The sequence below is a fragment of the Marmota marmota genome, unplaced genomic scaffold (assembly GCF_001458135.2).
Source record: "Marmota marmota marmota unplaced genomic scaffold, marMar, whole genome shotgun sequence".
NCBI lineage: Eukaryota > Metazoa > Chordata > Mammalia > Rodentia > Sciuridae > Marmota > Marmota marmota.
Window position 1 is genome coordinate 41,180,424 of NW_026000108.1, and position 72,089 is coordinate 41,252,512.

The window sequence follows — 72,089 nt, forward strand, 5'->3', positions numbered from 1 at the left end:
AATTGTATTGCATCACATGCCCGACTGTGCTTCTCACACTCTGATTCAGCATTATGGTCTCTTCTTATCAATCCCCAGTCATCAAGCCAGCTGCTTAACTGCTTTATAATATTTCCTAGAACAGAACATTACAAGAAGGTCTCTATTCCTCCAGTAAGGAACTGCACATTGTCTCCACCTCCTTGAGAAGGAAAGAACACTTTCCTATGTGTCTCCATATAGAATTTCTCTGGGATGGGAACTCATATACTCCACCCACAACCAATCTCTGCATGCCCCAGCAGGACTGATGGGCCCTGAGGCTGATAGGGTCAGGAGCTCTCCAGCTACCGATAACCTCCCACATGGACAGCAGCAGATCATGAGAATCCTCACATCTCTATCTCTCCACCACACTTTGCATGAGCTCGGAAAAATGTGCCTATCTGATACACGTGAAGTTATGATTTTTTGCTTTCATTTGCATTTCTTCACACTCCAGTGAGTTAACATCTCATCACAGGCTTGATACCATCTTAGTTTCCCTCTTGTGAATCACATATTCTGTTCCTTTGATGGTATGGGCATTAGAATTCCCCAACTCCCTGTCAGTTCTCTGTTTCCTTTATCTGTGATTATTTTCATTAAACAACAACAACAACAAAAAATGCTCATTTTGATGTAATTAAAATCCATCAATTTTAGCCTCATGGTTTTCTGCTTTGGGAGTTTTGCTTTAAAAAAATCTGTCTTTATTTCTTAGTCACAAATATATTTTCCATATCTCCTATTAACCTTATGATTTAACCTTTCAAAATTTTAGTTCTTAATCCAGCTGGATTCCATCCACCAAGGTGGTGCTGGACAGAATGCAGTTTCTCCCTGAGCCCCTGAATTGTGTTCTATTGGTCTATTTATTTATTTTTTTCATCAGAACTGTCCTGTTTTTATTTCTGTGTCTTTGTGGTCAAGCAAGTCCCCCACCCCCTAACCTTTCCATGGCTTTTATAAAATTCACTTGGTTACTAATGATATTTAAACTTGTTTATCAAATAGATAAAACTATTGAATTTCTTTAAAAAATGTAGCTGGGGTTTCAATTGAGATTTTATTGAATTTATAAATTCCTTTACCAAGAACTGACATCTTTATTATATTAAATCATTCCATCCAAAAGCATGGAATAACTGTCTATTCAGGTCTTACTGCTAGCTCTTCATAGAGTTTCATATTTTCTCCACTGGGATCTTAAGTCGTCATCTCTTAATCAAATTGTTTTAATTAGGGTTGGAGTTGTAGCTCAGTGGAAGAGTAGTTTCCTAGCATGTGTGAGGCACTGGGTTCAATTTTCAACACTGCATATAAATAAATAAAATAAAAGTCCATTGACAACTAAAAAATATTTTTTAAAAAAATTGTTCTAATTACTTTGTTTTATAATACTTTAAAATTTTGATGTCTGGTTACCCTGGTTATTATTTTTTTCTCTTCCTCCTTATTAACAAGAAAGCTTACTGGTGGATACATAATCTCCACACAGGAGTGTACAGCAGGGTTTTTACAGCTTGAGGAACATTCACAAAGTGAACATCTCTGTTCTATCATAGTTATTATTAATATAAGCATATTAATTATAGTTATTAAATATCTTTGATCTATTAGTCCCTAGATACTTTACAGTTTGTGACTTTATTGTGAAGAGTATCTTGTTTTTCTAAAAACACACTCAATAAAGAGTTTTTACTAGTATTTTTGTATTTTGTATTTGGCAGATTTGCTGACCTCTTTTATTTGTTAGCTCACTAATTACTCTGTTGGTTTGCTACACAGATGATCTTGTTCAAGGTAAATGACAATTATTTCTTTCCTTTCAAACTCTTTTGCCTTGTTTAATTTCTTTTCTTACAGTACAGTTGCTCGGCAACCCAATAAGTTGTTAATCCATGGCAGTAAACATGGTCATCCTCATTTGTCTCTGATCTTAGGTGGAATATGTAGTTTCTCCAGCAAATATAATGTCTGCTGTAGGTATTTGGCCTAAGTGTCCATACAATTAGGATATTATCTTCTGGATTGGATTTTCTAAGAGTTTTGTTTTTAATCATAATAGTCACTGAATTTTATTAAGTGCTTTTTCTGGTACTATTACAATAATCCTAGAATTCTTCTTTAGTGCATTCATGTGATAAAGTGCATTGATCTATTTCCTAGATTTATCAAGATATAGATTCATCGATATACATTCATCAATATAGATTCACTACTGGGCTGGGAATATGGCTCAAGCGGTAGCATGCTCACCTGGCATGTGCAGGGCGCTGGGTTCCATCCTCAGCACCACATAAAACTGAAATAAAGATGTTGTGTCCACTGAAAACTAAAAAATAAATTAAAAAATATATAGAGATTCACTATAGATTTGTTGATAGATAGGTTCATCAATATAGATTCATTGATATAGATTTATCAATATATAGATTCATCGATATAGATTCATCAATATATATTCAATATACATTAATTGACATTAATACATATACGTTGATTGACAGTTTCATCAGTATAGATTCATCTATATAGATTCATAGATATATAGATTCATCAACATACATTCATTGATATACATTCAACAACCTATAGATTCATCAATATTAATTATTTAATATGTATTCACAGCTACAGATTCATAGATATCAATATATATTCATATTTTCTGTTCTTGAATCATCTTTGCTCTCTCAGAGGTAAAACTTTCTTTTTTATGTAATTTTGTATACCTTTATGTTATTTATTCATTTATTTATTTTTAATATGGTGCTGAGGATCGAACCCAGCACCTCACACATGCCAGGCGAGCATTCTTTCACTGAGCTCCAGCCCCAGCCCTAGAGGTAAAACCTTCTTAATGGTTTATTGTCTAAGATAATGTCTGATCTTATATACTAGTATCAATTAATTAATTAATAGGATGCATTATTAAATTTATTATTTGGAATTTATTAATTTGACATTGCTAATATTTTACTTTTGGTTTTCCCATCTGTGTTTAAAAGACACTTCTGCTCATAGTTTTCTTTTACTCTCTCTGTCTTGTATGAGAATCAAGATTAGTCAGTCCTCATACAATTACATTTGAAATTTCATAGAATTCACCTGTAAAATTATCTTGACCTAGAGCTTCAGAAAAGAAGGGCCTTGATTTTCATCAACATTTTTTAATTTCTTATTATTTAATTCAAGCTTACATTTTCTCTTATGATAATTTTTAGCATTTTACATTTTTTGATAAATTGTGCATTTCATCTGTTTTCAAATATTTGCTTATTTTTAAAATTTCAAATTAATTAGGAGCTGTTCAAAATATTACTATTTTTTATAAATCTTTATTGTCATTGTCTCAAAGGCAACTTCCCTTTTTCTATTCTATAATTATATGTGTCATCCCTCTTTTTTCATGTTTAATCTCCAAGACCCATTTATGGATTGATTCATTTTGATTTTTTATTGTTCTCGATTGTCTTCTGCATTTAACATTATTATTCTCTACCGTCTTCTGCATTTAACATTATTATTTCTCTCTTTTGTTCTTTGTTTTTCCGATTTCTTAAGTTCACTGTTTTATTTATTTGCTCTTAACCTCCCAGTGTTTTATTTATTTGCTCTTGATTTCCCAGTTCCTTAAGTTTAATGCTTTATTGACCTGCTTTCAACCTCTCTTGTTTCCTGTTAAAAGTATTTAAAGCTATAAATCTAAGCATTGCTTTAGCTGTTTGCCAAAAATTTCCTGTCTACTGTTTTCATGGATCATTTCATTCAAAGTATTTTGAATTTAAAGTTTTTCAAAAATTTTGCCAACTTTAACACAAATGTCTAGACACATGAGTTTGCAGACATATGTAATTTGCAGATGTGGAGTTGTTATACTTTTAGTTACTGAAGTATAATTTGTTGAATAAGGTCAAATAATCATCTATATCAAATTGATTATTTGGAATTTATTAAATTTTCTTTGCATAATTAATATTTGTAAAGTTTTCATGTGTGCTTAAAAAGAGCTTTATTTTCTTTTCAGTGGATCCTGACTGAATGGAGAAAAAAAATGAGGGACCATGTGTGCCTATGCAATGGCTCAGGATAAGTAATTATCTTCTTCACATAAGCTAGAGCTCTGATTATTTTTTAAGTTTATTCTAATTTATTATATATGACAGCAGAATGCATTTTGATTCATATTACACATATATAGCACAATTTTTCATATCTCTGGTTGTACACAGCATAGAGGCACATCATTTGTGTCTTCATACATCTTAGAGTAATGATGTCCATCTCATTTCACTACCTTTCCTACCCTCATCCCCACTCCCATCCCCTCCCTTCCCTTTGCTCTATCTGGAGACCATCTATTATTCCCGTGCACCCCACCCCCATCCCCATTATGAATCAGCATCCTTATATCAGAGAAAACATTTGGCATTTGGATTTTTGGGATTGGCTAACTTCCCCAGCATTATATTGTCCAACTCTATCCATTTACCTGCAAATGCCATGATTTTACAAACTACTTAGAGGAAAACTTAGAAGCATCTGTTCACATATAACAACACAGATAGCATGAGGGCACTTATTANTGCCATCCATTTCCCTGTAAATTCTATGATTTTGTCATTTTTTAATGCAGAGTAATACTCCATTGTGTATATATATCACATTTTCTTTATCCATTCACCTACTGAAGGGCATCTAGTTTGGTTCCACAGTTTAGCTATTGTGAATTGTGCTGCTATAAACATTGATGTGGCTGTGTTCCTGTAGTATGCTGTTTTTAGGTCCTTTGGGTTTAGACCAAGGAGTGAGATAGCTGAGTCAAATGGTGGTTCCATTTCCAGTTTTCCAAGGAATCTCCATACTACTTTCCATATCGGCTGCACCAATTTACAGTCCCACCAGCAATGTATGAGTATACCTTTTTCCTCACATCCTCACCAACACTTATTGTTCTTTGTATTCTTTATAGCTGCCATTCTGGCTGGAGCAAGATGAAATCTTAAAGTAGTTTTGATTTGCATTTCTCTAATTGCTAGAGATGTTAAACATTTTTTCTTATATTGTTGATTGATTGTATATCCTCTTCTAAGAAGTGTCTGTTCAGTTCCTTGGCCCATTTATTGACTGGGTAATTTGTGTGTGTGTGTGTGTGTGTGTGTGTGTGTGTGTGTTAAGATTTTTTGATTGCTTTATATATCCTAGAGATTAGTGCTCTATCTGATGTGCTTGTAGTAAAAATTTGCTCCCATTCTGTAGGCTCTCTATTCACCACACTGATTGTTTCTTTTGCTGAAAAGAAACTTATTAATTTGAATCCATCCCATTTATTGATTCTTGATTTTAATTCTTGCACTATAGGAGTCTTACTAAGGAAGTCAGAGCCTAATCTGACATGATGGAGATTTGGACCTACTTTTTCTTCTTTTCAGTGCAGAGCCTCTGGTTTAATTTCTAGATCCTTGATCCACTTTGAGTTGAATTTTGTGCATGGTGAGAGATAGAGGTTTAATTTCATTTTGTTACATGTGGATTTCCAGTTTTGCCAGCACCATTTGTTGAAGAGACTATCTTTTCTCCAATGTATGTTTTTGGTGCCTTTGTCTAATATAAGATAACTGTAGTTATGTGCCTTAGACTCTGTGTCCTCTATTCTGTACCATTGATCTACAGGTCTATTTTGGTGCCAATACCATGCTGTTTTTGTTACTATTGCTCTGTAGTTTAGTTTTAGGTCTGGAATAGTAATTCCATCAGCTTCACTCTCCTTGCTAAGGATTGCTTTGGCTATTCTGGGTCTAATTTTTCCAGGTGAATTTCATGATTGCTTTTTCTATTTCTATAGGGAATGCCATTGGGATTTTGATTGGGATTGCATTAAATCTGTATAGTGCTTTTTGTAGTATGGTCATTTTGACAATATTAATTCTGCCTATCCAAGAATAAGGGAGATCTTTCCATCTTCTAAGTTCTTCTTTAATTTCTTTCTTTAGTGTTCTGTAGTTTTCATTGTAGAAGTCTTTTACCTCTTTCGTTAAGTAGATTCCCAAGTATTTTATATTTTTTTAAACTATTGTAAATGGGGTAGTTTTCCTTGTTTCCCTTTCAGAGGATTTGTCACTGACATAAAGAAATGCTTTTGATTTATGGGTGTTGATTTTATATCCCACTACTTTTCTAAATTCATTTATTAGTTCTAGAAGTTTTCTGGTGGAATTTTTTGGGTCTTCTAGGTATGGAATCATATCATTGACAAATAGTGCCAAATTGAGTTCTTCTTTTCCTATCTGTGTCCCTTTAATTTCTTTCATCTATCTAATTTTTCTGGCCAGTGTTTCAAGAACTATGTTAAATAGAAGTGGTGAAAGAGGACATACCTGTCTTGTTTCAGTTTTTAGAGGAAGTGCTTTTATTTTTTCTCCATTTAGAATGATGTTGGCTTGGGCCTTAGCCTAGATACCTTTTATGATGTTGAGGTATGTTCCTGTTATCCCTACTTTTTCTAGCATTTTGAACATGAAGTGGTACTATATTTTATTGAATGCCTTTTCTGCATCTATTGAGATGATCATATGATTCTTATCTTTAAGTCTTCTGATGTGTGAATTACATTTATTGATTTCGTATGTTGAATCAACCTTGCATCCCTGGGATGAACCCGACTTGATCGTGGTACACTATCTTTTTGATATGTTTTTGTATTTGATTTGCCAGAATTTTATTGAGAATTTTTGCATCAATGTTCATTAGAGATATTGGTCTGAAGTTTTCTTATTTCTTTGATGTGTCTTTGCCTGGTTTTAGAATCAGGGTGATAATGGCCTCATAGAATGTGGAAGTGTTCCTTCTTTTTCTATTTCACAAAATAATTTTTAAAGTATTGGTATTAGTTCTTCTTTAAAGGTCTTATAGAACTCAGCTGTGTATCCATTCAGTCCTGGGTTTTTCTTAGTTGGTATGCTTCTGATGGTGTCTTGTATTTCATTGCTTAAAATGAAGTACAAATTTTCAAAATAATTTCTAATTATCTTCTGTATTTCCATAGTGTCTGTTGTCCTTTTTCATCACCTATCATCACCTATGTTAGTAATGTTAGTAATTTGTAATTTGAGACTTAAATCCAGCTAGGCAAAAATGTCCTGTAGCTCCACATCTGGCATCTGGGGAACATGGCATGTTGATGTTCTCTCCAGAGGGTTTATGTAGCGCCACCCCTCTGGACTTTCTGCTGGCTTGTCTTTACTTGATTCCTGTATCTTTCCTCAGCAGACATTCCATGGTACTGGCATATCATAATCTTGGGGGTCATCATCCCTGATTTTCCCTTCCATGGTTCTATTGACACTTTGGTATTCTGAGCTCCCACCAGAATCGGTCATTAAGCTCTTCTTAAAACAAGCTTGCACTGCTAAGCATCTCAAAATTCCTCCCACCAACTCCAAAATTCTCCAAAAACATGAACCACATAGTCAGGTTAGTCATAATAATGACCCCCCTTCTTGGTACCTGTATCTATTTTAGTCAGCTTTTTCGCTGCTGTGACTAAAAGACTCAACCAGAACAACTGTAGAGGAGGAAAAGCTTATTTAGGGCTCACAGTTTCAGAGATCTCAGTCCATACACAGCAGGCTCTATTCCTCAGGGCTTGGGATAAGATAGAACATCACGGTAGAAGAGTTTGGTGCAACTTTTCTAAGGGAGGGACAGGCTGGAAAAACAAACAATTGAATAATACAATTGCAGGTACTAATCAAAAGCAATAAATCAGGTCAAGGGATAGAAATTGAGGGGATGGTAAGGCAGGCTACTGTAGTTGAGATATCTGACATCTGGGGAAGACCTCAGTAACAAGGTGAGTTTGAACAGACAGCCTGAGGGATTTGAATGAATGAGTCCTGTGGAAGCAGCTCACATGATGGTCAGGAAACAGTGTCTACACTTGTCAGATACGAAAATATACACCACAAAGGCACACTCCCAGTGACCCATCTCCTCCAAACACACCCTACCCACCTTCAGTTACCACTCAGTTAATCCCATCAGGGAATTAATTCACCGATTGGGTTAAAGCTCTCATAATCCAATCACTTCTCCTCCAAACCTTCTTGCATTGTCTTACACATGAGCTTTTGGGGGACATTTCACATCCAAACCATAACAATCTCTCTCCTGGAGCATGGTCATTACCACCAACCCTCCTAACTGCAACCTCCATGAAATTAGCTCATCATGTCACCAGAGGATAACGGGATAACACTGCTTTCTTACTCAAAGTCTTCATCAGACTTCCAACTACCATTAAACCAAATTCTTTATTATAGCCTATTAGGAAAGTGACCATGTGTTATCCAAACCAGCATTATTGAGGTGAAAGGGGGATTTATTAATAAAGATACCATTAATAGTATGATGACTTCACAACCTGACTCTTCCCTGCTCCCTCAGCTCTAGCCATGTGGTTAAGCTGTTCTTTCCAATATCAAGGTCTTTACATTACCAAAACCTTCAAGATTGGATTAAATGCCTAGTATTTGGGGAACACAATAGTAAACAAAACAAAAGTTTCTACTTTCGTGGAGTTCACTTTCTAGAAGGTCATTCTTCCTGGATGACACTTCATCCAGATTCTCATGGGACTCATTCATTCAAATCACATAGGCTGTCTGCTCAAACGCCATCTTGTTACTGAGGTCTTCTCCAGATGTCAGATATCTCAACTACAGTAGCCTGCCTTACCATCCCCTCAGTCTCTATCCCTTGATCTGACTTACTGCTTTTGATTAGTACCTGCAATGGTATTATTCAATTGTTTGTTTCTCTAGTCTGTCCCTCCCTTAGAAGGAACAGAATGTTCCTTCTGGAATATTGCTGTAATCATCAGTATTTTCTGAATGAATAAATGAATCATGAATGTAGAGAAGATGTAATATATACCAAACTTCTCCCTTGGGAAAACTTAACCATGTTTTTCAAGTGTATTTAATAACAGCCAGTTCCCCGGAGGTATTTATAGAGAGTATCAATATCACAACTATTTCCCTAGAGAAACACTTTGCCCACATCTTCATGAAATGTAAATGCCTGGTCTCTTTGCACTAAAAATTGGAGATGCAAGTAGATCCACATCCAATTACGAACTCTCCTGGCCTTGCTAAAATCCAGACTAAAAGTACATTCATGAAAAGGCTGAGGTTGCCTTCTCTTTCATGGATTTTCCATGACATATTTATTTGCCCATCTACTGAATTAAAGGCAGCACTTTAAAGGCTGCAGAGTCAGCACCACCAAAGGGGGAGGGTCCTGCTCTCCTGGATACTGCATTGCACTCGGAAGCCCACATTGTAAGGGTTGCTGAGCAGCATTTCCACTCATGGCCCGAATCCAGCTGTGTCAAGTTTTTTCAGGTTACTGCCTATATGCTCCAGAAATGTTCCCTCACCATAAGCATGTGAAAGAGAATGAGCAATACTTATAAAATAATGAAAATAATTTGTGCACAATTTAAGAATATCATTCTCATGAAGATTGCCTGGCTAGTCAAATGTTTCTTCCTGCAGTCTGCCAAGTTTTTCAGAAATTTAATTAAAAATGGATTTGATGGTGTGTATCCAAGGGAAACCAATTCCTGGTTTTAACTAAGGAAGAAATGAGTACTTAAAGCAGGTCGATAAGATGGACACAAGTAGGTCTTGAAGACATTGAACTTGTTTGCATGCCAAATCAGCACATGGCTTAAAGAATTTGTTGAGAAAGGTATTTCTTTAAAGCAGAGAATACTAAATGAGAAAAATGAAAATATGTGATTCAACACAACTTTTTTAAAGGGGCCTGTCAAATACTCACTGGAAAGCAATTGCTAGGACCCCTACAGTCATCCTGCATTAAGCATTCTATGATCTCAATTTTAATTATAGTACTTCTTCAAATGAATTTTATTTACACATTTCCATTCATTCTTACCTGATTCCCTATAGTGTTTCTGTATTACTGCCTTGAACTGTAGTTATGTTTGATGGAAAGAATAAAACTTTATGTTCAAGTTCAACTGGGTTAAAGTTGGTTTCAACAGCTTAAATTTTTCATTTAGCTGCATGAAGTTTGGCAGATACTTCATCTTTCTGTGAGTCAAAGTTTAAGAGCACCAAAATACTCCACATCAAATGAATACTATTTTAATGAAATATTTTGGAAAAGAATCAAAGTTAATGCAGAAAAATCCATGAGGAACAAGACATCAAAAGTGCCATTCTTGGGCATGAGAAGGTGAAATTATAATCCTGAGTTAGATGAAGGTATAAAGGAGAATCATTTGACACACAGTGTTCAGAGCTCGGAGCCATCTGCATCTGCCCCCTCGCTGTCTGCTCCGTTGGACACTCAGCTCTCTTCTAGATGTGGAGCTAAACTCTTGTTTTCCTTGTAGACCTTGTTGACTTTTTTATCCTTCAAGTTCCTCTATTGTCCTGTAAGGGGCGCTCTGGTTCTTTGAAAAACTTCTTGTTTTAGCTCAAGATTTGGTGCCAAGAATATTTTAACCTTGGTTTTCCTGATGTGGAACTACTGCACCAAATGTTGGCTCTTTCTGAATTTCCAAGGTGCAGGGGATTGCAAAAATCAGGCTCTCTCAGGTTACTGTTCACCATGAGTTCCATTCACTGGTCCCACCAGTGGACAAGTCCATGCACGCCACCTTTAGATGCCATTGAAACACAGAGGATACCAGTGTTTCAATGGCATCTACATTAGATGAGGCAAGTTTAGAAGCCTATAGATAGAACCTTCTTAGGTCCTCTCCTTTCATTATAAGTATGAGTCGTTGGTTGAATCATTGTTATACACCATCAGATCCTCTTTCTATGAACAGTAGTAACCTTTTGCCTATGCACTGGTTGCTGAGTATATATTATCTCATTAAATCCTTAGAGTATCTTTTAGGGATAGGAGTTATTAGCCCATTTACAGATAAGGGAACTCACTCTTAAGGATGCTCTTAGAGTTAGCAATAATTTTCATTCATTCAACAAATGATTTTAGCTCAAGTTCTTACAATGATTTTTAAAGTTTTTTTTTTTTTTTTTACAATGATTGGGGCTCTGGGCTACTATCTTTGAAGACTAAAAGAGACTGTCTGAGTCTGGCATTGATGTTTGTGTCCCTCCAAAATTCATGTTGAAATTGAATCCCCAAAGCAACTGTGGAGGTGTTCAAGGGTGCTTAAGCCATGAGGGCTCTAACAAAAACTCAATTCTCAAAATATAAGAAGAGACTTCAGGGCTGGGGATGTGGCTCAAGCGGTAGTGCGCTCGCCTGGCATGCGTGGGGCCCGGGTTCGATCCTCAGCACCACATGCAAACAAAGATGTTATGTCCGCCGAAAACTAAAAAAAAAAAAATATATATTAAAATTCTCTCTCTCTCTCTCTCTCCCTCTCTCACTCTCTCTTTAAAAAAAAAAGAAGAGACTTCAGATGCTAGAACTGCTCAAAGAATGACAAATGACCACAACCTTGACTCCTTGCCCTTAAAACCTAACAGGAGAGACCATGCACACAAATAATCATGGCGTGCAAGAATGTCACCAAGATCATAAGGGTGAAGAATGCTTCTTGGCAGGAGAAGGTGGGGGGGGGGAATCAATGGTGACTGGAGATAGGACAGACTTTTAAAAGGGGTTTCTTCTCTGCTGAGTCCTAAAGAGTGGTATGATTCAGATAGATAGTGATGGTGAACAGGTCACATAGGAAGAACAACTCAGAGAATGAGGCACCCAGACAAAAAGGCGCAAGGAGTAGAGAACAGGTGGCCCATGGTGTCATCCAGGTGTGATATGATAAAGGCCTGGCCAAAGCTTGTGGCTATGATGAAGGGGAAGAGTGAACAGGCTGGAAAGCAGTTGTGCATGAAGGATCCTCTGGGCTGGCTTATCCTGCAGCACTTCCTGGCTACGCTTCCTCGGAATTGAGCAACGCTTGTCTCCTTTATCAGATGGGAACCTCCCTGAGACAGGGACGTGTCTGCTGTTCCTCCCCATCATACACCAAGTATGTCACATGATCCTATTGCAACAAAATATTTATTGAGGGGAAGATGGGTTGATACACAAACAGATTAGAGAAAAAGGAATGGAGACAGCAAAGGTGATTCTGGGGCCTTTTAGACATGTTGAGTTTCAGGGTGTAAGGGGACAACTTTCAACAGGGTTTTGGAGATGAGGGAAAGACGATTTCTAGCCTACCACAAAATTAAGCAGGTATGTCTGTTCTGTGTAGATACAGAAGACATGATCAGTAGTTAGCATGTCTCAAGAATGCTTTGCGATGGTAACATACTACATATGCAGTGTAGAAAATTGACTTTACGGGATGATAGAGATATCTGGGTATCCTTTCCCTCCATTTCCAGTGCTACTGTTCAGACATCTTCCTGACCAGGACAAACATTTGGGACTATGCCACATGTTCTGAACAGAGAGGCATCTCTACCCTGAGGAGCTCCTCTAGTTACCTGACCTCCTACAATCACAGGATGAAACAGAAAAAGAGTGATCATTCAATCCAGATTGCGAGAAGAAAAGAATACACATCAAAAGTGCAGCCCCCCAAGTCCCCTTGGCTACACCACACATCCACAGGGAGCTCCCCCATTCCCAGGAGACGTGGGAGTATTCCTTGGTCTTATGCCATAATTCATGTGGAGAGCTGAATCATTTTTCCCAGTGAGTCTCTTAGTGGCTATGTTTTTTTTCAGTCTTGCTCTCCTGGGGTCAAGTGACCAAGCAGGCTTTGGTGGATAATGGGAGTACAGAATTTAAGGAATTACACAAGTGCTGGAGGGTTTCCACCGAGCTCCCTGGTAACAGCAGCCAGGTGACAGGGAACATTTTAAAATTAAGCTGCTTTAGTCAGAAGAGGAAGCAGAATGATGATTTCATTGCAGTTAACCGTTTCTCTCCCAATAATGAGATAAATGAAGGGTGAAAGTTCAGTGTGTGCCCCTGGAATTCAACTGGAAAGAGTTAATGAATTGGGTCACATGGATCTCAGAAGAAAATCAATTACCCAGACGAACAAAGAGAGGTCACCTTTGAAGAAGGGAAAAGTCAGGCAGATTTTTGCATTCTGAGCTTCCCAGAAGCCTGTAAGCCAGCCTTCTTTCCTTCCTTCCTTCCTTCCTTCCTTCCTTCCTTCCTTCCTTCCTCTCTCTTTCTCTCTTGGTGCAATGGATAAACTCAGGGCCTCATGCGTGCAAATCACATGCTATATCTTTGACCTAGACACTCAACTTGCAGAGACCTTTATTCTAACAAAACCTATAACTTCCCTTGGACAGGCACAACTCCTTTGCCTCAATCCAAGTGGTTTGATGGAGAAGCCAGGCCCAGGCCCCAGGGTGGGCAGGTACCCAGGCCTACTTGTGGGGCATGATGCCTGGCTTGAGAGAGGAGAGGCTGGAGAAGTTGGGGTAGGGAATGGCACAGACCTCAACAATCAGTCCAAGAGAATCCTGGCATCTGTAGCTACGGCCATGTCTGAGTAGTTTCAGAAATGTATGGACTCAGCCTCTAACATAGAAATAAGAAAGGATGGCCAGCAGTCCCTTGTTCAGCAAATACAGTCACAGTGACACTAAACACAACCATTAGGGACTGAATGTGTGTGTTCTCCCCAAATTCATATGTTGAAATCCTAACCCGTAGGTGAGTAGGTGACACCGTAGGAGGTGGGCCTTTGGGCTATGGATGGGATTCGTGCCCTAGTCAGAAGGGATGTGAGAGCTTCCTTTCTCTCTGCTCTCTCCAATGTGAGGTCACAGGAGAAGGTGGCCTTCTGCGCATCAGGAAGAAGGCCTTCACCAGGACCTCAACTGTATTCACCTTGACCTCGGATTTCCCAGCCCCCAGAACTGTGAGAAATAACTCTATCATTTAAGCCACCCAAACTGACTACGACAACAAGCTATTTTGTATAAGAACTATTTGGGTATCTTATGTGTCCCCTTTACCGGGCTATGAAACCAGGGACAAAAAATTCCATACTGCCTGTGTGTGTGTGTGTGTGTACGTGTGTGTGTACATGTGTGTGTATCTCCCTCCCTCCCCTACCCTCTCCCCACATTCTGTCTTTCTCTCTCTGTCTCTTTAATCTTATATTCCCAGAGCACCCAGCACAGATTGGTTTCATACATGATATCTTTAGATATACTCTTTAAAATGAATCAATCTCAGCTCCACTCAGGCATGGGTGATGAGTCCCCCAAAATGAATATAGAACTTCTGTCCCAGCTGAGCATACTGGAACATACTTGTGATCCCAGCTACTTGGGAGGCTGAAGCAGGAGGATTACAAATTAAAAACCAGCCTCAGCAACTTAGCCAGACCCTGTCTCAAGATAAAACAGAAAGTGCTGGGAATCTAGCCCAGTCATAAAGGAATTCTGGGTTCAATGTCCAGCGCTAGGGTGGAGGTGGGGTAGACAGAACTGCTGTCTGAGAGGTTTCAAAACCTACCCAAGGTTGCATGCACTTCATGGATCCATCCTGAAATGGATAACTTTATGGAACTCATTAGTTCACTTGCTGCAGACCTCCATGAGACATGAGCAGAAGAGTTTATTTCCTGAGGAAAGGGTCATTCTCCCCTACTGGATAATAACACCTCTGTAAATGACCATGTTTCCTTCTTTGCTTTGACTATCAGAAAGCTCTGAGGCAAATTTACTGTAGAGTTATTTTAACTGTGTCAACCCTTTCTGCTTCACGCCTCCCCACTCTGCATTCATTCTGATTTTATTTCTCTGGACCTGCTATTCGATTTTAAATTTATATTTTGTCATTATGTATTTGTAGAACAAGTTTATAGCATAACATTTAGAATATTAATCAACCACTTCTGGCTCAAATAATAAAATTTTCAAAGCTCTTGGATGCCCAAGGCAACAATGTTAAGTGTCTAACAAAAACAAGGGGCTATTTGCTTGACTCCTTGTGGGGAGGATGTTGAACCCAGAGACACTTTATCACTGAGCTACATCCCCAGAACTTTTTATTTTTTGTTTTAGGAGAAGGTCCCACTAAGTTACTTAGGGCCTCACTAAATTGCTGCAGCTGGCTTCAAACTTGCGGTCCTCCTGCCTCAGCCTCCTGAGCTGCTGGGATTACAAGTGTGCACCACTACACTCAGCTTGCTAGACTCTTGTAAGATAGACTGGTTTGTTTTCCTAAAACTTAAGTCCTGCTTTAGAGAGGATACTGGTGGCGTGAGCTGTGGCTAGGCTTCTGCCTTGGGCAACAAGGAGTTATTTAATCTCTTTTCTGAGAGGAGGCAGCATTTGAATTAATTGCTTAGTGCTTGGTATCATTTTGAATAAGGTGCTCTGCAGTCCTTGCTTTCTTAGAACACTAATCCTCACCTTGGGGAAAGGTGAGGGTGCTTGAAGTCTTTCTGTCCTGTGAGGCCATTCCTCTTGGAGGTCTGCCGAAGTCACTAGAAAATAGTAGAGCCAGTTATTGGCAAAGGGACACCACCCTGGATATCTGAACACAACTTACACAAACCAAACAAGAGACAGATAGAGGTTGGGGGCAAGAATCTAGGACTTGGGGGGGGGGGCGGGGGGCACCGGACCATCCGGACTTCCGGGAGAGATTGAGGAAACATCTGCAAGGTCAAGGCAGGAAGTCCAGGAGCTGCTTCCCAGAGAGGGACGTGCCTTTCTTGGGACTATAGCTACAGAGCCCGAAATGCTGCCTAACCCAGGCCAAGGGGACTGCATGACAGTCAGGGAGTAGCTTCCAAGAAGTTTCAAGAATCTATCAGCTCAACTCAACTCCAAATCCTTCAGCCACAGAGAGGTGAGGACAGATCTGGGGAATTTGGTACCCAGCGAATTCTGCATGAGCCAGGCCAAGAAGTGGCTCCACATTAATTGCAGTACAATAAAGAGTCTGTGTTCAGGAAATCTCTTCGTTGTTTTTGCTTCTGTTCCCTCCCAGCCTTTGGCAGCCTTGGCACTGTGAAGGCTAATCATCAAAGGAAAAGAGCAGACAGGTCCGTTGCAGAGTGATAATCAAGCAGTTGCTGAAAACTTTGAAATGCTAGTGCTTGGAAAATACAAGATTTACAAAACTCCAGCCCAAGAACAGATAATTGGCCAGAAAAACACATCCAGGAGGGGCTTGGACGGCTTTGGGCATGAAAGGAATGTCTCCCTTCAGCTTCATGAGGGCGTGGTGAGACAGCAGTGGAGTAGGGACTGGACATGGGACCCCCACGGCAAGACCGTCCCATTTGCAAGACATCTCCTACTTCTCTAAGCTGGTATAGCCTGCATGCACCTCAACTTTGCTTACTGCATCCCCTTTTCACACTGCTCCACAGAGGAAGCCCCCATTCAATGTTCTCATTTAGAAGCACCACCTTTGGGACCCTGACACTAGATCAGTCCAGCATTGTTCAGCCTGACAGATGACCCAGCCTCCCGGTTTTCTTAAAATAACGAGAGAACATTTGCTCTCTGGAAATACAAGGCTGCATCCAAATTTAAAAAAGAAAAGTGGGAGAGGAAAACATTCAAACAAAACTCTTGGAATGGGGCTCCTGTGGTAACATACCGAATAAAGGAAAACAGGAAAGCAATTGCAATATTAAAAATAGATGACTTCCTGCATGGGAATTCTTTGCTGACCTTGTTGATTGGAGCATGGTCCACATTTTCTGGCTTGCCATCTTCTGACTTCATGAGAGTTCATACCAAGGGACAGTTCTCAGGGCTCAGAAATCCACCTTCATCTTAAAAGCATTTGTTGATACATCTGCCTACTGACACCAGACCTTTTCTCTTTGATCCTTGATAACTATCAGAGGCCAATTCCTTATGTTTTGCTTCATTTCTGTGTGTCCAAGAGGAATGTAATGAATATGGTGAATACCTCTGAAGACCCTGGAGCAAGGATGGGTCCTGCACATTTCATGGTGCATTTGATGGTATCAGAGTCCACTGCCAACGGGACATGAAAATAATCTTTGAGACAGTAATGCATCATCTGGCTGAGACAGCGCTCCCCACCCGGTGCATCCTTGACCCTGTGCACTCACCACAAGTCCTGCCAACTGGCAAGATAGCTCCTGCTTCTCTGAGTTGTTGTGGCCTGCAAGCACCCAAACTTAGCTTGTTGCATCCCCTTTTCACACTCAAAAGGCATCAAGCCCCCAGTGAATTTATATTTAGTTCAGAGAAGTAGACAATAAGCAGTAAGTACAGTAAATAAGTCGATTGCATAGACTATCATAAAATAGACACCTAGAAAAAAAAAAAAGAAACAAAAGTTAAGGGGGAATGGTCAAGAAGATAGTACTAACAAGACACAGTGGGCCTTAGCAAGAAGGCAGATATCTTGAGAGGGTCCAGGCCAACACAGCAGCCCTTGAAAATGCCCCGAGGCAAAATCATTATCATCAGTGTGTTAGTCAACTTTGCATCACAATAACAAATATCTGAGAAAAACAACTTAGGGAAGATATTTATTTGGGCTCACAGTTGCAGAGGTCTTAGTGGGAGGTCGGCCAGCTCCACTGCTCTGGGTCTGAGGTGAGGCAGAAGGGTGTGGTGGAGGAAAGCTGCTCAGCTCATGGCAGCTGGAAAGCAGTAAGAGAATGAGGAAGGGGCCAGGGACAAGATCTAGTCCCCAAGGTCAGGCCCCCAGTGACCTACTTCTTCCAACCATGCTCCACCTGTCTACAGTTTCTACCTCCTCACAGTATTCCTTTCAAAGTATTAATCCACTAAATGGATTAATTCACTAAATGGATTAATCCACTGGTGAGGTCAGAGCCCTCATGATCCGATCACTTCCCAAGAGTCCACCTCTGAACACGTGAGACTTTGGGAGACATTCCAGTTCCAAACCATAACAATCCATCAATCATAGGATTTAGCCTCTCTCTCCTCCCCTGTCCTGGAGGCCTCTCATAAGTGGGCAGCAGGGGGAAGGGCCCTGACGCAGCAGGAGCAGTGGTGAAATGGATCTGACAGGGTAGCTTTTGGAACTGGCGTGCACAGGGATGGAAGGAGAGGCCAAGGGAACAAAAGGAGCAGAGCAAAGGAACTACTTCCAAGATTCTGCTCCCTGGGCCGAGAATGCACAGGGAATCCAGAGGGATGCTCCAGACACATCCTCAGAGGCTGAGAGCCCAAGTCCTGTGCTCTGACTCCCCTTCAATTCCAGGAATGGCCCGGTGCCTTCTGAGGCGCTCGAGGAATTTGGCCGGGGATCACAGACTTCAGGACTGAATTGTTCCTCCTTGGCCCTGCTCGCTCCCTGGTGCCCTTCTCTTGGTCACTGGAGCACTCTTAACAGTTTCTGTTCAGGTCCACTCTTTTACTTTTATTTACTTATTGACTCTTTTTTTGGTTGTGCTGGGGATTGACCCCAGGCCTTGCACTGCCAGAGACGAGCACTTTACTCCTGGAGTGAGAGATCTTGCCCTGGACCATCACCTCCTCTCAGCCTGGCCCCTTCTCTTTCATCCCCAGGCAGGTGAATTTCCACGGTCTTCTCAGCTTCCAGGGCAATTCACACCACATTTAAACAGGCCTGAAGGAGGCCAGTGCCAGGTAATCAGGTGTTTTTTTTTCAAAACACATCTGTTTTTCTTGTGGCCATCAGGGTTTTAGGATTGGAGAGGAGGCAGAGCTAGGAACATGTGTACTTCAATCCCTCGTGGCTTCCCACTGTTCCAGGGAGAGCGTTCCCTTCCCTGTTTCATGTCTCCATGGCCATCTCTTTCTGAGTCCTCCTTCCTGCCAACTGAACACTTGGGCATTTCTCAGAGGGGCCCTATATTCTGTTGTGTCCAGGTATATGTGCCTGCCAGAATCTCTTCCAGCCTTCTCTTCACCTGGCTAAAGCTAAATCACCCTAGTTTAGAATACGGGAGAAACTTCCTGACCCCCTCAACTCGTCGAGCCACTACTTCAACATAGATTTGCACCTGACATTGTAGTAAGTGCTCAATAAATTCTGATATTTTATAAATTCTTCTGATAAATGAATGAATAGAAAGAGAAGCTAAAAATCAATATGAGCATTTTTTTTTTTAAATTTAGGGCCAGATGGGCAAAAGTCCCTCACCATAAAGAAGAGAAGAGAAGAATAATAGACAATGCATTTCTTAAGGTTTGATGTGTTTTTTGCTTAAGGCAATATTCAGGCCAGGCCAACCAGGTCAATCAACTGAAGCAATAATGTGTTTGACAGTAGTCACCTTCTGGCTCAGGGTGCAAAAGGAATATATGAGCCATGTGGACTGAGACTGAAAGGGAGCTGGGTTCATCCAGGCAGAAGGGTGACAAGAGGGCACAGCCAGGAAAACTAACCACATGGCGAACACCCAGCTTGAATGAAGAAACTAAACCACAAGAACACTTTTGCTCTGCCTTGGTGGACACAGGTGATCCTGGGCAAGTCATTTAACCTCTGCACCTACATTTTTGTTGTTCACAAAAATAACGAGTGGGGACACTGGGAGAAAAAAGATATTCGCCAGTTTTATGTATGGCCAGGGACCCCACACAATAGTGGGATTATTAATGATCCATGATGCTATCCCCAGCTGTTCCCCAGTAAGATTTTATTAGTCCTACGGCTATTTCCTGATTCATTTCCATTCAGGAAGCTTGAAATAATGGTTAGCAGAGGGGCATATTGCAAAAATAAAAATCTTCACTCTTTTAACTTTTCCATCCTCCAGTTCCACTGCCCACCCTCCCTTCTCGCTCCCCAGCTTCAGCTGGAGTTCTGCCATCCCTGTGATCAGCCACACAATGGGGAGAACAGTGCTCACTGGGATGGAGACTGTGGGCAGGGGGAGTTCTGGCTCAGTGTGTCTGTTGAGTGTCATGTCCTTTTGCGGTGCCCTCGCAAACAGAAGTGAGGAAACAGGCCGTCATTTATCATGCGGCTCTGCAGTGAACGCTGATAATGCAAAACAGCCCAGTTGCTCCTGAGGTCGCTCCATGAAGTACCCAGTCAGCTGTTGGGCCCAGCCAGAAAGGGAGGCTCTCCATGGGCCCTTCTGCTGGGGTCTCCCTGCAGTAACAGCGGCCCACTTGTTGATGGATGGAGCCCGCTATTTGCTTCCTGCCCCCCAGGTACACAGCCTCCTGACTGTGTATATTGACAGTTTGGGGTCCCTAGGGGGAGCTGGAGACTTCTCCCATCCCAGCCCACTTGTGCCCTGCTTCTCCCCAAGCCAGGCACACCTGCAGGAGGAGGTGACAGAAGCCAGAGATTTTTGGCATGATGGTGGCTTCGTGGTACTAGAACCAATCACCGGGGCAGGAAAATGGAACAATCTGGCTAATGAGCCCGGGGTCAGCTGCTCACTCTGGATTGAGAATGAGGCGAACTCAGCTGCCTCCAAACCACAGAGACGCTGTTTCCAGGAACCAGTGAAAGGGCAGTGTGGGGGACACCGTGGAGACTGGCTATGATGTCTCCTATTGCCCTGAATTTCCTCTGCCCAATCAGCCCAGCACAGCATCCGCCATCATGCTTTGGCCCAAAGGACGGTTCAACCAATGACTTCACCGGCAAGAAAACACTGGAAGCCACCAATGAACACATGGTTACAGCCATGCAAAGGCTTCTTCGCAAAAAGAAGATGCCAGGCCAAGGGCTTTGCTAAAATGAGGACTGGTCCAGCCTCTTACGTTCACTCAGCCACTTCTCTCCTTTTGCTCTTTGCTGCTCTTCTCCGTGTCACAATGACCTCCAGGTGGCTATGTCCTGGGTCCATTTCTCAGGCCTCATCTGATCTGCCCAGTTAGCAGCACCTGACCCAGCTGATAACTTCCTTTCCTTGAAACACTTTTCTCTCTGGCTTTCCTCCTACCTCACTGGCCATTCTGTCCTGGATTCTTCAGATGCTTCTCCTCATCCCCCCAGACTCTGCCTGGGGATCAGCATACAGACCTCTTCTTCTCTGTCCATGCTCACTCCCCAGGTGACCTTACCCAGGTTTGGGCTTCCCCAGTGTCCACGTGCATCGACTCCAAGGTGTGTGCCTGGCTCCAACACTTCCCTATACACATACATATGTAGGGAAGTGTTGGAGCCAGGCTTATATATATATATATATATATTCTTAAAGAACATAAGCATTATTGTATGATTTCTTGAAATCCAAAGAATCATATATGGGATTGATTTTTGATTTAGTAATAGGCAAAATGAAATTCCAAGTTCTGAGGCCAGTTCTTGGTGAAGTGGGAACCAGGAAGATTTCTACTCTTGTCACCTACGAGCTCAACAGTTTTGAGTAGCTTCCCACTACCGCTGGTGCTTTAAGGGTCCAAGTTCATACCTCTGTCATCCATCTTTTCTAGATTGCCCCCCATACCAGCACAATATATTTCCATTCTAGCTCCTCTGATATCTCCACTGTGTCCCTAAAGGGCTTGAACTTATCCTTCTCTGTATTCTTTCTTACTGTTTTTTCTGATGTGAAACATCTTCTTCCATTTCCTCCATCCATCTACTCAACTACTTCACTGCTGCTGTGAAGGAGCCCACAGCGGAGAGTCTGCCACCAAAATTCACGATTCACATCTAGGTTCTGCCCCAACTGGTCACATGACTTTGCACAAGTCGGGCAACCTCTCCGCACCTCAGTTTCTTTCTCTGTAAAATAATGACATTAACATTATAGGGTATTTGACAATTAACTATATTAAGTAGTGAAACAGGGTAGTGTCTCTGCTTGAGTGTTTGCTGTTGTTAACAATCTTCATTTTCAGTCCTCTTGATTTTGTCAGGTGAAATATGACAGCTGGATTTCTTTCCAGATGCTTCAGACATAGAGTTTAATGTCATTAAGTAATGAATATACCACGTTTTTTCCTCCTCAATTTGGAAGTACAGGTGAATCAAATCCATGATAAGGAATCCTTGGTACTATAAATAATTTCATTGACTTTTTTTTTGTTTCTGAACATACTGTCTAAACCACAGTGCAAATGTTACATTGAATTGAATTCAACTCTCATTTACTGGATCCAATTTAATCCAATCCACTATGAGGAGCAAAAGGATTAAAACAAGGTCCTGACCTTATAGAAGCACTACATATTCTGGAAGATTAATATATACCACCCACAGGGACTGGCTGGGAGTCTCTCCCCTCCCGAGGATGCCAACATTCTTCAATATTCAAATCCCTTATAGAAAATGGTGTGCTATTTGCAAATGACATATGCACATCCTCCTGTATTCTCTAATCATCTCTAGATGACTTATAACACCTAAGACAATGCCTTTGTTGTGTAAATAGCTATTATGCTTATTATATAGGCAATAATGACAAATAATAAAAGTCTTGACATCTTCACTACAGGTACAATTTTTAAAACTTTTTTTCTAAGCCAGACGTAGTGGCATACGCCTATAATCCCAAGGCTCAGGAGGCAGGAGGATGGCAAATTCAAAGCCAGCCTTAGGCACTTAGCAACTCAGCAAGACCGTGTATCTAAATAAAATATAAAAAGGGCTAGGGATGTGGCTCAGTGGTTAAACACTCCTGGATTCAATCCCTGGTACCAAAAATAATAAATAAATAAATAAATAAATAAAGATTCTATTGGTTGTGGGTGTGTACAGAGCCCACTGTATACAATTAACTTCCTGTACGCCATGTGGTTCTATAATGTGTATCTTCAGGGGTTTCCGTTTTCCTCCCAGTCACATCTTTTTATTATTTTGAACTTAGATGCATTTGTTCTCAGGAGCCAGTTTCTCGTTTTAATATGGCACACAAGACATTAGCTGAAGTCTATTACTATCTACTCAATGAAATTGTTTCTGAAACCCTGCCTGTTAATCTTTAACCTTGAGGTCCCTGCATAGTTTCCATGTTCATTAAATGATTAACTCACTTGCAGGAGGTATTTATGGTCCTTGGCTCAGCCTGAGCCTGCCTGTCCCAGGCAAGAGACAGAGATGGTTCCAGAATGGTCTCCCCAGCCCTCTCCTTGAATGCCTCTGGCTGCCCCATTTCTCTTCCCTGCCCTAGTCAACCCTCCATGTTCTTCTCCACCCTCACTTTAGACTCTCTTATTGCCTGTGCTCCTCATTGTGGTGAGAATTTGACTTTGCAGTCAATTTTATAAATGTTTAATCAGGTGTGCAGGTGAAACGATGAAAAATGAAGGGTGGGTGTTTTAAAATATTTATTCTGAAAACAAATTTAGCCATATTCAATCCAGCCTTTTCCCCAGGGGCCTGGGCTCCAACGTTCTCTTGTTCTACAACAGCCAGAGACACTCAGTCCTTGAAGGTGAATCCTGGAACTACAGCTTAATACCCATGAAATTAATTGTTTTTTCACGCTGAATAGTGTCCTCACCCTCTACTTTGTATAAACAGGCACTGAGATGCTTTATATGCCAGGCTTGTTTTACTTCGGAAAGACGATCCTTAAAGTAACTTCAGAAAATAGAAGGTCAACTCTAGAGATAAAAGGAAGCCACGATTATGTAAAAAATCCCTTCACTAAACTAAGACGTTGTTGACAGAAGTTGTAAAATAATCTTCCTCTGATGCAAGTTTTAAAGTATCTTAGAACAACAGGATTTATAAGGAAAATGCCTATGGTCATCTTTAGGTAGTATCTTGGCTCATTTTCCTCAAGGGAGGTTAGGGTGAACAAAGTACTTCTATTACCTGGTACTGGGCCACTTTAGAACATAAAATCCTGAGTATCTATGAGTATTTAACTACTGCAAGGGACAAAGAAATGCAGGTTGCTAGCATGGATGACAATGATTGTGACTATGTTTTGTTTTGTTTTGTTTTGTTTTTCCTGGAAAGTCAACAATGCTGACTCAGACCAAGTGGTGGCTTCATGTTGCTTTGGAAATCCTCCAATACATAAGCTTCAACTTTGAGGTATCTTTGTAGTCCAAGGTTGGGGGTTATGGGCTAACTTTTCCAAACTGGTACTCAATGCACTTGGTCCCAGGCTAACAATGACAAGGGAAGATGTCACACAGCTTACGAATATGGCTGGATGGAAGATTATGTGAACCACTACAATTCATCCTGGGCATTTTGGAAGACTCTTTTTCCCTTTGAGGATATATACCTAAGTTATGGCCACAGACCAGCAAAGACTTCCCCTTTTCTAACCATTTCAATGGTCCACACCATGTACAAAAGATGAGAGAAATCTGCATGATGACCCAGGCCAGGTACTAGTGAAACAGGAATTTGAGATCACAAGCCTCAAAAAGATGAATTAGATACATGAGAACATCATGGACAGAAAGGGCCACTGAAGCAGCAGGGATCTCCTTCCATGGGGCTCAGGAAGAAAGAGTTGCGTCAGGCAAGATTGAACCTTCAGCAGATTGGGCTACAGTTTTCAAGGGCCACCTAAAAGGGGATAATCCACGTGTTCTGCTGAATAATGGTTTTTAAGAATTTCATCAAAGTGAAAGAGGAACCTATTTAGCCCGAGTCTATCAGATTTATACCTGAAAGGAAGTTAAAACCTAAGTCATTAAAATGAAGGTCAGTTTCTTATACCTCAATGAAAGGTACTGGAAACCTTGCTAGAAGGTAATACAAAGATATTCTTGTGGAAAAGAAAATAAATATCTCTGGGTGAGATGTTAACATCAAAGCAAAAAAAAAAAAGTACTAATCAATTTAAAGAAAGAAAGAAGATTCTGTAACATCTTTTTTTTTTACATTACCTTATTTCTTCTGTGTGTGTGTGTGTGTGTGTTGGGGGATACCAGGTATTGAACTCAGGGGCACTCGACCACAGAGCCATATCCCCAGCCCTATTTTGTATTTTATTTAGAGACAGGGTCTCACTGAGTTGCTTAGCACCTTGTTTTTGCTGAGACTGGCTTTGAACTCGCAATCCTCCTGCCTCAGCCTCTTGAGCTGCTGTCATTATAGGCGTGTGCCACTGTACCTGGCCATAGATAGTTTGTACACTTAAATCAGATATAATTATTATTAATTTGATAATTAAAAATCCTAGCTATTTCTACGACATATTGTCTCCACTTGATATAATAATCTCTGTGTGGATGAAAGAGGAGAAAAACCCGGGGAATGCTTTGAAGACATAAGTATGAGGCCTCTCTGTTCCTGAGTAATGGGACAGACAGTGCCCCAAGGAGGAACCATCCTGCATGTGGGTGCTAATGAGCTCACAGAAATTAGATCTTTTGCTGCTTCCAAAGCCCCTATCCACTGAGTTACAGGCACTCTACTCCTGCACCATGCAAGAGTCTCTCCCCTGGAAACTCAGGGAACCCCTAGAGTGCCACTACAGAGCAGGCTAAGGCTGTCCTTCAGTGACACTGCTCCCAGCCCTCAGGTTCGGGCTCCTGCATTACATACTCCCGGGCTCCACCAGCCCCGCTGCATCTCTCAGCTGTTTCTTCCGAGCTGATGATTATCTGAGCCGCTGCTGCCCTCCTCTCCCCTCCATGGACCTGAGCTCTGAGCTCTATATCCAAATGCCTTTTAGATATCATCACAGAATGTCTCAAAGTTCTGTCAAACACTAAATATCCTAAATATTTTTTTCTCCCCCTCTCCCCAAATCTCCTCCATGGGCTGAATTCTGATGAATGAATGGCACCAGCACTCAAGTCAGTGACTCAAGACAGAGTCATCCTCTCTCGGGCTTCTTCAACCAGACACCAAGCTCTACTCATTCTGCCTCCAGACTCTCATCTCTCTCCTCTCTGTTCCCTGAAGAGTGACTGAATAAACCAGATGCCCTTGAGCTCCATCCACATTCCCACTTATCGGTAAATGCTCTGTAACCTTCCTCCTTGTTGTTGCCTTCCATGTTTCTTACCAGGATCATCTTTCCAAAATGTATATTGCATCAAGTCAGCACATTTCCCAGAGTGATCTTGGGTTTGTCATTAAAAGCCCTTCATAATTTGTCCTTTACTCACTTTTCCACTGGAATTGAATCATTGGCTCATGTACACAACAGCAGTGAGGGATGGTATACAACACCGGGGCTCAGGACATTGGCAGTGAATATAGAGTTGTGTTTTCTGAGAAGAAAGTTAGATGACAACTTTGATATGTCAAAGGAGAAACAAAAAATGGTTTACTATTTGAGATAAACAACAGTCTTGGAGACACCAGTGAACACCAGCAACTATGGGCTTCCATGTTTCATATTTCAACCAATGAAACAAAACGAAACAAATAGCTTCAGAAAGCAAATGGCATTATGGAGAATGTAGGATAAGAATGCAACCTGCAGGAGAGGCAAGGCTGAATGAATGTCAGTCAAGGCCTATAACATGTGACTCTTCAAAACAAGACCCTTGGCTTAATGAGAAACTTATCCCATCTATGTATGATATATCAAAGTGCATAAATGCATCTACTGTCATGTATAACTAAGTAAAACAAACTTTAAAATTAAAAAAAAATGAAAGAATAGGGTGTTATCAAAAAACATGGAGCCTTAAGTTTGATATGAGTGGTAGTTCACATTTTAAAAGTTTGGATATTTGAGCTGAAGAGATAAAGGTAAAAACTTCATGAAAAGTTCCAATAATAAAATCAAAGGTGATATCAAGTTAGAATAAAAAATTATGGGTGGAGAAAAAAATGTCTAAATTAAAATATGAAACTTCCATGGGAAAAAATACTTCACAGTACAGTTAGTTATTACACAAAATCCTCATTGCATATGACCCTGATGCCATCAAGATAAAACCAAAGAAACTAGGCTGAAACATGAAAAGAAGTAACTATGGGACTGGTCTGCCTTAGCATTTCTAAGTGTGAGTGGATAAGAGGAACATGACATTAGAAAATAGAAGGATCAATAGTAGTTTCTGAAGAGAGCTATTTGTTCTCTCCTAGATGAAGTAGAATCTGTCAAATACAGATAGTGGGTTAATAGCAGGGTAGATATAAGCTGTCTTCTTCTGCATTCTTCAGATTAAAGGAATTTCTCAATCATTTCAATGAAATATTTACATTGAGAGAGTGCAGATTTCTTATTTGTTTGAATATAGACTTAAAAATAAAAAATTAATAATAAAAAAGCATCATACTATTTAAAATATTGCAGAAGAAAAACCACAGTGAAAAAAATTTCAGAGAGATAGCACAACACTTGAAAACTTTATTAGTGACACCCATAAACCTAAGAAAAATGGCAGCACTGTTTTACATGGATTACATGGTTAGTAAATGCACAGATATTACAACAAATAAGGTACTTTATTTACTTTGAAATAGACCTGAAGTTTGCTAGTAGAACTGGGTATCAGAAAAGTTGTAGCTCATGGATTCATGGGAAATGGTGGAAAGAAGGTTATCTTAAATTGGGTGGATAAGGGTGGGTCTTATTTATAACATAGGTGGCTAACTGAAGTAGTTAGTTGGTAGATGTTTGAGATGTGTGGCTGTGTGCTTTTGGTATATTATTACATGACTCATTTCAGCTGGGTGCAGCTTTCTGTATTCACCTAGTGTTTTGCACAGACAAAAATTGTGCATAAGAAAACGTAAAATTCAAATTGTTGCCTAATGTGTCAATTATGTTGTAATAAATTCATATTTCCAAAAAAAAAGAACCAATAGAGACCAAGAAACAGATGAAAGTGATAATACTACCCCACACTGCAGGATCTAGGAAAACTTTCTATCAATGTCAGGGTACACGGAAGTGCACTGAGGAAACAAAACGGTGGTCCACCCAGCTCTCCCTCATGAAGCAGAACGTTTCCCTTGATCAGAGACACAGTCTGTCTAAGCAGAATTTGATTTGTGTGTGTTTTCTTCTGAGATAAACAGAATTGTTTCTTCTGTCTCCCCATCTCAGATTTCTAGAACTATTTGGAAACCATAACTTCCCTAAAACAATCTGATGTGTGTGTGTGTGTGTGTGTGTGTGTGTGTGTGTAGTAAATGCATGCTACGAAGTCGGTTCCTCATGAGTAATAATGATGGAGGTGTGAGTGAAAAACATTGTAACAATTATGGTCCTTTTAATACAGATTGAGCAACCCTAACCCCAAAATCCAAAAATCTAAAATGCTCCAGAATCCAAGAGTTTTGAATGCTGACATGGTGTCACAAGTGGGAAATTCCCTATTATAAAACATTGTTTCATGTTCAAAACTATTATAAATAAAATTACCTTCAGGCTCTGTGTATAAAATACAAATGAGCCATGAATGAATTTTATGTTTTGATTGGGTCCCCTTCTCAAGATACCTAATTATATTTATGCAAATATTCCAAAGTTTAAAATAATCTAAATTCAAAATGTTTCCAAATCATTTCAGATAAGGAATATTCAACCTATGATCATAAGAGAAGTAAGGCAAATATTATTTTATAGCACTTAATATGCCTGTATGTACAAATTGGTTTTTAGAACAATGCTATAGTAGAATAGCATACACTACATTATGAGAAAAATAGATTTAAAATTCCAAAATCTCAGTAACTAAGTTACCCCAATACAAGTTTATTTCTTGTTTATTGGAAGTTTGACTCAGGTAAGTAGTGATCTCCTCCACCTTATAACTCAGGGTTCAGGCTCTCTCCATGCTGGGATGCCACCCCAGGGCACTGTGGCAGAAAGCAAACCAGCTTGACCCCCTGAGCCTAATAATGACACAGACACTGCCACCCTTGGTGAACTGGCCAGAACTCATCACAGGAGAGGGTCTAAGAAATGCTAGCTCATGGATATGCCAGGGAGCACTAATTGTCTCTTTCTCAACCTCGGTGACAAAGGTGATAACATAATCCTCGTGATTTTTACAGATGATAAGAAACTGGCAAAAGGCAAAAAAATAAATAATGAATCCAAATTCACGCTGTGAGTAAGTGGCAGACCTGATATTTAAACTAGATGATCTGGCATCAGAATCCATGCTCTCAAATATTATGTTGTGTTGCCTTAGAAAGTAACAGACACACAAAAGTCATATTTGTAACAGAGAAACTATGAATGAGAATAGAAAATCCTCTCTTGAAACCCAGAACCACATAACTTGGTACTGGCTGGACACTGGCAATTGAGCAGCAAAATGTACAGTGGCTTTCTGTGGAGCTGAAGGCAGTCAACCAGCGGCTGGTAGTCAGCACCCCAGGGAAAGCCCTGCCTGGTACCTACTGGCAAAACAGCAAGACATGCCTGTCTAGACACAGCTTGTCTTGCTGAGATGAAGTAGGGTGGGAAAAAGCAGATTGACACACATAGGAAAGTCCAGTGTTAAAAAACCCAAGATAAAGGGAACAGGAGATTGGCAAATGTAGGGGTCTGCTCTAGAAAGGTGAGCTAACTTTTCTGTAAAGGTCTAGAACAAGTATTTTAGGCTTTACAGTTTCTGTCATAGTTCCCTAACTCCACAGAGCTGCAAGGAGACCATATATAAAGGATAGTGTGTGGCTATGCCCTGCAAAAGCAGACTGTGGGCCAGATGGGTCCCTGGGCTCCATGGTTTGCCAACTTCTGCCCTAAAAAAAAAAAAAAAACTACCTGGACGTCACAGAGAGTATTAATCTATAGGATATATAAAGAACTCAAAACACTTAACACCAGAAAACCAAATAATTCAATCAATAAATGGGCAAAGGAACTTAAAAGATACTTTGTAGAAGAAATATGAATGGTCAATAAATATGTGAAAAAAATGTTCAACCTCTCTAGCAATTAGAGAAAGCAAATTAAAACACTGATATTCCATCTCAATCCAGTCAGAATGGCAATTATCAAGAATACAAACAATAATAAGTGTTGGCGAGGATGTGGGAAAAAGATAACTCATACATTGCTGGTGGGGTTGCAAATTGGTGCACCCACTCTGGAAATTAGTATGGAGATTCCCCAGAAAACTTGGAATGGAATCACCATTTGGTTGGTTTCCAGCTATTCTACTCCTTGGTTTATACCCAAAGGACTTAAAATCAGCATACTACAATGACATAGCCATATCAATGTCATAGCAGCTCAATTTATAACGGCTAAACTATGAACCCAACCTGTGTGCCCTTCAACAGATGAATGGATGAAAAAAATGTGGTATAGCTACACGATGAAATATTACTTATCCTGAAGAAGAATGAAATTATGGCATTTGATGATATATTGATGGAACTGGAGAATATCATACTAAGTGAAATAAGTCAATTCCCCCCCACCAAAAAAAACAAAGGCCAAATGTTCTCTCTGACACACAGATGCTAACAATAAGGGGGAGGAGGGAAGAATAAAAGTTCAGTGGGTAGACAAAAGGGAATGAAGGGAAGGGAGGAGAATAGGAAAGACAGTAGAATGAATCAAACATAACTTTCCTATGTTCATATATGAATACATCACCTGTGTAACTCCACAACATGTACAACCACAAAAATTGGATCCTAATTAGAATAAGTTATTCTCCATGTATGTATATTATGCAGGATACACTCTACTATCATGTATATCTAAAAAGAACAAATTTTAAAAATTAAAAATAAAGGAAAGGTAACTAAAATTCAATATAAATGATCAGTAAACACTTGAAAAATACTCAATTTTATAAGAACACAAGAATTACAAATCTAAAGAGTAATGTGACTATTATTCGTGAGCAACTGAAAGTTTTTTTTTAAATACTTATTGTTAGAGAGGATCCAGTGATATGATTTTTATACATTTTTGATAAGAGTGAAAATAAATATTATTTTTCTTGAATTTAATTTAATAGGTCAAGAAACTTGAAGACATTATATACTTAAAATTCTATTTCCTATTAGGTGCTGCAGAACTTTTTATAAGAATTATTATCCCAACATTACTTAAACAATTTTAAAAAGAAAAACGTTTGAACTATTAACAATAGGAAAATAGATAAATAAAATATGGTGCATCCATGAGATAGAATATTGTAACTCATCAAAATTTCATTTTTTAAAACTATTTAGAGATAAGAAAAATAATATGCTAAAATACTAAGTAAAAATAGGATAGAAAATTATGTACATAAATATGTATAATAATATACATGCATAGATATGTGCCAATTTTTAAATGTATATTTAAAACCCCAGAAGATAAAGATGGAACAGAAACCATAAATATTAATGGTAACTAAGAATGTAGGATTATAGGAGAGTGCATCTTTATTTTCTCTATTATTTGCATTTTCCACTAAACATTTCAAAAGCAAGAAATAAAATTTATAAAACACAAAATGAAATTCATGGGTTTTTTGGGTCAGACCTGATTTGAATTTTAGCTCTCCTAAAATCACTTGCAGGTGGTCTTGGGCAAAACACTTTATACCCCTAACCTTGATTTTCTCATTTAAAAAAAAAAAGTGAAGATAATAACACCCACTTCCATGATTGTTTTCAAGGATCGCATGAGCTCATAGACATATAAAGTATCTATCACATAGTAAATTCTCAGTCAGTGTCAGTTACACTTTGAGAAGGCATACGAGTTTGGGATTGCATGGGAAAGGATGAGACTAGGAAGCTGAGAAATAGCCATATACGTTTTTATTTTTATGAGCAACAGCCAAGGGGTTGCATGGGGTTGCAGGGAGGAGAGGAAAGAGAGAAAGAAAGAGAGGGGTGTGGCATCTCTTCCCAGTCAGGATTTGGGTGACTGTGAGACAGCACTATCAGGAGCTGAGTGACAGAACAAGAACGCAGAGAAGCACCATGGTTCCTCCTCTGAACACAGGAGCTGGGAGAGAAACCTTGTCTTAGAAGGAAGCTGGCAAGGAGTCCTCAAGGACCACAGGGGAGGATCAAAGGGGTGGGGCTCAGCGCAACTTGCCCCTCAGCGAGCAGAGCGTCTGCATAGATGACCAGGTGCACTGCACACCAGATCCCACCACTGTGGGTTTGTTCCCTGAGATTTTCCGCCCACTAGCCAAGTTCTGTGACAAAGCACAGGCATTGCAGAAGAAGTCTACTGGGAGGAGAGGGAGGTGAATGGGAGGCCCAAAGAGAGGAATACCAAAGAAAAAGTAGTGAAGAAAGGACTTGGCACTAACAGTGGGGTCCCCAGAGCACAAAATCTCTGCGCCTTCACCAAGGAATGCACTGAGGATAATAGCCCATTAAATGACACCAGGGAGGTGCCAACAGCAGTTGGCAAACAGTTCCTCAAGTCTCCCTGGCTCCTCTTCACCTCTCAGCACCCCTCCAGGGGCATCTACATACCAGATGCAACTGCCAAGTCAACTCCTCTCCTCTGCCTGACACTCCCACCCACTCCCTAGACCCCACTAAACCTGCAGCTTTTGGGGGCTAATTCCTTTTTCACCCCTTTTGGTACTGGCACCCCTTTCTTTGGCCTTCTGAGAAAGTTTCTGTGGCTTCCAGAATCCTACACTGACATTCGTGTGGCTCTCACAGCTCTGCGGTGGCATTGTCAGTGACCTCGTCTTCTTGCCCACTAGACTATGTGAAGGCTGTCCAACAGGCCACTGTTGCTCAGGTTCCTAGCCCGGCATCCAACACACTAACGCAGCTGGTGCCTCTTAAGGTCACTTTTCAGCATGTCACCACACCCAGCACAGCTCTCCCTGAGCTTCTGGACCCATCTTTCAGCACACAGAACAAAGTGATCTCAAAAATCACTTTGATTTTGGGAAGCAATGAGGAGCCACAGGAACTATGAATTTAAGGTGGGGCAAGAAAGAAGACCAGGCTACAAGACAGCTGCATAATTTCACCCCATTGCATCTTTTGCCAGTCTTCCCTCTGTCTCACGTTCCCTGCAAGACTGTGGTATGTCTGCCAAAGGCTGGGCAGAGATGAGTGAAACAAATTAGGTGGCCAATCTCCAATTTGGCTAATGGTTCTTGCAGTCCATATAATTTTGAACCTAAATCTGAAGTCTATATTTTCTTGGCCATAAAGGCAGCAAACCAGTTCTTGGCAGAACTGAGGACGTGATCTTGTCAGTAAGGTAATAAGAACAAGCACTATCTATTTAGCACTAACTATAAGCTATGTAGTGTGCTGGGTGTTTTATACATATTATTTCAATTAATCCTCAGTATAAACCTTTGAGAGAGCACTGTTGGCCCAATTTCACAAATGAAGAAATTAATAGAGTCTGAGTAACTTGGACTGGAGATATAGCTCAGTGGTAGAGAGTTTGCCAGTCTGTGCAAAGCCCTGGGTTCCATTCCCAGCATCACAGCAGGGGGGTGGGGGGTGTTTGAGTAACTTGCCCAAGTCACATGACTAAAAGGTGGTACAGTCAGAATTTGAAACAAGTCTTTCTGTCTTAGCCAAACTGTACTGCCAAGATTCAGGAATATAAGGAACTTATTAGAGATCACTCTGAAAACCAGCAATTAGGAAAGACCTGACTTCAAATTAGATGTTCAACTGTGATGGTAAGTGACTTATCTAAAAGACAAAGAATCTGGTTGGATTATTGATAAGTATGCAGCCTTCAAGAGACTTAGGTTGTGCTGGTAGCAATCACGGACCTCAAAAGCATGTTAGAAGTTGACCCCAATTAACACCACTGAGCATTATCAGTTTGGCTGTAATATCATGTAACTGCTACAACATCCTTAAAGGGTCAGGTTCTGTTTTCTAGGGTCATTGATGACAGTTCTGTTTTCAGAATAAACAGCTAGAGTGGGATAAGAATTCCCAGTGGATATTTGGCCTCCAGAGGTGTCTATGAACCACATTTTAAGCCCTAGAAATAAATACATCCACTCGCCAAAAGGTCTGTCCATCATGTTGGCTCAGACAAAGATAAACCCAATTAGATATAACCAACAAAGTGAGGAAAGTTGCTGAGCAGAGGAAAATTCCACACCATTAAAAAGGCAGCAAGACAAATCTACTTTTCTATGGCTTTAAGAGGACCTGGGGTGACTGGATTAACTCTGACATCTGTGCTCAGATTCGAACCTTTGGTGGAAGAAAAGCTTATGGCTTAATTTTGCAAGACCCAGCATGGAACCTTTGTTGGTCAGCAGGGAGATGGGGTCTGAGAAAATTGGATTAGAGCTCCTGATATAAGGACTTGAGGGGAAGTATAATTATAAGCAACTCTAGCAGACCTGTCTTTTCCCTGTGTGATGTTTCAATTCCAGAAAAGATCACAGGGTAAGAAAAAACAAATCTTTACTGATCTGTCCCATAGAGCAAGTGAGCTGATCTTAGACTGCAACTACTGCTGGTAACTGGGAAAAATAAATCCCTTTAAAGACAATGATTTTGAGCTATTATTTCCATCCTCCCATTTGTGGAAAAAAAAAAGTACAGTCAGCAACTGAAGGTAAATTGCAAGAAGGAAGACTGCTCTGTCCTTTCCTGTCACTGATGTTCCTATATCTATCTTCCCACCCATTTGGATCAGCAACCACCTTTGCTTTTCTTATTACAAAGGTGTCCATGAGCTGTTCTCAATAGAAATTCCTCCTTCAGAGTTCTCAGAACTCCTATCATTTCACTTACCCCACCGTATAATAACTGCTTACAGTTCTTCCCTTATGAGAGTAGAAGCTTTTACTCTTGTTCATTTATGTAACCCAGTGCCTACTACAGTGTTATTCAGACCGTAGGCCAATGTTGTGTTATAAGAGAAGAATTTCCATCTAATAACTCAAGGCTGGAATTGATGATGTAGACACTGCAACATTTTGAGAGGTTTTCACCAATATATTTATAGTAGAAGTTTAGCTGTTGCTACTGTTGGCTCCCTTGGGCAATTGCCAGATTTGCACTGGGTTTGCAGTCCTGTGCTTGACTTTGTGCTTAAAAGACTCTTAATCAGAATATCTACAATATGCATATTTATAAACCAAACAGAACCTTGAAAATTTTAACCTATCTATCCTTAACAATGAACTCTCTCTCTCTCTCTCTCTCTCTCTCTCTCTCTCAGGAAATAACATACATGGAGACTTAACATATTATATTAGAGTATAAGAAACAGATAACAGAGAAAATATAGAAGAAGGCAATATTTTAAAAGATGTTGACTAAATATTTTCCCAAATATACAGAAAAGAGATATCCTCAGATTTAAGGTAACAAATAATCCCAAGAATAATAAATCATTAAAAACTCCAACACTAGAAACATAATAATGGTATTGGAATGCAGCAGAAGATATAAAGGAATAAGGAAGTTAGGGAAGAATGAGGGGAGGGAGGGAAAAAATAGAATAAAATGAAACTAAAGAAAATCCTAAAAGCAGAGAAAAGGGTTACAAAAAAGCACAGATTACATTGACATCTAATTTCTCAATAACCACAATGAAAACTAGTAGCCAATGTAATAATTTTTAAAGGAGAGAGGAAATAATCACCCCCCTAAAATGATATCACCACAGAAACAGTCTCCTAAGAACAAGAGTAAAATAAAGATATTTTCAGAAAATAAAAATTGAGACCCCCACTCTAAAAGAATTTCTGAAGGATGTAGTCTAGAAAAAAGTAAAGTGGGCCCCCAAGGACATCTGAAATGCAAGAAGTAATGACTAGCCAACAAAATGTTAAATGGATGAATTTAAAACATTGATTTGAAGAATTAATATGATTAAAATATCCATACAACCCCCAGAGATCTACAGAGTCAATGCATCCCTATAAAAATACCAACATCCTTCACAGAAATAGGCGGGGAAAACTTAATATTCAAATGAAACTACAAAAATTCCCAAGTAGTTAAATCAATCTTGAACAAAAAGAGCCAAGCTGGCATCACACTACCTGACCTCAAGATATACTATAAACTCTAATAACCAAACAGCTTGGTTCTGGCCTGAAAACTGACATAGAGACCAATGAAGAAAACAGACAGCCCAGAAATAAGTCCATCCATCCACTGATGTTTTTCAAAGGTGCCAAGAACACCCAGTGGGGAAAGAACCATCTCTAATAAATGGTGCTGGAAAAAACTGGCTGTTCAAATGTAGAAGAAACTCAGCCCATCTCTCACCATATGCAAAAACAACTCAACATGGATCAAAGACTTAAATGCAACACTCAAAACTAGAAACTTCCAGAAGAAAACACAGGGGGAAAGCTCTATGACAGGACTGGGCAAAGACTTTTTAGAGAAGACCTGAAAAGAATAGGTGACAAGGGGCTGGGGTTGTGGCTCAAGTGGTAGAGTACTCGTCTAGCTCGTGTTAGGTACTGGGTTCGATCCTCAGCACCCCATAAAAATAAACAATAAAGATACAGTATCCACCTAAAACTAAAAAATTTATAGGTGACAAAAACAAAAATAGGCAAATGGGATTATATCAAACTAAAGAGCTTCTGCACAGCAAAGGAAATAACAGAGTAAAGAAACAGCCTACATACTGGGAGAAATTATTGGTAAATCATACATCAGATAAAGTGTAATGTCCAAAATATATAAGACTTAAACTACTCAACAGCAAGAAAACAAATAATCATACTTAAAATGGGTAAAGTATCTGAAGAGACAGTCTCAAAAGCAGACGTACAATGGCCAATAGGTGTATGAATAAATGATCAACATCAGAGAATATAAATAAATTAAAATCACAATGAGATATCATGCCTTTTAAACTGACTATTATCAAAGAGATGGGTAGGTGTTGGTGAGGATGTGTAAGAAAGGACCCTTATGCACTGTTGGTAATATTGTAAATACCATTTTAGAAAACAGCATAGTGGTATCTCAAAAAACTAAAAGTAAAATTACCATATTATCCAGTACTGCCAGTACCAGGTGTATACCCAAAGGAATTTATATCTGAACACTAATGCACATGTTCATTGTGGCATTATTCACAGTAGACAACATATGCAAATAACCCAAGAGTACATCAACAGATATGTGGATTTTAAAATGTGTTGGAACGGAATACTATTCAGCTCTTAAAAAAAAAAAAAAAGGAAATCCTATTATTTGTGACAACATGGAAGAATCAAGAAAAGAATTATTTTAAGAGAAATAAGCCAGGCAGGCACAGAGAGACAAACACCATGTGATCTAATTTACATGGGAAATTGCAAAAATTGAACTCACAAGAAGTAGACAGTCAGATGGTGGCTACAGAGACTGAGAGACAAGCACAGAAGCGGAGAGGGGAGAACTTGTCTATGGATACAAAGTTCCAGTTAGGAGAAATAAGTTCTGGTATTCTAATTCACCATAGGGTGACTATAATTATTAACAATATATTGCAAGTTTAAAACAGATAAACAAAAGAATTTGAATGTTCTCACCACAAAGAAATGACAGTAGGAGTTTAGCTGTTGCTAAGCTCATAGAAATGTCATTGTTACCTGGGTTAGTTAATGTCAAGTTGTCTTCAAAAGAAATGGTGAAATTATTCTAATTTATAGTCACAACTGCCATATAAAAGTCATTTGAGATGACAGATATTCTAATTACCCTAATTTCATCATTAGACAACTTATATACATATATAAACATCATGTTATATTCCATAAATTTATAGTTATCATTTACCAATTCAAAATAAACTATTTAATAAAAAAAAATCTTAAACGATTAAGCAAATATTTTCCCAAGTTTTAGGCTTACAAAGCTGAATAAAACAGAGTTCCTGTCTTCAGTGTGCTGCCATCCTGTCAACCACATAATCCTTCTGGAAGGGTGGATAAGACCTAAATGTATTAAAGAAAGAAATAGCAATTAGAAAGGGGATTGTAGCTACATGAATGGTGCTAGGATTTCAAGCCTAAAGATGCCAAGACTCCAAGTATTGGGTCTTTGAATTAACATTTCAAAATTCAAAGTTTTAAAAAAATTAGCGGGACATGGTGGTGCACGCCTGTAATCCCAGTATCTCGGAAGGCTGAGAAAGGAGGATTGTGAGTTCAAAGCCAGCAATGGGAAGGCACTAAGCAACTCAGTGAGACCCTATCTCTAAATAAAATTCAAAATAGGGCTGGGGATGTGGCTCAGTGGTTCAGTGCCCCTGATTTCAATCCCCAGTACAAAAAAAAATTAACCTCAGTTCAATGTCAAGCTTAAGCAATCAAGGTGCAAAGTAGGTATCTCTCATGTTAGACCAAAGGCCTCATTCCAGAGGAACCCTCAGATTTCTTCACAGGAAATCATTTCAGATAGATCTCTCCACATGGATACATACAACATTCATGTGCTAACAACATTCACTGCTCTCCCACAAATGATCAGCACTTTCCCTAACTTGGGCTTCAGAAGGTGCAATCCAGGCTAGTTGTTCATGTTTGCAGAGAATGGCAGCCTCTCCCCAGAGAGTAACCGTTACCTACGGACGGCCCTTCACCTCCTATTGTAGTGAGACTGATGTTTAACTAGAATCTCTTATTTTCCTTGTCACTAAGCCAACAGAGAATTTTGTTTTGTTTACTCATGTTTTTTACAAAAGTAATTTTATCGGGTCATATTCTGTGAGCCTGCATTTTGTGTTTATCATATTCTTGCGAGTTAAAAATAGTTGTCTACAATGTAGGTGTTCCCTAACAGTATTTGTTCAGTTTTTCTTTTGTGTTTGCTAATATTAATAGTTTTCTGTACACTTCCTGGTGCACATGTGCAAGTTTCTCCAGAGTACCCACCAAGGAGTGGAATTGCTGGGTCATAGAAATGTCATTGTTACTGTGCTATGTAATGTTAAGTTGTCTTCCCAAGAAATTGGGAAATTATTCTAATTTATAGTCACAACTGCCGTATAAAAGATTCTGTTTATCCACATCCTCATCAATGATTACTATTGTCCAACTCCATTTTTTTTGTTCATCTAGTGGGTATAAAATGATACCTCATGATGATTTTAATTTGTGTCTCCTTAATTACTAATGAAATTGATGACCTTTTAATATGTTGATAGACATTTATATTTCCTTTGTGAATTGCTTTACCACTTGGGGGGTATTTTTCGGTGGGGTATAGGCCTTCTTTATTCTGGGTTCCAGTCCTTTTTCAGTTAGTTGAGAGGTAAAGATATTTTCCCAGTTTGTGGCTGATCTTCTTACTCTCTTCCTGTTCTTGGTAAGTAAAAGTTCCTTGTTTTAATAAAATAGAAATTACCATCTCTTTATGTTTGGTTTGTGCTTTTTGTGTCTTTTGACTTCACAGAAGAAGGGAGCTTCTTATGAAAGGGGAACCTTGAAATTTCTTAGGAGAATTTCTGTGCAGGAGAATCCCTTTATGGCCTTTGGCAAGGGAAGGATCCAGAAAATTCTCATCATGAACCACTCTATATTTTTAAAGATTGTGGGGATGAATCAGGAGGTAGGTTCAGCCCTGGCCACTTTTGTTTTCATCGTTCTCCTTGCAGAAGAAGGCTCCTCTGGGCTGCTGTCAGAGAGGGTCTCAGAATCGAGGACCACAGGCACAGCCAAGGCAGAGGAGGGGGTTTGGTTCCATCCCTCTTACCCAGGGCCACCACCTTCCCAGCCCAGCCCCACCACACTTTTTTCACCTTTAGTTCTTTGTTAGGAGCTCTGATGGGGGTCTGTTTCCGCTAATCTTAACTGTGGCAAAATGCTCCAGGAAGTCTATTCTTCTGGTTACATATGGAATTTCCTGGACTTCAGTTGATTGCTTGGGATGGGGGCTGATTAGATGCAGCTATTTCCAGGCATCCTTGCCTTTTCTTTCCTGAAAAATGATTGTGTTTGAAATATATTTTTAGATGGGGCTACAGTACTCACATATATTTTTCTTTTTACTGTACAATTTCAAATCCAGTTTTCTTCCAGAAACACACACACACACACACACACACACACACACACACATACTACAGACATACACACTAGGAGCTAGTGTGACTTTCAGCAGTCCTACTCTTTAGGTGAAAATTATTCTTATATTACTTGTAATTTTTGTCATCTTAAAGTCCACTTTTCCCAGTACAATTTCTGAGGCTTCTTCCTCCCCCTTCCACTCCCAAATATCTATTTATGGACCATTATCCCCTTCTCCATCAACATCTTCTCAGCAGAGCTGTATGCCCCAGGGGGACTGGGCTGGTGTGAGACTCTGCCATGATGAATGGATTTCTTTTCACTCCCAGTAACTGGCTGGCTTCCACCAAGGGCAGCTAATTTCTTTCTAGCTACTTGGAGTAAGTAGATTAGGTTACCAGTACTGCTGCTTATCTCATTCTAGAATCAATGATCCAATTCACATGATCACCAACTATAAATCTGGAGAAACTATTACACAGAAGCCCTGGTAATTGATTAGTGGGTATTTCCTGAAACAAATCATTTACAAGGCAATGCTTTGGTTCCCAGCCTATTTTTGAGGCAATTAGGACCTACTGAGTTGCTTATTCATTTACTATTTGATGATGGTCATTTATTTCTAGTCTAATGTCTGAATCTTACCCCTAGTTTCTCAAGGTTCTGGTCATCAGCTCTTTCTCATTTCTCTGTTGTGTTGTTCTTTCAGGCAGATGCCCAGTTTGCAACACAGCTGATCCTCGGCTTCCATCTGCCTATGGATTTTGATGGCACTGAGATAGAGTTGTTTTGGTCCTTGGAACAAATTGTAGCCAGGATATTCTGCCTTCTGCCTGACCTTCCCAGGTCCAGCAGTCCATGTCATGGGAAAGGGCCAAAAGGGATGAGTGGGTGGAGGACACGCTCCTAGTACCCTGACTCTTTCCAGCACCTGCATGGTAATGGGGCATGCCAGCAGAGAATGGTTGTTCTTCAACATTAGGGTCTGCTTGAGGCTGGAATCCTTGTTTTTTTCCAATCAGGTAAGCATAAAGTATTTATGATTTTGTAATTTGGTCTGCATCAAATTACAGACTGTACAGATCTGGTCAGGTTGAAAGTTGGGTAACAATTTTTATGATGCACTGAGCTCCTTTTTAGAACAATGTGATTGTGCTAAGTTTTGCCTGCAACATTTCATTTAATCTTTTAATTCTTATGTGTCCTGGATGGGATCATCCACATCAGAAACCTAATGTGAGGGAGATGGTGTACATTGTCTAATAAGTCATTCAATATATGTGAAAAATTTTCAAACATAGACCAAAATAACACAGAAGGGTGCTTTTAACCAAAAGGACTCTCCAGTAACTAACAGAAATCCAAAAATGGCAAGCTCACAGAAGGCTGGAGTAGTCAGGAACAATAGATCAGAAGGAAGGGGTTCCTGTAGAGCAATATTATTCCATGTTCCTCAAACTTTATTTCTTATTTTTGTGGTTAAAAAATATAACATAAAATTATATAGAATACTTGATGAGTTTGTGTGCACAGTGGACTGTAACCTTCCCTGTCTTGGTCCAATTTTAGTATATGCACTGCCAAAAACAGCATCTCAAACTTTTTATCTTATAAATCACAACACGAAATACATTTTGCATCATGATTTCATACACATACCTATATAACTGAAACACAAGTTTACTTTGTGATACATGTCCTTGTCCTCTGCAGTGCACTTCATTATTCTACTGTATTTTATATCTCTTGTACTTTACAACGTACAGATACTGGTCTGTAAACACCAACACGCAGAAATTGAGGCTCAGAGATGTGTTGAGTACCTAGCACAGTGTCTTGCAAATAATAATCCTAAGTGTCTGCTCTATCTCCACACATGATGTGCAAGCTGAGCCGCACCCCAGCAGCAGTCCAGAGATAGAACCCAGGTTTCTTGGCTCCCAATGCCCTTTTAAGTCAAGGGCAATTTTTAAAAGAAGAGAGATTTCTCGTGTCAGAGTTTCTTTAGAGATCAACAGAAGTAGGAAGAAACATTGAAATCATTGGAGACACACATCACCCCACAATGGGCAGTGCCCCAAGGTCACAGGATGCTAGAACAGAATTGTCTCATTCCAAAGCCCACACTCTCTTTTATTTTCTACTTTGGTTGTTCAGAAAAAATAAACTGGAGAGCTCTGTAACATTACCAATGCCCAGGCTACATCAAATCAATTTAATCAGAATATTTAGGGGTAGGGTTTTCGAAGAGCTCCCCAGCTGGTTTAAATACAGAGCTACCACCTCCATGAAATGTAGAAGAGATCCCTTAAAACCATTCTCATTAATCTCTCCAGCCCCACTGAAATCTCCCCTCCAAGCCCCAGGGACTCCTAACTCAAATTCATAGTCAAAAGTAACTGCCCTTCCACTGCATTCATGTAGCAATCAGATCTCCCTTCATCCTGTGTTTATCCCCCGGCTGGATGATGCACTTACTGGCTGCAGGGCTTATGCCTTACTCATAGTTGTATCCAAGTGTGTAATAAATATTTACAGAATGCCCTTTGCTCAGATGGCTCTTCTTTGCCAGACCATCCAGGCTTCTGGAGTCTACTAGGAATCAGCTGTCATGCCTAATGAGGGTGATTAAAATTCTCCCCGGGGTCACTCCTACAGAGGACAAGAAGGACGCTCACTCCAGGGGTTGCAGAATCCTGATCAGTGAGAACAAGAGTCACTGAAGGCCGTGAGACAGTCACTTCAGGCGGTGGGATTTTTCTCTCCCCATCTTTCCTTGCTAGTGGTCTCCTCTGGGTTTCCAGATCATCCGGGGTTTCTAACGAGGCGGTGCTGCGCCGAGTGCAGAACCCTGGACCGGAAGTAGGGAAAACGGACTTCCTGTGCCGGGGGTGCCCTTTGCTGTGGCGTGTGCTGGGAACTCAGTTTTCGGTTTTGTTCGCTGGGAGTGACAATTGTCACACTCTGCTCCTTTCCCCCTAGGGGATTATACAAGAGCTCCTTATACTAAAAAAAAAAAAAAAAACAAGCTTCGTTCAGGTCCTTGAGCTTTTCCGAGGACAGCTTTGTATAAATATAAGATACCTTTTGTTATTGTTTGTAGCCCGAGGGATTTGTGGAAAGAAGTTGGGAGCCAGCGGCGCTCATTTTTATAGGCAGAAAATAGCTGTTGGAAAAAACAACCTGATGTGTGGAGCACAATGTTCTTATCGAGCAGACAGAATTATCTTTCCCAGGCAGCCATGAACACAAAACACCTGGTACACACGTTTCCTGACCCTTCACATATTTTGAAAGAAAGAGACCTTTACCCTGACCTGTCAAGCAGTGATCTCCATGAACTTCTGTCCACAGACTCTCCGACTGTTATCTTGGCTTGCTTCTGTGCACTGAAATGGTAAACATCGCTGATCCTCACTAATAGGACATCTTCTCCAGATATCACTGGGACCTTATCAGATCCACACATGCATTTCTTCTTCCTACGAATGCGGCCTCTGAGGGGGGCGCATCTCGGCCATGTCAGGGGCTAAGAGTCAGGGGCTTCCTGCCTCCAACCCAACACTGTGGGTGCAGTTGAGGAGATAAGGACCGAAGATTTGATCCCTACTCAGCAATCACCTAAAACCTTTGGGAGAGAAAACAAAACAAAAGTCACTGAAAAACTTTAGCAAAACATACAGATCTATCTATTCATGAGAAAATTTATTGCCTACCTTAAAGGCACGAAAGTATTAAAAGAAGGTAGAAATCAGCTAGAAAGCTACACGGAGGATAAGGGTACAACCCACCTGAGAGGTGGTCGGTAATGTTAAAGTGAATGAAGGCAACTTGACATGGGTGAAAAGGTTTGGAAATGGTGGAGGAAGGAGCAACAGCCATACTTGGGATGTCACATAGGCAATAGTTGAAGCATTGGCAGTGGAACAGAGTGGAATGACCTGGGTATGTCTTTCTCCAGCCATGCATTCTCAACAAGTTATGTAACTCTGAACACATGACTTTCCTTCTCCATAGTGATTAATTAGTGCTAATACTTCTGTTGTCATTTGGGGGGGACAATGAAATGAGATAAATACAGGAAGAAATCTTAGCCTACTGTCAGGCATGTAATAACTATCTAAACCATGTTTATTGTTGTTGCTGTTTTTTATTGTTACTAGGGAAAGTGTAAGCAATGGAAGGAATTCATCTATATATGGGGAAATTATATTTTCCTTGTAATCATCAAATAATCAAAATACTTGGTACTGTGTTATTTAACTGAATTTGATCAGACGGCACCTGCTCCCTGCAATACTGTGAAAGAAAGAAAGATCATGAAGGTTTATTCCCTCCCTCAAGCCTCTTCTCTCCTCCCAGCTCTCTTCCCCATGGCAACTATTTCCGCTTCTTCTGTGCCACAGTGAACTCATAATCTCTCTCATAATCTTTCCACTCCCCTCCCACCCAAATTTGAAATCTCATCTCCCAGGCTGGATGAGAGGATGATGAGTTACAAGGGATGAATCTGCAATGATGGCTTCTCAGATATTCGTGACAACATGTAAGACCTGGGGACAGAGATTCTCTTGGATGTTTCTGGACCTATTAAGTCATATCTAGGTAGCTACACACCTCAAACATAGGGAGTGCTCAGCAGGAGAATTTTTAGGTTCTTTTTCAAATCAAAATCTCAAGAGTAAGAACTTAATTTAACTTAATTCTGCATTGTCCTCCTGAAAGACACACGTATTGGTGCACTGATGATATAACTAAGGTACGATGTCACAGGTCATTAGCGCTGTCTTATGCCATTGTGTAGTTTGTGCATTACATGCAAAAGTCAGCTGTCCACCCAGCTACATCCAATCCTTTCCCTTCTTTACCCTGCGGATGATAGTCGTGCTCCTACTGAAGTGGCCTGAGCCACATTCCTGGCTCCAAATTACCTACAGGATAAAACCTAAACTTCTCAGCCTGGCAGATAAAGCTCTGCATATCCATCCTGGCCTTTTTCTCTGCTTTCTCCGTATCTCTTGCTGTGATAAAGTTTCCCCAGGTCCCCACAAACTCCTCGCCCTTTTAAGACATTGCCCTTCAATCCAAACACCTTCCCCAACCTTCTTCAACTCCACCAGGATCATTGCTGAAGGAAAAGCTCTCATGTCTCAGACTTTAAGCTGTGCAGTTATTTGTTCTGCATTGTTTATATTCCCACAGTTAAACACTTAGTGGATGTTTAAAATATTTCTTCAATGAACGAATGCATTCGGATTTCAATGATAGCATTGATGGCAAGGTAGGGTAATTGTTCTACTCACTTGGTTACCTCCTCAGACTGTGAGCTTCTCCAAAGGGGGAGAGGATGTGAGTGTATCTGTTTCATCTATACCCTCAGATCTGACTACAGTGGCTCTTTCGGTAAGTTTTAAGTCAAGGTTTGACAAATAATTAAATTTCTTATATATCTTTTGCAAATGATTTTTTTTTGGTGTCATCATGCATTATTTCTTTCATGATTACATTTCTTTCCTTTGTTGATGTAGGGTTGGGGTAAAAGAAAGGGAAGAGAACAGTGTTCTTTTGCTGTCTTATCTCTCCAATATAGCAAGAATATGGAAATATGGGGAGGGGAAACAGGGGAAGCCTCCTTGTAGGTTGGAGTCCCTGGAATTAGAAGCTGAGAGTCTTCTGAAAGTGCTCACAAGTGAAACCTAGAAGGGGCTGAGGGCAAGGGCTGGGGCTGTAGCTCATTGGTAGAGAGCCTGCCTCATATGTGTGAGGCCCTGGGTTCAATCATCAGCACCACATAAAAATAAATAAAGATATTGTGTCAACTTCAACTAAAAAAATATTTTTAAAATGTTAAAAAAAAGAAGAAGGGGCTAAGGGAAGCAAGACAGGACAGGGGACAAGCAAAACCAACACACAGATTTAGTTGCAGATAAGTCCCTGCCTGATCCCATGGGAAGCTGAGGAACAAGGAGAGCCTCCAGAATTGTCCCACCTTGAGGGAAGAGGCCTGTGTGCTTTTACGCCTCCATATTAGTAGCTGGCTATAAGCCATGCCCACAAGTGAGGAGATAACCTTGGGGAATTTCAAGGGGAGCAGCTTCTGGAGGCTCAGGGAAGTCTTCAGTGGAGATAGAGGTTATTGCTCACCAACATTCATGGCAACTGAGCAAGGCGGGCGCCCTTCTGGTAAAGCCATCTGAGCAACACAGCCATAGCCCCACCACACATCCAGAAGATGTTAGAAAGTCTAGAAGAGTTATCCAAGATTTTATTTCAAACCCACCTCCTCCAGCTTAGCCAATCTAATCGACAAGTTATCTGGATTAGTTCCTCACTCCTGAACAGATTAGCATCAGCAAGATAGAAAAGGGGCAGAGACCCTGGAAGGTAAGTGCACCAACAGGAGCAGAACAAAGCCAGGAGCCAAGAGGCACAGCAGTCTGGAAGCCTGTGGGCAGAGCCCCGAGGACTGTGGCTAAAGATGAAGTCTACGATGATTTTACAACAAAAGGTTGGGTAAGCTGTATTGGACATTCTAAGTGTAGGAACACAGGGTGATATGCAATGTAATTTGTAAATATTTCATTTGAAATTTGGAAGCTTGAGGTGTGTGAACAATGATATAGATATTTTATTTTTACAAAATATCTCCTTCTGTGTCAACCTTAACAGGTAAGTGAGGTGTTGCTGGCTACTCCTCAAGGAATCTCTTCTGCCCAGGGGCTCATGGAACCTTCCAGAGGATCACTTCAGACTTGTTTAAAAGTTCTGGCAGTTTTGGTTCCACCTAGCATGTGGGATTAAATAACTGGGGCTGAGGGGAGCCTTCTATAATCGCCACACTTACGCTTCAGTGTGATATAGGGAATGCTCTACCCTGGCATGGGACAAATGGAGTTCAAGTTCCTCCCTGTCATTAACATTTGTGTGGCCCTACACAAGTCATTTCTCTTCTTTGAGTCTTGCTGTCTTCATCTGTAAAGAGGAAATGCTAATATTTATTATCCATTATTAATATTTACATTGTACATTACATGAGTATATTTTATAACGTATTGATACAGTTTGTAGAGAAACAATATTATACTGTCTCACCAGTCTATTGTGAGGAACAAGCAAGATAATATTTGTGAATTTGCCTTGTAAGAGACAAAAAGAATTAAAAGTGGTATAGTTGGAAGAATCTGCTCTTCATCTTCTTCTTTCCAATGAACCTTTTGATAGTTTTTCTAAAGCTATGAGCTGGTGAGAGACCCATGGATGCCATTTACCATAAATTTATTCTGTCCCTGTCCATTGCCATCTGCCTCCCGTGCTGCCCTCTGGGGAGCCAACCTGCCCCCCATTTCTCCATCCTGTTCCAGAATGGCTGCCTTTGGAGAATGGGGTTTCTCAGGAAGGACATTGCACAATCAGAGAGGCTGATCTGCCAAGACTGTAACATTTTTTTCCTGGAGCATTTTCAGGAATGTGTCACAGGAGGTGGGGGAGATGGGCAATGGAACAGAGAGTACTAGGCACCAACAACCAGGTAATAAACTGTCCAAGCATTCCTTTTCAAAATCTAATGAAGACATCAATCTTCATTAAGTCAAAGGGTCTGGGGTCTGTAGCGGTGAGATTTTCTGGGCTGCTTCAAAAAGCTGGAGAAACAATGGCCAAGATGCAGACCATAGAAATGAGAAGCAGTGAATTCTAGAACTTGATGATGTCTATTTTCAACAAGTGCTGAATTTGCCAATAACTATGATCCACAAACATGAACCTCAAGCTCAGTGTTGTGCTGGAGCCAGATTGCCTGGGTCAAGAGGGCTGCTTATCATGGCTCTTTCCAACTCCATGCTCACCAAAGTCACGCTAGAGGCTTGTAATTGGCCCCAGTGGCAGTATGACACCACAGATTCAACAGCTGATATGGATGAGGCTGTCCCCCCTCTAGAGAGTCATCTTTCCAGCACACCACTACTTCATTTTATATCTCAATGTCAAAAGACATGTGGAATCCTGAAGTCACTTTCCGAAGGGCAGTGTTGTTCTCAAATTTCCATGTAAACCACTGGGGGGAAGAAATCTCATGAATATAATAATAAAGAATTCTTTACTTTCAGATTCCAAATTCACCTTCTTCAGATAGCCTCTCTTTTTCTGTAGAAAGTAGGTGCTACAGATCTGAGAAAGGCCTGAGGTGCTGTTCTCCCAGGGTCAGTTGATAGATTTTTCCATGAGCTCCCAAGGTCTACCAGTAGGAAAGATGCCTCCAGAAAGAAATGTTCCCCACAGAGAACAACGCCCCCACCCTACCCCGTGCAAGCTCCAGTGAGGCTATGGAAAAGTAGGGGTAAGATGCTGTTCTCTGCTGGGGGAAATTTTGCAAAACACTTGGATTCAGTGGAAAGTGATCAGCCTTAGCAAAAAAAAAAAAAAAAATCTAGTTTTCTTCTCTCTTCCTATACAAACTAGGATTTAAAAAAGGGGGCACAATGAAAACACAAACATGCACAATATTCACTTCCAGATATCTTTCTTTTTTTCTATAGACCTTCCTTTCACTCTGTTTTTGTGGCTTTACTTGATGATTTTTACCACTGTTTCCCATAACTTCCTTGAGGTTGGAATGAAAAGGAGTAGGGAAGAAATTAGCATTTAGAAGGCACCAACTATATATTAGATACTGGAGTATTCTTATTTAGTACAGCAATCATGCAAGGAAGGTACCATTATTTCCACTTTTTTCAGGAAAGGAAAGGCCAGAATTATCTAAGCTTACTCAACTCTCTTAGTACATTTGCTGTTGCTTTAACACAATATCTGAGACTGGATAATTTATAAAGGAAAGAAGTTTATTTAGCTCGAAGTTTCAGAGGCTTACAGATCTGGAAGTGGGTGGCTGCATCTGGTGAGCATCTCACACTGCATCATATCATGGTGGGAAAGAGGAAGGGCAAGAGTATGCAGAGGAGATGAGGGCTGAGGGCCAGACTTGCTCTGTAAGGAGAAGCCACTCCCATGAGCAAGGCATGAAACGCTCTTAAGGACCTAATGATCTCCTAAGACTCTCATTCCCTCTTGACACTCACTGTTCCACTGGGGACTAAGTCTCAACATGAGTTCAGAGAGGACAAACTACTTTGAAACCAGAGCACCAACTAATGGATTTTGGAGTTGGAATTTTAATACACATCTCCCTGACTTCATATTTTATGTTTTTTCTGCCTTTTCAACTATAGTATTGACCTATTGAAAAATAAAGTTCAACTGTAAGCCCAGTTCTGGAGACAAGGTACAGCCTGAGACTGGTCCCTAGCAGCTGGCCTTCCAAGGGACACAACTGGATGGTCTAGTGAAGTAAAGATGAGAACTTTTCTAGGGGTACAACTTGCCATTTCTTGGGGACAGTTTTGAGACAAACATTAAATATTTGTTGCTATACTCATTTAAAATGTAAAGTAGAAGAAGAGCATGGATATTGGAAGTGAATATTTTATCTTGTTGTTGGATGATTTAACAAATGATACCTTAGGAATCTAATATTGGTACCCAAATATTTTTAATAAACATAAAAGTTACATATACAATAATAAAATATTTTAAAAACTTTTATTATGAAATGCTAAAGTCTAGCAGAAAAGAGAAAGGGGAAGAGAGAAAAAGAGAAAGACTGTGTATATTTCTTAAATTTTCAACATGCTCAGTTGCAAGCAACTTTAGAACCTCCAAATGGAAACGTATATAGTTGGAACACAGGAGAAAGGTTTGGATTATAGCAATGGATTTGATTTTGACAGTATGTAGAAGTATCTAAAGCCATAGGAATGGAGAGGATCATCAATTAAATGTGTATATAGAGAGAAGGTAGGTTATAGAATTAAACCCAGAAAATTTTCCTGCATTTAATATCCAAAATTGTTCAGACTTCTAGAGTCACCCAAGTACCTCCAGCATCTCTGGACTTACTGTTTCACTTCCTTGGTAAGTTCTATGCCAAAAAAATAGAGGCATCTAGTGAGGACACAGAACACTGCCCCCTAAAATTGACATTTCAAACTTGTCAGAGTTTTTTCTACACCAGTGAGAAACTTGCATCCTGGGAGAACTCGCACTTTTTAGAAATAACACAGGAGAACTTATACTTCTAATTAGGATGTAGAAACAGTCAATAGAAACAGATTCAAAGAAGACCTGAGTTTTTGGAATTGCCAGATTGGGTGTGTAAAACAACTTTTATAAATAGTGTTAATGAACTTATAGAAAATTATGGATATAGTAGATAAAGAAATGGATTATTTCAAAAGAATTATTCAAACACTAAACAAAACCAAGCAGAAAATATAGAACTAAAAAATATAATATCTAAGCTATCTGGGGCTTAAGAACATCACAGAAGAAAGGAGCAGTGAATGGGAAGAGCAAGTGACAGAAATATTCAAGCTGAAAGAAAGAGAAAAATGAATACATTATCAATGATCATAAAATAATATCAAGTTTATAACATCCATGCATTGAGTCCCAGGAGTGGAGGAGATAGAGAATCAAGTAGAAAAAAAAAAGTTTGGAGAGGAAATAATGATTGAAAATTTGCAAATTTAATGAAAACATCAATCTGAGAAAACCACTCCTAGACATATGATAGTCAAATCAATGAAAATAAACTGAAAGAACATCTTAATAGCAGTCTCCTCAATAATGACATATATGCCAGGGACAATGATATGAATGATGGCTGGCTGCATACTGGAAACTGAAAATCAGAAAACATGACACAAGACAATGGAACATCTTTAAAGGAAACAATACTGTCACCACAGAATTCTGTATCCAACTAAAAATTCTTCAAAAATCAAGATAAAAGAAAGATATTTTCAGATGACAGAAGCTAAGAAAATTCACTGCAATAGACCTACACCATAATAAATGTTAGTGATAATTTTTCAGCATAAAAAATATCCATATAGAAACTTGGAGATGCAGGATGGAAAAAAAAAAAACAGTGAGAAAAATGGAGACTTCCAGTTTCCAGTCCAATGTTTAAGGACCTTAGAGGCCATCACTCTGTTTTACCAGTAAAAGACTGAGCAAATTGTAATTTCAGCAATTCTTTTTTCAATTCTTCATCAGAGAAGTGAGGACATAGGACAGATCAATGTCCCTAAAATTGGAAAGACAGGGAAATACAGAAAGAACCACTTACCAGAGCAGAAACTCCTGAGCAGTGACCACCTTAGAACCAGTGCTAGGGTAGGAAAACCAAAAATGGAATTGATTAGTTGCTAGAGACTCTGTGAACCCTTCTGGGCAGACCCAGTCACAGGAGGACTCCCACATTTTTGTGGGTTTTACTCCAAAAGCTTTACCAGGTCCTCAGAATAAATATCAGAGAAAAATTCTTCAGTGCTTCTGGCAGGGAGAAAGGGAAAGAAACAAATTTGAAATATGCCAGAGCATTCTGTTCTTCACAACAAGGCTTGCTATCAAGAGAAATTATTTTACCAGAGCCTAATCTGCTAGAATTTTAAGAGTTTTACCAAGAGGAAGAGAAATACCCAACTCCAGCTTTTCACATGGGGTAAGAGAAGTACCCAACTTCAGTTCCCTCAAGCCATCTCCTAAACCTAAACCTAAACCCAAGGCACAAAGCTAAGAAGTACAGATAAAGTTTGCAGCCCAGAGACACAGGCACACCAAAAGTCTGGAACCTAATTATGAGATTTACCAAAACATTACTAAAGACCTTTCTATACAATTCCATTTACTCAGTACAATATATGCACCTTCAAAAACAACAACAGTAAAATAGATGTCATAGAAGGAGCAGAAAACATAGTTTGAAGAGACTGAAAAGCATTCAAACTAGAGTCAGATATTGCAAGAATGTTGGGATTATTAGATCAGAAATCTTTTTTAAACTACAATTAATATGCTAAGAGCTTTAATGGAAAAGTAGATGATACGCAAGGACAGATATATAATTTAAGCAGAGAGATGGAAATCCCAAGAAAGAATCAAAAAAGAAATACTAGAGCCGGGCACAGTGGCACATGCCTGCAATCCCAGCATCTTGGGAGGCTGAGGCAGAGGGAGCTCAAATTCAAAGTCAGCCTCAGCAACTTAGCAAGGCCCTAAGCAACTCAGCAAGATCCTATCTCTAAATAAAATATAAAAAGGGCTGGGGATGTAGCTCAGTGGCTAAGTGCCCCTGGATTCAATCCCCTCAAAATACTAGAAATCAAAAACACTGTAATAGAAGTAACAAATTTATTTAATGGGATCATTTGAATACTGGAAATGGCTCAGGAAAGAATCTCTGAGCTTAAGGACATAACAATAGGAGCTTACAAAATGGAGAAGCAAAGAAAATAAACTGGAACATAACATTTAAGAACTATGCGATAATTACAAAAGGTATAATACATATATAATGGGAATACTAGAAGAAAAAGAGAAAGAAAAGAACAGAAGCAATGTTTGAAACATTAATGACTGAAAATTTCCCCCAAATTAAGGTCAGATTTCAAACTATTGATCAGGAATCCCCAGAAAACACCAAGGAAAACAAGAGTCCAAACAACTACACCTAAGCATATCTCTTTCAAATTTCAGAAAATCAAAGATAAAGAAAAAAAGGTCCAACTCTCCACCATGTTGGCTTAGGAACCAACTTCTTCAATATGACTCCGAAAGTGCAAGAAACAAAATCCAGAATCAATCAATGAGATGGTATCAAATCACAAAGCTTCTTCACAGCAAAGGAAACAAACAAAAATATGAAGAGAGAGCCTACAGAGTGGGAGAAACTCTTTACCACCTTTACCTCAGATGGAGCATTAATCTCTAGGACATACAAAGAACTCAAAAAACTTAAAACAAAAAACAACTCAATCAATAAATGGACAAAGGAACTGAACATGCACTTCACAGAAGAAGAAATACAGAAGGTCAATAAATATATGAAAAATATTCAACATCTCTAGCAGTTAGAGAAATGCAAATCAAAACTACACTGAGATTCCATCTTACCCCAGTCAGAATGGCAATTATCAAGCATATAAGCAACAATAAATGTTGGCAAGGATATGGGAAAATATATTCACTTATATACATTGCTGGTGGGACTGTAAATTGGTGTGACCACTTAGAAAGCAGTATGGAGATTCCTTCAAAAAGCTGGGAATGGAACCACCATTTGACCCTGTTATCCCATTCCTTGGTTTATATCCAAAGTACTTAAAATCAGCATATTATAGTGATGAAGCCACTTCATTGTTTATAGCAACTCAATTCACAATAGCCAAACTATGGAAACAACCTAGGTCTCCTACCACAGGGAAATGTATAAGGAAAATGTGGTATACATATACAGTGGAATAGTATTTAGCCATAAAGAAGAATGAAATTATGGCATTTGCTAGTAAATGGATGGAACTGGAGAATATTATGCTAAGGGAAATAAGCCAGTCCCCAAAACTAAAGACAGAATGTTCTCTCTTATATGTGGATGCTAACCCACAACAAGGAAGGGAAAGATTAGAAGTTCATCAGGCTAGAAAAAGGGGAATGAAGGGAAGGGAGGAGGGACATAATAGGAAAGACAGTAGAATAAATCAGACATATCTTTCCTATCCTCATATATAAATACATGACCAGTGAAACTCCACATCATGTACAACCACAATAATGGGATCTTAATTGGAACAAGTTTTACTTATTATGTGTGTATAATGTTTCAAAATATACTGTCATGTAAAATAATAATAATAAAATAAAGTTTTTTAAAAAAGAGAAAAAGAAAGAAAAAAAACTTAAAAAGAAATCAGAGGGGAAAAGAATCACCTTGCCTCTAAAGGAGCAAAGATAAGAATTAGATCTGACTTATCAGAACCATGCAAATAAGAACAGACTGGAGTGGAATACTTAAGTATTAAGAGGATCGAAAAACCCCACCAACCTAGAACTATATACCTTGTTAAAGTATCCTTTGAAAGTGAAGAAGAAATAAAGACTTTATCAGACAAAAATGAAATTTGTTGGTAGTTAATCTGCCTTATAATAAATGTTAAAAGAAGTTTTTCAAAAAGAAGGAATGTTATTACTTGTCAGAAACTCAGAATTGTGTGAAGAAAAGAAAAGCATCATTGAAAGAATGAGTGAAGGCAAAACAAAAACCTTATTTTTTTACTCTTAATTGATCTAACAGAAAACAGTTTGTCCAAAATAATAATAGCAACAGTGTATTTAATTTGGTATGCTTTTATACATATTTAAAATATTTTGAATTAAATAAAAATGAAAATACAAGTTAAAACTTGTGGAATGCAGTGAAAATAATATTTAAAGAGAAATTTAAAGTATTAAGTGCACATATTAGAAAAGAAGAAATCTTAGTCTCCTCCTTAGAAAACTAGAAAAAAGAAATGTAATTTAAATCTAAAGTAAAAAGAAAAAAAAATAAGAAGAAAATTAGAGCAGAAAGCAGTGAAATGGAAAACAGAAAAATCAACAAAGAAAATTACAGAAACAAAATCTGGCTCTTTGAAAAGACCAGTAAAATTTATAAACCTCTTACTAGTCTAGGAAAATTTTAAGAAGACAAAAATTAAAAATATTGGAATTGAAAAATGGGACATCATCATAGATCTCATAGACATTAAAAGGATAACAAAACCCTATAAAGATCTCTATATTCACAGTTTAATAACCTAGATAAAGCAGACTGATTTCTTGAGAAGCACAGCCTGCCAAAATCAAACAAGAATTGAGAGTCTGAATATATCTGCAAAGAAATTGAATCAATAACTAATAAGCTTTTAAAATTAAAATCACTAGATCCACTAGTAAATTATGCACCAAACACTCAAAGTAATGGTAGATTTGAATTGTCAACTTGACTGGATCATGAGATACCAAAGATTAAGAGGCTTCTGGGTGGGTCTAGGAATGATTGGCCTTATGTGATAACCAATTGAAGTAGACACCCTCCCTAAGCATGGGCAGCACCATCCAATAGGTTGGAGGCTTGGATGGAAGAAAGTTGGAAGAACAAGAAAGCTGCAGCAGATGCAAGCTTGATGCTTCTTGAAGGGTTTCTTGATTGCTGCTGCAATTGCGAGAGGTGGTTAGTCTCTCACTTCTTCACTCTTCCAAAGCAGACTCTACCAGTGATTCTCCAGGGAGCTTCCAGAACCCTGGGTCTTGGACTGGGGTAGCACTATTGATCCCTCTTGTTGTGGGACTTCATCCTCTTGGACTGCACAGCTACTGGTTCCTCCAGCTCTCCAGCCTGCAGATGGCCACTGTGGACTATCCAGCTTCTGGTCATGTAAGCCAATCTAATAAATCCCCTTCTTATAATCATACCTCCTGTTGATTCTGTTCCTCTCGAGAACCTTGACTAATACATTTGAGAAAGAAATTATATCAATTTTATAGAGTCTATTTCAGAAGATAGAAACAGAGGTAATACTTTTTAACTCATTCTATGAGTTGATACCAAAACCAGAGGAAAACATTACAAGAAAAGAAAACTAAAAGCCAACATCTCTCATGAACATAAATGCAGAAATCCTCAATAAAAACATTAGCAAATCAAACCCAACAATGAATATGAAGTATACTATGTGATCAGGTGAAATTATTCCCAGTATTCACACTAGTTCAGTGCTCAAAAATCAATTAATGTAAGCCATCACATAAAAAAAAATCACTTGACTATATTAATAAATGCAGAAGAAAAGTGTTTGAAAAATCCAACACCTATACAACTATCATCACACTTAACAGTGACATACTTAAGTATAAATATTACAAAATGTGAACAAGGTATATGTGAGGAAAACTCTGGTAAAAAATATCAAAGAAGAACTAAAAAAGCGGAGAGACATTTCATGTTCATGGATAAGAAGACTCAATATTATCAAGAGGCCAGTCCTGTCCAACTTGATCTACAAAATTCAAAATTCACACAGAGTCTAAAGGATATTTTGGAGACACAAAAGATTCAGACTAGCCAGCTCCATACTGAAGGAGAAGGAAAGTTGGAGGACTGACATTTCCAGACTTCAAGGCTTCCTACAAAGTTACAATAATTAAAACAGAGCGGGGTCACAACACACGACTAAACCAGTCAGGATCACTCCAGGTGAACTGGGCTGGCACGAAATAGTCACACAGAGACATAGACATACCTTTTTCTTGGGGTTCTGTGATGGCTTCTCTGACCCAGCACCCATAGAGGAGGCAAGCAGGCAAGAAAGAGAAAGAGCATGCCTTGAACCTGGGGTTTTATTGAGGGAGGCTGTTCCATGGAATATTCTATCCAAAAAAGGGCAAAGGGGTAGGATTACAAAGGAACAGGTGAGTGTAACTCAACCCCACTGGGTGACACCTAGTCTTGGAGCCACACCTTGTTATCTGAGTTGGGGTAAGGCTCAAGTTACTGTGACCTGGCACTGCCATGCCAGGCTGAACGCAATAATCATTCAGAACCCCGGGCATCAGGACTTAAAGGTATCTGCATCCAGGGCAGCTCCTAACAGAGTGGTGTTGGTGAAAGAGTAGACAAATAGATGAATGCAACAGAATAGAAAAGCCATAAATCAATACACATAAATAGAGTTAAATATAGTGGACTGATCTTTGACAAGGGAGTAAAGGCCATACAAAAAAGTAATGATAAATTTTTCCACAAACCCAAGTGGAATAGACCTAAATATGAAATTATAAAAGTCACAAAAGATAATACAGGAGAAAATATAGATGACTTTGGAAACAGCAATAACATTGAACTTTCTGTGAAAGAAATAAGTGTTAAGTTGGATTTTAATATAACTAAAAGCTTTTTGTGAAGGCACTCTTTTTTAGGGAAGGAGGGAGTATAGGGGCTGAACTCAGGGTCACTTGACCACTGAGCCCCATCCCCAGCTCTTGTATTTTATTTAGAGACAGGGTCTCACTGAGTTGTTTAGCACTTTGCTTTTGCTGAGCTTGGCTTTGAACTCATGATCCTCCTGCCTCAGCCTCCCGAGCAGCTGGGATTATAAATGTGCAACAACACACCTGGCTTGTGAAAGAACTCTTCAGAGAATAAACACACAAGCCATCAACAAGAAGAAAATATTTTCAAAAGTCACATCTTATAAAGAATTGTCATCCAAAATATACAAAGAACTCTTAAAATTCGATAATAATAAAATAAATATAATTTTAAAATGGATAAATGATATTAAACAAACACCTTACCCAAAGAAGGTATCTCTTTAAAAAAAAAAAAAAGCACTGATAACAAAGCACATGAAAACTAAAATAAATAAATAAATAAATTGTGTGGCAAAAAAAAAAGATGTTTATCATCATATGTCATTAAGGAACCAAAAGTTGCAATAATAATGAGATGTCACCATACACCTATTACAAGGGCCCAAATCATTTTTGTCGATTTTCCATTGCTATAACAAAATACCTGAAAAAATACCTGAAGTTGGGTAACATAGAGAAAAGGAGGTTATTTAGCTCACAGTTTTGGAGATTCAAGAGCATAATATTGACATATACTCAGTTCTGGTGAGGGTCTCCTTGATTGCATTTTGTCATGGTGGGACAGAAAAAAATTACATGGTAAGACATGAAGTCAAAGACAGACTGAAGAAGAGTCAAGGAAAGCTTTTAAAAAAGTCCTCTCATGAGAACTAACCGGAGTCCCACAAGAAGTACATCATTCCCTTCTGAGGGCAATCCCCTCAATTACCTAAATACTTCCCACTAGGCCCTATCTCTTAAGCTTTGTTTTACCACCCCCAACACTGTCACACTGGGGATCAACCTCCCAACACATGGACACTCAAATCATATCCAAACTATAGCAAAATGTAAAAGCACATTCGTAAGTGAAATAAGCCCATCTGAGAAGACTGCAAACTATACGACTGTAAGTATGGCATTCTAGAAAAGATTAGAGGTTGCCAGGGGCTAAGGCCGAGGCAAAGATGAATGAACAGAACATGGAGGTCAGGACAGTGCCACTGTTCTGTGTGATACTGCAGAGGTGTAATCAGGCTGTGATACAGTTGTCAAAACCTGTAGGACGCCCAACACCAAGAATGAACTCTAATTTAAACTCAGAGCTTTGGGTAATAATGATGTGTCAGCTTAGGTTCATTGATTGTAACTAATGTACCATTGTGGCGTGGGACGTAAATGTGGGGCAGGTGGTACATGTGTTTTAATAAAAAATATATGTAAATTCTCTGTACCTTCCACTCAATCTTTCTGGGAACATACAATTGCTCTAAAAATAAGTTTTTTGAGTTTTTTTTTAAGTGGGTAACTGTAAAGAATAGTGTTTTCTTTTCCACTTCTTAATGTTTTTAAAAGCAAAAATAGCATCACTGTATTATGGCATTTGTAAACTAGGTTAAAGTAAAATACATCAAAACATTATGCCAAAAAGACAGTGAGAGGGGGTTAATGGAAGTTGTACATACAATGATATAAATTACTTTAAGATAGACTGAGATGTGATAGGATATGTACTGTAGGGGAGAGACAGAGAGAGAGAGAGAGAGAGAGATGGAGAAACCATTACCACCCAAAAGACAATAGAATACTGAAAATTACCCAGTAAATGCAAAAGAAAACATATAAGCAAAAATATAGAAATAAATAAGAAGATGAAACAAATAAAAAACAAACTCAAGATGTTAAATTCAAACACATTAGTGTTAGCTTAGGATGGGTTTGCAGCCAGGCACGGTGGCCCAAGCCGGTAATCCCAGCTACTCAGGAGTTTGAGGCAGGAGGAGTACAAGTTCAACGCCAAGGCCAGCATGGGCCAGATGCTGTCTCAAAATTAAAAGATAAAAGGGCTGGGGATGTAGTTCAGTGGCAGAGCACCCCTGAGCTCAATCCCCATTACTGCTAAAGGAAAAAAAAAAAAAAAGCTTGCAAATTCTTTGAACATTCCTTTCACTGAAAGACAGAGTTCATTTCCATGTCCTTGAAAGTGCATAGGCTTGTGGATGCGCCTTTCATGGTTAGATCATATAAGATCTACAGCTTTTTCACTTTTCACTGAATATTCACTCTGAGCTGCTATTGTAGGAATTTCAACTACACTAGCATTACACACTGGGAAGGAAGCACACTGCAGTGCTTTAGTTAACAATCCCCATGAACCTGTCCTTTAGCCATTGCAGTCCAGAAAGTGATTTTCCAACCCTGAATGTTCCAGATCTCAGCCCATGACAGTATGGGGCAAAGAATAGCCATTGCAGCTCTACCCCTGTACCCTTTCTGAATCCCTCATCCACCTAACCTGTGAGCATACATGTAATAGTTATTATTACACCATTAAATTTTTTTGCTCCAATTAGTTATACATGACAGAAGAATGCACTTCAATTCATTGTACATAAATAGAGCACAGTTTTTCATTTCTCTGGTTGTACATGAAGTAGAGTCAAACCATTAGTGCAATCATACGTGTACCTAGGGTAATGATGTCCATCTCATTCCACCATCTTTTCTTCCCCCATTCCCCCTCCCCTCCCTGCTCCCCTTTGCCCAACCTGAAGCTCCTCCATTCATTCCAAGCCCCTTTCCACATTATGGATCAGCATCCACTTATCAGAGAAAACATTCAGCCTTTGGTTCTTTGGGATTGGCTTACTTCACTTAGTATGATATTCTCCAATGCCATCCATTTACCTGCAAATGCCATGGTTTTGTTCTTTTTTAATGCTGAGTAATATTCCATTGTGTATATATACTACAGTTTATTTGTCCATTCATCTATTGAAGGGCATCTAGTTTGGTTCCACAGTTTAACTATGGTGAATTGTGCTTCTATAAACATTGATGTGGCTGCGTCTCTGTAGTATGCTATTTTTAAGTCCTTTGAGTATAGACGGAGGAGTGGGATAGCTGGGTCAAATGTATACCATTAACTTTTAAAATGATTTGTTATGCAGCAATAGATAACCAGAACACTAACCATATCAATAATTATATTAAATGCAAATTAACCAAACACTTCAAATAAAGGCAGAGATTATTAGATATATTATAATGTAGTTCCCAAAATACATATACTATTTACAAGAGAAATTCTTTGAAAAAGATAGATGGGGTAAAAGTAAAGAATCAAAGTAGATTTCAAGGCAGGGAGTATTACTAGATAAAGAAAGACATTTGACACTGATGAAATGATCAATTTATAAAGAAGACACAAAACAAATCTTACATGTCCTTTATAATGATAAAGAAAACATTGGTGAAATTAGAAGAAATAAATAAAATTATTATAATAGGTGGAAATTTTAAAGAACCTTAATAATTGACAGAACAAGGGGATAAAAATCAGTAGAGATATATGATGTTTGACTAATATTACCAACCAACTTTATAGAACACAGTAAACTGCAATTTGGAGTATGTATCTTTTCAAATGCCATGGAATATTTACTTCAATAGACTATATCTTGGCCATAAAACAAATTTTAATAAAATCCAAAGGACTGATAATGATCAAGTATCTTATCTAACTACAGTGAAATTTAATTTGAAACCAAAACAAATATATATAGAGAAAATTTCCTGTATATTTGGAAATTAAGCAAATTGTTTCTAAATAACCCTAAGCTAAAGAATAAATTACAGAAGGAAATAGATAATATTTCAACTAAGTAATAATGAAAATATATCAAAATTCATGAAGGGTGGATAAAGTAATGCTTAGGAAAAATGTTAATAGTTTAAAATGTTTATTAAAGAATAAGAAAAGGGCTAGGGATATAGCTCAGTTGGTAGAGTGCTTGCCTTGCATGCACAAGGCCCTGGGTTCTATCCCCAGAACGAAGAAGAAGAAGGAGAAGGAGAAGGAGAAGGAGAAGGAGAAGGAGAAGGAGAAGAAGAAGAAGGAGAAGAAGAAGAAGAAAAGTTAAATGAGCTAAATGCTAAATTTCTTCCTTATGCAGCTGAAGAAGACCAAATTAAACCCCCCAAAAAATGGTTTAATAAAGACAAATGTGAAAATTGATGAAATAGGAAATAGACAAATACAAGCAAAAAAACAAACAAAATCCCCCACCAAAAGCCAAAAATTTTTTCTTTAGAGAGATTGAAAAATGGCAGCAGAGATCATATGACTGGCAAAGCCCAAAATATTTACTATCTGGCCTTTACCAACCCCCATTCTGGATCACCTACAGCTCTCATGCATTTATTGAGGGAGTATAAAATGTTATGTTCCTTGGGAAACAGTTGGCAATATTTTATACAGTTAAACATGTACATACTTTTGACTCAGTAATTCCATCCCTAAGTGTTTACCCCAAAGAAATAGAACATAGGTACACAGAGGATTTGTTCAAGAATGTTCACAGTGGCTTTATTTATACAACTCAAACTGGAAACAGTCCACGTATCCATCATTCAGAAAACAGAAAAACAAACTGTGAAATATTTATAAAATGGGATACTATTCAGTAATAAAAATAAATCATTGATATACTTGACAATATAGGTGAATCTTAAAAACATAGTGCCTAGTGTTTTAGAAAGCCTCATACAAAAAGTGTAGAGTATATCATTTCATTTATTTAAAATTCTAGAACCAGGGGCTGGAGTTATAGCTCAGTGGTAGAGCACTTGCCTTGCAAGGGTGAGGCACTGGGTTCCATCCTAGCCCCTCTTAAGAGCAAATAAAGGCATTGAGTCCATATACAACTTAAAAAATTTTTTTTAAAATTCTAGAATCAGAAAAACTCATCTATGGTGGAAAAAAAATCAAAATTGTGGCTTAATTTGGTGGGTAGGAAATTGGCAGAGATTGATTGGAAGGACATAAAATAAATTTCTGGGCTTGATGGAACTTCTTTATACCCTAAAGTGATTTGGGTGCATGAATTGTCAAAGTCAGTATATATACACTTGAGCTGTATTCATTTTCTTATGTGTGAATTTTACGTCAAAAGAAAAAAAACTACAACAAATATTAAGCACTACTTAATATTACATAAACTGAAATATTTAAAGAGAAGCATACTGATGTCTACAATGTACCTTAGAAAGCAATAAAGAAAAGATAAATTAATAAATGGATAGAGAGATAAATAGATGGATAATGATGAAGCACATGCACTTAACTGTTGATAGGCACTAGGTATATAGGTGTTCACTGTAAAATTCTTTCAACTGTGCTGTGTCTTGAAATTTTTCATAGTAAAATGCTACAAAGATTTTTTAAACCCAAAACATTATTTGATAAAGGGGGAGGGGCCGGGCAGGGAGTGAGTGGTCGGGGAGTTGTTCCTTTGTCTTTTCTGTGATTCTTTATAGATAGAAGAAAACACTTGTATAAAAACTAAGTAAACAAAAATCCCAGTAGAGTGGAATTTTACAGGATATCTATATTAAGTGGTGCTTAAATCCTCCCAAAAGATGTCGGAAATGCCCAGGTTCCTGAAGTTTTAGGAGATTTTCTTGCCTGAATTTGCCAGGGCCTGGTCATCACTGGTGACCTGTCTAGAATTGAACTAGAGATCCCCAATGCAGTAAGATTTTGCTTCCAGAAACACTCAGGCTGAGAGACCTATTGAGAGGATAAGGTCTATAAATGGATCTCTCTCGAAGGATCCTATTATTTTATAAAAGCCCAAAAAATGTTTCCCATCAAGTCCACAAGGGAAAAAATTTTCCCTATACTCTAAACTCTGTGAAGGCAGAAACAGTTATCTTGCTCACCATTTTGTTCATGGTCTTAGTGCAGAATCTAGCATAAAGCAAAGCTCTGTTAAATATTTGTTGAACAAATAAATGGATGCATGATAATCCCTCCCATTAGAAATCTTCGGGTAACTTTCAAAACAAATGATCCACACATTTCAACTGTATCTTAGAAAGCAATAAAGAAAAGATAAATTAATAAATGGATAGAGAAATAAATAGATGGATAATGATAAAGCACATACACTTAACTGTCGATAGGCACTAGGTATATAGATGTTCACTGTAAAATTCTGGATAAATAGAAACAACTTCCCATTAAAGCTTTGATTGATTATAGAATTTTCATCTTTATCTGAATGGTTAATATATCTTTCAACAAGAGAAAACCCCAAATGACAATGATTACTGCTAACTGCCATTTATTGAGCAGCCTCAATAAAAGCTAAAAATCATGTGGGACACTTTAATTTGTTACCAATTCCTACAAAAATCCTAAAAGGTAAGAAAGCTGAGAAAACCAGTGCCTAGCCAAGATAATTCACCAAAGAATACACTGCTAATAAAACCTAGCACACTCAAATAGAAGCCCCCTAACTCCAAAGCTTATTTGCCACAGACACCTATCATAGTAGAAGGTACATGTGCTCTATGCAGTAAAACACGTAAATAAATATAGAAAAGCTATTATCTAGGTAGGTTGCTTTTTCCCATGTGCATATATGGAGAGCCCACTCTTGGCAAACACTGACTGTAGACCCGTGTGTGTGTGTGTGTGTGTAGTAACAGCCTAAACAATTAAAAGGAGGAAGGAAGCACATCCTCTTTGGCCTTTGGCCTCTCCCTTCCTCACCCTCTAGTCAATACGAGTCCATCCAGACCAGAGGTCTCTTTCTACTTCTAGTAGAAGTGGTGGCCCCAGTATTGTTATTCTCTGTGCAGCCCACGTTTGGGGGCGTTGGTGTTGTTTAAACAGTTATTCTCACGAGAGGTCCCCTCCTGGGGTATGTTGTCTTTTCATGCCCTTCTTTAATGGACACTCCAGAGTCCTGTTCCTCTCCCCAAGGAACACTGTTTAGACACTGGACATTTATGCCCCTACCCTGATCACGACCATCCCTAAACAATTGCAAGAGAATAGCAGCCATGTGAGGGTGAGGGACCTCACACCTGGGAAGAAGCTTAAATCCTGCTGAAATCCAGAGACCCCAGATGGGTGTCCAGTGCCGCCCACTGCTCTCATTCATGTCCCTCTTCTCCATGTTGAAAACTTTCCCATCCAATTGGAACCTTGATTAGCAAAGAATACCCACTGATACATGGGCCGGAACTAGGACAGGGGATTACCAGGCCTCAGCAAAATGCCAGCTGTTACAAGTGCTCTCTGTTCAGCCCACTCACTGTTATAACCAGGGTTCCACTCCCACAGACACACATCATACCATTAGATAAGAAAATTGAACAGAAAGGGAAAATAAAATTCCTACATATTTTATTTTTATTATAAGATATGTCATGGTCTGGGATAATGTACAAGACTTATGTGTACACTTAAAATAATACTTACAAAGAATACCCAGCTGAATACTCAAAACTCTAAAAAGTTCACTCCTGAGAACAATTATCTAATTCAAGAAATGGAATACAGCTAGAGCCCCAAAGACCCCCGCATGACCCTCCCCATCACTTTCTCCTGCTTCTTTATCAGACATAACTTCTTTATCAGACATAACTAGTCACCAATCTCTAGTGATGAAAGATCCTCTAATGATTACAAAAGGTTATTATTTACAGTTTATGTGTGTGTGTCCCAAAGTAAAGTAATTTGGATTTGCCTATTTGAGCTTGATATAAGAATTTTAAACAGGCATCCTTTTGTTCTCTCTCACTCCTCCCACTCTGCCTCCATACAACATAAGTACCAACGAAGTTCTATCTCAAGACACAGCAAGAAGGCAGCCATTTACAATAGAAGCAAACCCTAACCAGAAATCAAGTAGGTTTGAAACTTGATCTTGGAATTCCAGCCTCTACAACAGTCAAAAACATATTTCTGTTGTTGAAACTTGCTGTAGCAACACAAGCCAACTAATGCAATGCCTAAGACTATCGAAATGCCTGCTGTCCATCAAACCACAATTTGCTCAGGACCACTTCTTTCTTTGATGCCTTACCACTTGTAAAAGAGAAATGATACCTTTGCTAAAATCTCTTGGTACAAAGGCATTTGAATTCACTGCCTCTAATCATTCATAGAAACAAAGCATTATATTTTATAAATAAAGCTACTGCTTCTCATCTCTATTGACTGCATTCACATAATGTCAACAGAGTTGGCCGGCAGTGGTTCTGCTCAGGCAGCCATTGAGGGTCTTGGTGGTTGATTGGTTACACCCCACCTGGAAACTGTCTCAGCTATTTTCCATTCAAGTCTTTCCCACAGTGAAAAATATAAAATTTTAAAAGAACCCTTACTATTTAATATTCAAGTTGCCCTTAAAGATAAAAATAAATATTTTTCTGCACTAAAACACAGTTAATACAATGTGCTAAGCAGATTTAGACAGCCTCTGCCACCTGTCTGACACATGAGAATAATAAGTTAGAAAATACGGTATCCATAACAGAGGTTCGAAAGAAAGCAAGAGAAATCCTTAGGTACCAGAGTCCTAACAGGTAGGTGATGTGTGTTCTGAACTAAAGGGCCTTAGGCCGGGACACAAAGGCCTTGCCAGGACAGGTAAGTTGCTTGCGTATCTGGGAGGATACCTGGGCTCCTGCAGAAAGTGAGAGCACAGAAAAGCTTACCTCTGGAAATAATCTTCTCACTGATCTGGAAAGCATGAATAAAGTGGGCTCTCTATCTGGTTATGATTTTTAAATATGAGGTAGTAAATTCTCTTCTTGTTTAAACCAGTGGTTCCTAACTTTCACTGTGTCTCAGAATCCCTGAGAAAATTTAAGCAGCGCTGTTTCCCAGGTTACTGGAATGGAAAGCCAGGACCAGAGGCAAACTCCTGCAAACTCTGTGTCTGTTAGGCACATCTGGAAGTGTTTTGATTTTCAGGGACACCTTCATGGACATCTTCATCATTGTTTTCCTTGAACCTTCAAGGCAGAGATTTGCTTTGGGTTTGCCCACAGGTTCCCCTTGGGAATGAACTCTTGGCATCTAAAGTGATCCACTATTACTTCCATTTCTTGAGTGCTTATAACAAAACCCACCCAAGGCCACTTGCAGGTGACTTTGGATATTTGTTTCATATTAAGGATGAAATATATAGATGAACCTGCTAGATTATTTTATAAAAGTGCTCATTGTATGTTTTCTTAAAAAATACTTTGTAAAAAGTTACCTTTAATGCAACAGTTGTATTTTATTTCAGTAAATGTTGAGTTTAGGTATGGTATCAAAATATTTAAATCTTGAGGTTTTGGTGGTTTCACTTGCAAAAGGTACAGGGCTTTAACACCTTCATTCACTGAGGTTTTATAAAATGCCAACGGGCTCAGAGAAGTTTGATGCAAGTATATTCTTAAAGTTGCTCTTAGCAAGAAGCCTTTAAATAGCACCTGCGTAAAGGGGGTGTTCAGCAAGCTCTTGGGTATCCCCCCAGCTGCAGCTCTCAACTGAGACCATGGGAAGCGCCATGTCTGAGCAGCTGGTGGGTGCATTGAGATAACACAGTCATCTCTGAGATCAAAAGTATATAAAATCAGGGAACCCCAAATAAGAATGACAAGTTTCAAACTGACCTACACCCTAGGTGCCCCCGCCTGAGGAGACAACCATGCACCTTTCAGATACTAACCCTTCCCAGTCGGTTGTGGTTGTAACAATTAACACAAGCTGCAGGCTGCCAATAAAACATAATAAGCCAGCCCCCCAAAGATACAAAATCACTGTGGGAACCTGGTCAGGCCTGCCACACTTCTGATGGTTTTCATGCCATTAAACAGCAAGTAAGTTAATAATTGCAGCAGTTTATCTCAATGCTCCCTGCTGCTTTTAGTGCTTAACTTAAATGTACTGTTGATCAGCTTCTGCCAGTAGGCAAGAGGGAAAGTTTTATCAGGAAATGTAAAGATGCTTTGAGATTGTTATTATGCCTTAGGGCAAAGCTACCCTTAAGTGCCCCCACACTGCTCCACATGGAACATTATCTCCTGAAAGCTCTGGAAATGAGTGCCACAGCATTCAGTAGATTTCCGCCCATGCCTGCCCCTCACCACTCCCATAGACACTTTTTGGTTTTTTTTTTTTTTTTTTTTTTTTAATGTAGTGCTGTGCTGTCTTAAATCACATAAAATGGCAATTGATAAGATATGGTGAGTGGTGTTTTATTCTCAGCATAGCTTGGCTGACCTGGAAACCCTGTGCTGTAGTCCTACCTAGTCCTTGCTGACCACAAAGCCATGGGCTTTCCGGTTATCCTACATCTATTGCACAGCCTCCATTAGTTGGTGTATTAGATGCTCAAGAGATGTACTGTCCCCTTATACAGACTCGGTGCTTTGTAATGCAGGGTGAACCAAGAACCCCAGAAGGCTGCAAAAGCCAACAAAGACTGACTTTTAATTAAGTGCCCTGGTGGGAGAATCTTTTGTCATTTAAGAGAAATTATTAAAGCTGCCACTTTGAGTGATTCACTTTCTAGAAGTTTTCCATCACATGTCAGTGGATGGAAGAGCTATCTGTCATGTTCAAGTGAGCTGTGCTGTCACATGTTGTCTGTGCAACGAATGCAGATTGGATTTTCAGGATGGACATTCTTAGTGTTTACATATATCTGATTGGAGGATACCTAGAAGATATCAGAAGGAAAAGAGAATGTCAACTCACAGAAAGGTACGAAGAATGCCAGCCAGCCTCATTGCAGGCTGCCCGAGCATAGAAAGGCAAGCTCTCCAGAGAACCTTTCTACCACAGCACTAGCTGGCCAGTTCCAAGGAAAAAGCCTTTGGAAACATTTGACTTAAAAATCCCAAACTTTCCACAACCTTCCTGTCATCTCATCCCAATGGTTGCTTCTTTGCTTGTAAAGCTGGTCCCTGTGAAACCGAAGAAATCCAAAGATAGAATTGCAAGTGCTTTTTCACTTTTTCTCTGTTCTTCCACTGTCTCCAAAAGTTCCCAAACAACACAGCATTAACTATGACAGAAAAACCCCAGCAAATTTCAAAAGATCAGGCCGGTCCAAGCAAGAGAGGATAAACAGAAGACCTTCTTAGTTTACTCTTGGTTTGATCTTGGTTGATCAAAATTTCACTCTAAAGTGGCATCTTGGTTGATGCCAATCAGCGATTGACGGATAACAGAATTCTCCATGGAGGGATGTTACTAATGAATACTGAGTTAGTTGTTATAAGCATAACCTCTAGAATGAGGTTCTTAGAGCTAAACCTGGATCTTCTACCTACTCATTGTATAACTTTGAACAAGTAAATTAACCTATCTAAACCTCAGTTTCCTTGTCTATGAAGTGGCAATTGTATTAGTCTCAAGCTCATAGGTTGTTGTGAGAAATATATCAGAGAACAGATTCATCACCGCTTATCAGTACTCTGCTTAGCCCAGAGTACGTGCTTAATAATTGTTATTGTCATTGTTTTATTTACACTCAGTCAATGGAAGTAATACCTAAGTGCCATTAGCATATGAGGTGAGAGCCATTCAGTAGGTTACTTGGCCAGAAATGAGACTGAGTCTTCTTCCTTCTGACAAAATGTTAACCTCATTCAAAACTACAGCTTCAACAGCCTGGCCTGGCGTCCACTTGGCAGTTCTGGAGGGGAAGCAGCCTTCACCGAGATTGCCTGGCCCTCCCAGACAGCCTAACATCACGGTGTCAAACCCTGAACCTAGCAGAAAACACTGAGGGAGCCGCCATATTGAGCCTCAACATGACTTCTTCAAAGCCTCCTTCATGGAAACAAAAGGTTCAAGAACATTTGGTCTTCCATGGCTTTGATTCCCCCCACCCCAGGTCCTGCTTCCTTAAGAGCCCAGGAGCTGCTGAAACTACCGTACTCAGTCTCCTAATCCATCATCAGGTGCCACTCTAACAATCTAGCAGGAAAAGGTACCTGCCCTCTGCTGGGCTCCTCTGGGGCGGGCTCTGGATGATTTATGAGGCAGCAGCACCCCTTCCTCACTGACTTAATATGCTTAACAGCTAATTACATCTGTGTAGGGATTATACTTTACATTGTCCAGCTTTATGGAAACAATCCCAGGCTTCCTCAGATTCCCTGAAACCGCTTCTTATCTTGGAGAGTGAGATCCTTATCAGCGCCATATGTTCCAGGGCCTGTGCAGTTTCCAAGTGACCCCAGGAAAGCCTCCTGGGACCTAATCAGTCTGTAGGTCAGAGGAGGGGCCTGAACAGTGTCTCAACCTGAAATGGGTGGGGGGAGGAGGTCACAGCCAAGAGGGAAGATTCCTCCCTGCCCTATGTCCTCCATAAACCTGTCAAAGGTCAAGGATCTGGATCAAGATGACCCACATCAGCCCCTCTCTCCAGGTAACCAACACTCCCTTTTCCAACCTTCCTGTAGTGTGGACCTTGAATATGCAAATCCCAGGAGGTGGGGGGGCAACTTCCGCCAAAGTCAAAGTGAAGGCTTTACATTTCCAGGGATGCTGTGGAAGGACTGTTTTAGTAGTAACCCTGGTGTTCAAAGGATATACCTTCAGCCTTTTAACTCACAAGCTAGCCAAGCCTCTCCAACCCCGGAGGAAATAAGTCAATGTCCCCTTTGGCCAAGATGACTGGGGAGGCCCCAGCAGGGGAGCCAGCTTGCCTCACACACAGTTTTCTCAGGACTTGGGAGTTTCCCAGCCTTGGCACACACTAAGAGCACTCCTGCCCTTGGGTTACAACAATTCAGTTAAAGACCTGGTCTTAAGAAACTGGTGGGGGAAGGGGGGCGGGTGCTGGTAGAATGCAAAGAGCAGGAAATGTCTCCCTATGTGAAGAGCCCAGGATCCCGAGGGACAGGGCTGTAGCTTTCCAGTCTGTGACTCACAGGCCACTTCCCTGCTGAACCCAGGCGGGACTCCACTCCTGGGCCACTGTGTCTCAACTCCTCTTCCTGTCTCCATTCCTTTCAGACCCCTGAACAAAGCCCAAGTCTGGAGCCTACTGCAGAGACTGAAGTGTTGTGTGTATATTTGGGCGTCATCCGTGGAAGCAGCTATTTTGAAAATAAATAAATAAGTAAATGACTTCCCTGGCCTCCGGAGATCTTGGTGAGCTCTTAGAAGTACATACTTTAACCATTTGAGACCGAAACCTTGTCAGTTCTTGAAAAATGAGAGGTAGGCACAATGCATTCCTTTTCATTGATTCATACTAGACAAGGCATTTCCTGAGTGTTTATTATGTACCAGGTCCTGTGCTAAGCACTTTATATCCATTATGGTATTTAATCCTTACAATAACCTTATCATAAATGTCTTAGTCATATTATCTCCACTTTGTGAATGAGGAAACCACATCTAAGTGAGGTTGAGTAACTTCCACATGATCACACAGCGAGTAAATAGTGCAGCCAAGATCCAAACGCAGACCTGCCTCACTCAAGACTCTAACCTGCTGGGCTGAAAGGGAACTTGGAGGCCTCCTTGTCCACCTGCCATTCTGATTTCTTAACTCTTTACAGTGTCTTGACTTCTGTCCAACAACCTTACAGAACAGTCACCATCTCCTCCAGGGAGGGGAGAATCCGAGAGGCACAAAGGAAGGGACACGTGGTTGACCCAGGGTCTGTCATTCTCATGATTTCTATTCATTGGTCTAACTTTGCCCTTTGAGAAGACAAAAGAAAGCCACAGAACTTTCCATGGAAACCTCTTCATATATTGAAAGAGAGCCCTTGCATCTCCCTTCAGTCCTGTCCAGTCTATTTTGTTTCCTAGCTATTCCTGAGCTGAGGCCACTCTGCAGCCTCCTCTCAGCTGCAGTCTGTCCTCCCCTCTTACATGTGGTTACAAGCATTGAGTCCAGGTGGATCTGACTGGCCTGGGGACAGTAAGACAACGCCTGCCTTGTCTCCACGTGCGTCTATCTAGTTACCCAGCATAACATTTCCCTCCCTTTATGGGAAACTCCAGCACCCTGAAAACAGTCAGCAGAACCTCTGAAGATTTGGGTTGTGTTTTTTTTTTCACTTGCTGGGGATAACAGCAGATTAAAATGACAAAAAGCAACTTACCGAAGGCCATTGGCTAAGATTCTATTCACCAAATTTTTATCTGATTTTTATCCCTGTATTCTATTTATTGACTTTTTAATTTATTGAGTGTCTGCATCATCAAGCACCATTCTAGATAAAGCAGGGAACAAAATTGGTGTGTGCATGTGGGGAGGAATCTAACATAATGGAGGTGCTCCAGCCATTTCTGAGTTCTTCTCATTCCTTTTGGAAGTCATTTAAAATTTTTAAATATTGGGACATTTTTAGCATCCTTTCAAGGATGTCTTGACTTTCATGTTTGCCTTAATTCTAGCAGTTGGTGAGACTTTTCATATTAATGTGATTACTGTGAGCCTTTCCACAGGATTTTTATATTAATGGAAAATATAATCTTAGGCTGAAATCAATAAATTTGAATCATTAAAATGATTAACTGTATTCATGGGAGGTTTAAGCCTCTGTCCCTCAACTTTTGAAAAAAAATTGAAACTTTCATAAAATTATGTTAGGAAGAGTGAAAATCAGTCCATTAAAAATTTGCAGGCATCTTTAGTGTAAATTACTACCAATTTTTAAGTAGTTCTTAAGGATTTGGGCTTGCTCATAAGTTTAATTTGATGAGTTACTCATCAGGCAGATTCGCCAACTGACAAACTGGTTTTTAGTAAATTGATCACTGTTGAATTGATTCCTGACAAACTGATATACAGACTGATATTTGGTAACCAATTCAAAGCTGCTACTACTCAGCTACAGTATTTTATCCCACAATTTAGGCAGAAAATCAAATTAACTTGTTTGATGCAGCCTTCCAATTCTGAGCAGTGACTCTCTCCAAACCTGGACTGTATCACACTGTAGCCTCCCCAGGCACCTGTCACCAGAAGTTTCTTCGCACAGCAAGAGTCCTTGTGCAAGTCTGTCAAATAATTGGCAGAGAGAGTAGTACGTTCATTGGAGACCTCCACGGTAGTAAAGAGGTAAGGGCAAGGGGCTGGGGCTGTAGCTCAGTGGCAGAGCGCTTGCCTAGCATGCATGAGGCACTGGGTTCCATCCTTAGCACTGCATAAAAATTAACAAATAATGGGCTGGGGTTGTGGCTCAGTGGTGGAGTGCTCCTCTAGCATGCTTGAGGCACTGAGTTCAATCCTCAGCATCACATAAATGTAAAATAAAGAGATTGTTTCCACTTAAAATTAGAAAAGAATAAATATTTAAAAAAATAAAAAAGTAAAATAAAGGCATGTTATCCATCTACAACTAAAAAAAAATTTTAAAGAAGTTATTGAGCACTGTAATTCAACAAGGTATAAACATACCTAACTTCACTATCATCAACACCATCACGAGATTATAATGATAGCTAACCTTTATTGAATAGCTTCTACCCACCGGGTAGAATGTGACATCTCATTTAATTCCTGTCCGGAG

General features: G+C 39.5%; 1 long non-coding RNA gene across 3 annotated transcripts; it reads right to left on the reverse strand.

The window, feature by feature from the left end:
• Window positions 1–10,180: 10,180 nt before the first annotated feature.
• Window positions 10,181–51,352, reverse strand: LOC107139240. 3 transcript variants are annotated; one of them, XR_007341085.1, is made up of 8 exons: window positions 50,935–51,352; window positions 42,428–43,377; window positions 39,482–39,660; window positions 37,594–37,676; window positions 26,004–26,108; window positions 21,512–21,702; window positions 17,117–17,321; window positions 10,181–15,505 (listed from the first exon to the last, which is right to left on the reverse strand). It is a non-coding gene; the product is annotated as an uncharacterized LOC107139240 (long non-coding RNA). The 3 variants fall into 3 exon arrangements; XR_007341084.1 differs by having other exon boundaries at window positions 10,181–17,321; window positions 50,935–51,350; XR_001503126.2 differs by lacking the exon at window positions 21,512–21,702 and having other exon boundaries at window positions 10,181–17,321; window positions 50,935–51,349.
• Between the last annotated feature and the right edge of the window lie 20,737 nt (window positions 51,353–72,089).